This window comes from Pezoporus wallicus, unplaced genomic scaffold (assembly GCF_028554395.1).
Source record: "Pezoporus wallicus isolate ANWC-B61680 ecotype Strahan unplaced genomic scaffold, APGP_CSIRO_Pwel_v1 scaffold_11491, whole genome shotgun sequence".
In the NCBI taxonomy this organism is placed as follows: domain Eukaryota; kingdom Metazoa; phylum Chordata; class Aves; order Psittaciformes; family Psittacidae; genus Pezoporus; species Pezoporus wallicus.
The window spans coordinates 4,082,824-4,138,586 of NW_026642649.1; the positions used below are offsets into that span (position 1 = coordinate 4,082,824).

Consider the following 55,763-nt stretch of genomic DNA (forward strand, 5'->3'; position numbering starts at 1 on the left):
ACATTATTAAGCCAAAAATGTGACTGTGTCGTGACACTGAAAATAAGCACTTGCTAACAAATTGTCCTAGGAAAAAGCAACAACAAACCCCACAATCCATTCTGCACTCCACATAGAAGGCTCATATTTTAATCAACAGTATTTTGCCTTCCTTAAGTAACCCACCATCCTATCTTCTGCATTCGGTCTTGGTGGCAATGTATTTCACCTGGTCTCAAACTTAATTAACAATTACTGAACAAATAAATTCCTGCAATGAAAGTCTCCGATCAAAGAAGCAAAGAAGCATAGGCCAGTGCCTATGTACTTGATAAAATTCAAACCATCAGGCTAAAATTCACCTTGCTACACTATCTCACAAGTGAAGTTTAACTCTGGGGGCTCACCAACAGCATTAAGGCTAATCTGCCCAGTGAGCATCACTGTTCTTAGCTATTTGCCAGAAACAGTTTTGCTAGCCTAACCCCAGCCTGCTTCAGCTGCTGTAAGATTATGGTTTGTCCCAGGTAACTCAGCCCAAGGTGAAGGAAAAGGCTGCTTGGACACACCTGCCTCCTGTTTTCAGTTTAAAGTTCCACAAAAAACCTGGTTTCATTGTGATACTGAAAACCTCGACCACCCCAGCTCAGTTTTAGTGTTAAAACTGATTTACCCATCTCAGAAAGTGAATCCTCCTGACAATGAAGTCAACAGAAATACCTGTAAGCTTGAAAAAACACAAATGTGCTCCTATCCTCACCATATGGTACAAGAGGTATAGATACATGGTTGACATTACACACTTAATGCTGGACATTAATAACACCAGCCCTACCAGAACTTGACTCTGTGATGCTTGGAACAAAAGAAGATTTATATATACATGTGTACGTGTGCACACACATGTATAGTCATGTGTATATATGTGCATACAAAAGTTAATAATGGTAACAAATTATCCTCTTCTTACATCTCTAAACATAAGGAGCTCTCAAAAATCATCTAAAGGCAATAAACGCACTTGAAGACATTCAGTGATTTTAAAGAAAGCCCAGATAAAAAGCAATAGCTTTTCTTAAGCCAATTGTATCAGCATCACACTCCCAACTGGTAAAAGGCCTTTATCTATCATTACAAATGTCTCAGTCACTACTTAATAATAAAGTCATTTTGGATAATAAGCATGGAAAGAACTAACACTTGAAAAGCACATAACATGCTGTGGAATTGTCTTCCTTTGCTTTAATACTTCCAATTGCTTATTAGGTATTTAATCTGCCCATGAGATAAAACGGCACTGAATTCAGGAGTGCTTTGCTGTGAATGAGAACCTAGCAAGATTTGCTCAAGACACGCCGGCCTATTGCCTTGAGATCTGATATCCAAGTGCATCGGGAGTATGTTTAAAGAAAGAAACAGCATGAAAACAGGTTAAAGCAACTTAGACTTGTCTCCTCCAAGGGCTACGATACCTCTAAACCAGATCTTTCCAACAGAATTCCAGCAGAATTACACCAGAAGCCAACAGGGAAGCATTGCTTGCCTTGGCTGCCATGGGAGGCCCAGACTCGGCAAGTTTCTGAAACTATGCCTAGCATAAAGCATTTACATCGCATGGCTGAAGTCATTTCAAGCTTGAAACAGGTCTGCACGCACTCGGATAACTTCACCTCCACACCTCCACACTTTTGTAGGACTATGTTGAGTTACTGACCTCAGACCGCAGCTTGGTCCCTGCTGCGCCCAGCGCCTCCCTTCCCAAGCTCAGCTGGGATGAACGCCTCCATCCCCTCACCCTGCCGGGGAATAACGAGTTTATCCCCTTCCAGCCGTGCTCTCCGCAGCGGGGCTTCCCATAACGGCATCGGTGACAAACGACCGCCATCTTCAACCGCTTCCTCACGCTCTGCTCCAGAGCTCCCTGGGCCGCGGTTTACCCGCTCCAGGCGGGGCCGTCCCCTCTGGTGCCTCCCCCTGTGAGGCACCGGCTCCCGGGCAAGGCCTGGCGAGGCCTCGACGCCCCCCCGGTGGCTCTCGCCGCTCGGAATGGAGGCTCCTGGAGGCGGGGTTTCCCCTCGCTTCAGGGTTGAAGGCTCCTCTCTGGAGCCGCTCGCCTCGGGACATGTCCGGCGGGGACACCTCACACCAGACCAGGTTGCTCCAAGCCCCTGTGTCCAACCTGGCCTTGAACACTGCCAGGGATGGGGCAGCCACAGCTTCTCTGGGCACCCTGTGCCAGCGCCTCAGCACCCTCACAGGGAAGAACTTCTGCCTTAGATCTAACCTGAACTTCCCCTGTTTCAGTTTGAACCCATCACCCCTTGTCCTATCACTACAGTCCCTGATGCAGAGTCCCTCTCCAGCATCCTTGTAGCCCCCTTCAGACACTGGAAGACATTTCAATACCCTTCTGATACTGGAAGGACATTCTGATTGCACATCTCTCCTGACCCGAACCAGATCTCCACTAGCTTGGAGTGCACTAGGAGCATGTTACACACAAGCGATGCTGCTCTCTTAGGAGCAGAAGGGGAGTATGACTTGTATCTGTTCATCACTCAGGGAGTAAATGATACTAAGGCAAAGGAGGAAGCAGGTTACTGTAGCATGATATAAATGCACTGGAATCGTAGAACCATAGAACCACAGACTGGTTAGGGTTGGAAAGGACCTTAAGATCATCCAATTCCACCCCGGACACCTCACACTAAACCATCTCACCCAACGCTTCGTCCAACCTGGCCTTGAACACTGCCAGGGATGGAGCATTCACAACCTCCCTGGGCAACCCATTCCAGTGCCTCACCACCCTAACAGGAAAGAATTTCCTCCTTATATCCAATCTAAACTTCCCCTGTTTCAGTTTTAACCCGTTACCCCTTGTCCTTAATGAAAAGTCCCTCCCCAGCATCCCTTAAGGTACCAAATCATTGCATTTCTCTTCCCCAGACCACTTGCTTCTGTCCTAGCTCACTCTCATGCTGTGTGTGTTCTGTGCACCACAATGCTCTGGCTTTGTGCTGTGTTTTATTCTCTTTAAAATCTTACCAGGAAAATGTAAGGCAAAAAGATACTAATTCAAAGTGTTTGATGAATACAGCTTTACATGACTAACAGGGGCACAAGGGCATGTTGGTTTGGGTTTGTTCCAATATGAATCAACTATATATATGGCCTGGAGATCGTTCCACATGGAGAGCCTAGTTCTGACTTCCAGTCACCTTCTTTGCTTCTGACACAGACAGGGACCTTCACCGGGACCTTGTGACACTGAAGTGCTTTATGGGGAGGCCCCTCAAAGTCCCCTGCATCACTGAGTCCATGAGCTAGCAGGAGCTTTAGGGTTATTTGGCACAACCCCGTGGTCTGGATGACCAAGAGCCTCCTGCCCTCAAAGCCTGTCCCCAGCAAGGGATGATAGGGGAGTAACACACACCATCTGACCGGCACCACTGCCGAACACTCATATGCTGGGTTTGGAGAGCGTGGACACCAAGCATGTGCTTAGGCTGAAATGTGGAGTCAGTGAAGATGGCAGTGAGCTTGTGTTTTGCCCTAGGCTGGGGTCTTCAGAACTGCAGTGTTTCCCACAAGGCTGCTACTAAAGGGGTGCTTTATTCTCACCCAGCTGGGCAATATAAGCACATTTAAAATGAATTAATACTGGCTTCTACGCAGTAAGAAGCAGTGGGAGACGGAGGGGCTGTGTGCTATGACTGATCTGATGCTCAGAGGCACCTTTTGTTGTAATTCCTCCTGACAGGGCACCTGAATTAGCAGCCCTCAGGCAGGAATTGTTCTCCAGCTCCAACACAGGCTAACAGCATGTATGGAGCTTGTTGTGCACCCCGATGTGCCTTGAGGCATGAGGTGAGCGAAAGCCAAAGAGAGAACACTGAGAAATAACAGTGGGAATGTAATAGGAAAGCGATGGCTCTGCCCCTGAGGACCTCCTGCTCCCCACCTAGGGTTGGGATTATTCAGATAAAGGATATTTCCATGGGCAAAGCACAGAGTTGTGCATCCCAAACACACAACATTAATCTTGTGCAGTGGAACTGCATCGTCCTTATAAGTAACTAATGTTCACATTGCAGAAGCAACGTAGGGCATGTGTTTGGCACCGGTTTACTGCCTCCAGCCATAGTCCAGACCCACTGTTCATTATGGGAGCCAGGGGGTTCTTTTCAGAGACCCCAAAAAGCTGAGGAATGTCTCTTCCAGACTATGTGAGATGAATGGGACTGTCTTCCCCTATGTGTGCAGTGAAGACTGCTGATGAATCCTTGCTTTCTGAGCCTTCCCGTGCTGCCCTGGCAGAGGACAGGCCCTTTGGACCAAAGTGCAGAGAAACACTACAGCATTGCAGAGAATACATGAGGGCAAGGATAACTGCTGTATATGTCTGTGCTCACGGCAACATGTAGCCCATGCTGGATTTCCATGTTTTAGTCAGATTCATTTATTTGTTTTAAAGTTAACCCCAGACTGTGGCCAAAAGCTGGGCTGGATCAGAGCTGAGCTGAAGCCAGCTTTACAAAACACACCTGAGAGGAGCTGGAAAGCATGATTATGTTGGGTTTTTGTGGGTAAAAATGAGTTTTCTGTAACAGTGGTGGGAGGTGATCTCTGACTTGTCAATGTCTGTCTCAGATACAGCATTGAAGTTGGCTCTAGTTGCAAGTTTTAAGCCCTCACCAAAATATCCACGCACGGGTCAGGTGTTATTGTTATTACTCAAAAGCCTTCTCAAGTAAAGATTAACTCCAGACGAGATAAATCTTGAATCAATGTAATCCATGGATTAATTAGCTAAAGCCCTATGTTAATCAGAAAGCAAGAAAGGGAGAAACACGAGCTCATTAAGCATTTAGAAGCATGTTGTATGTCCTGGCAGGATTCAGTTACCCTCTCTCCATAACACAACTGCTTTGTATTTAACACTTGGAGGTGGGTGAGACATCCAATGCCACTGTATGTTAAACCCAAACCTTTCCAATTATATAGCCCTAGTCATCACAATGAGGAGGAACAAGCTAAATAGTACAGGATGGAAAAATTACTGCTACAACTCCAGAAATGGCTCACACTCTGTGTACGAAGTCTGACATTTACATAAGGAATAACTGGGTTTGTGGCTGTGCATTACTTATTCATACCTTATGTGGAGTAACTCAGAGGTAAAAGACTAATCCATTAATCCTCCCCTATCCATAATCCTAAGAAATCATAAACCTCGCAAGACACCTTATCCTCTTAGGAAAATCAGGCTCGTAAGCTGAGGACAGCAGCATGCTTGGTGCTGAGGAATGGCAGCAACTCCCCATTGTACAGCTATGCAGGCCCAGCTCAGCCCTACCTGGAGCTATTTCGGGATCTGTTTGATGCAAACACACAGAAGCAGAAAGTCCTCATTTGTGAGACCTCTCTCACAGTGCAGGAGATGTCTCTTTGCTCTCCCAGGCCAGCCATGCCTGGGGCTTGTTGCAAGGTTTTTATATGTGCTTCTTCTAATGAAGCACCTTCTACCACCAAGCAAGATGGGTGTCAAAAGGACATGAAATGAAGAACATTTTCCTTATTTCAAATACAGCATTGTGTAGAATGTCCCACCTTAAGTTTTTTCCCCATTATTAATTCAACCTGAACATGAAAAACTATGCATTTTATGCTTTACACTTTGTGTTTTTGACCAGCACTTGTCGGTGGCCATGAACTATAAGCACAGTATCACACAGGCAAAACCAGCAGAGATGTACAGTGAGATCTCCACCAGTCTGATTCAGGTGGGGAAGGGAAATCACAGATCTCTAAGCACATACCCAAACCCAAGGCAAACGAGGCTGGCACGTCCATGGTTTGGCCTCACCAAGCTGCACTTGGTCTCGGCTGGTGTGACACCACTTTGCTGCCCTGATCCCCACTCCTGAAACTTCCTTTGCTCAGCCTGTCTTCTGCATCACACCCTCTGGCATGGCCTAGTCTGCTTCCAAAGTGACAGTGGCTTTGCCTCTACCCCCAAGGACATGTCCCATGAGGGACAAAGACCTCAGGGTTTCTCATCATGCTTGTGTGGCTGCACATGGACCATTTTGCTTCCACGGGAGGAAGACAGCATCAGCTGGGATGGGTTTATTTATTCTGAGGCTCTAAGGCAAAGGAAGGGGAGCAGCAGATCTTATTCAAAGGGATCTGTTGGACCATAGGCTGAGTCTGAAAAGTAACGTAGGGATTTCTGAAGCTTAAGTGCTTGAGCAGCCACTTTAATAAGCCTCTTCCAACTCCTCCATGGGATGGAGTCCAGTGAAGTAGGAAGTGTGAAAATTAATGTTCCCTTCCTATGCAAGGGTAAAAGGCTGCCACCCAGCCTACAAGAGCACAGTTTTTCCATGGTCAAACTCGCTACACTGGAAAGTGTAAGTACAGGGGAGTGAAGAAACATCCATACAGAGCTTACTGCAAGTTATGTTCAGCCACTAAACAGCCATACCGATGTGTTGCCTCATGAGTGCTGCACAAAACAGCTACCATTCCTGCTCTATTCCATAGAATAGATCCCAGGGGACCACTCAGCCCTTACCCACAGTGTGGGTGATTACCCCATGGGGCAAAGGATGCCCAGAGCCCCTGTGACTGCCAGGTAGCATCACACCATCACCATGGACAGATTATAATATCAAAGAACATGCAGGACAGAAGTATTACCTGGCTGTATATTTTGATAGTAAAATGAAGTGTTAGTCTCCATGATTTTTCATCTACTTGGTACCTCTGGGTATGTCAAGTGACACAAGCAGGTCTGGATCCTGCATCTGCCCCAGCCCAGTGCAGACAATGGGTGAATTACTGACCATATGGCAGGGTAGAAACAAGGACACTCTCATCTGGCACTGAGATGCTCACATAAACATACCTTGAGGATACCAAAAGCATCTGAGTATGACTTGGTGGAGAAGAAGGATGCCATGAGACAGAAGCAGGGCCAGCACCAAGCACAGTATTGCGGCTGGTTGATGGGCATCCACAACCCTTTGCTCTTACCACATGATTCTCCAGAAATGTGGCTTTCATTTAACATGGAAAATGAAGACTGTTGGGGAAAGAAATGCTTAGGGCTGAGGCTTGAGGCAACTGAAGTAGCCTGAAGCAAATCCGTTCCATCAGCTTCCAGCAACTGCAATGACCTATTGATCCCATTTGGAACAACTTTTCAACCGGTCACATCTACACATAGGGCTACAGGTGAAACCTGTTCACTGGGAAGACCTTCAAAACCCACTGCCACTGTCTTCAGACCCAGTCAGACCCACTGGTGTGGGGAGCCCACAGTGAAAATGCCCTGTGCAATGAATGTGTAGGGTTAGAGTTGTTAATAATGTGCGGGTATATATCATATGCTATGTATTTAGCTCAGGCAAGTTGAGGTAAAGTCAAAGGCAGATCAAAAAAATCCATGGGATTGGACTTAAATACTTGAAAGGTGCCTTTGGACCAGAATTCAGTGAGCAAAAGCCATCAGAGAGTCTCCCATTCAGGCTGGCACCTCCTTGGGTGCTGCCCCTGACCCAGAGCAGGAATCATCCACAAGAGTCCCCGGTGCCAGCAGCCTCAAGCTGATGTCCAACAAAGCTCATCCCTTTGGGACAGAAGGGGGGAATTAACACTCTCCCTATCAGCACTTGGATAAGAGGCTTTGTGTACTGTGACCATGCCAGGCCCTCCAAGGGATGCCTGTGCAAGCTGGGGGTCTGCAGCAGCTTTCGGAGAAGGAACGAGGGTCTGTTTCCTCTTGTGAGAGCCTTCCTGCCCATCCCGCATGCCTGGGGGAGAAGCCCTGCTCCAGGGATGCACCAGCTCTCCAAAGGAGCTGCAGCTGGAGCAAGTGCTGCAGGTTTTACACCGGAGATTGCTCAGACAAACCTCTTGTTGACCCATCAGAGGGCTGCAAGCTGCAGCCTGCAATACAATACTTTGCGGTACTAAAGGACCTTCCATATGAGGGTCTCGCATTAATTAATTAAGCCTCTGAGCACCTAGAAGGAAAATCTATCCTATTTTACCAGCGAGTGCAATGAGGATGCAAAGGTCATACAGAGTAAGGGTGCAAAGGAAAGAGAGATCCCGGTGTCCTGACTCCTGACTCCTTGCTGCATCTATTAGCTCATGGGTTCCCTACTAAAGGCACACATGGAGGATAGAAGGTGACCCACAGCCATGCCCTGAGGGGCACCGACTGAGAGGTTTAATAAGGGGCAGGGGGATGACTAACAGAGTTACACAGATTGGCGTAGCTCAGTAAAGAATATGGCATTAAGAAAATTGATCCTTCCAAAGACTTCAGCCACATGCTTATGTCAGAACCAGACGTGACTTGTGTCTGTGTTTCATACGATACCCCCATGCATCCACCAAAGGGCTTTCCTTCATGTTTAAATAATGAACTGCAATGTAATGCCAATGGGTGCTTTTTTCACAGGGAGAAGGGAGAAGAAGGGAAAGCGTTTGGGTGGGCTGAGGCAGAGCCCGGGTCTTCCCTGCCTCTCCCACCCTTTCCTTCCCTCCCCTGCTCACATGGCTCGGAAGCAAGAAGTCACTGACATCTGGGTGTGCCCATCTGTCTGCAACGCCAAGGAGACAAGCCCATGGGCACCGGAAGAGAGAGTAACCTGCATATGATTGGGGTGTGCAGCATAGCAGCTACGGTGTCTGTGCATAAGACCGGAGGCTGCCATGGGGAAGAAAAAGAAATGTGCTTTACAGGTCATCATGGAAGATGGTTGGTATCACTGTTTCATTTTGATGCTGCCAAATCTTTCCAAGCACACCATTTTGTGTCTGTCAATGCAGTTTCAGTTTGCTCATGCGGGGAACTTTTGTCAACCTGCCAAACTAAAGCAAATATGAAGAACATCACTATAGGAAAAGAATATAATGTCTAATCAGTAAGGGACTTTCTGCCAATTCCAGCTGGCACTTAATGGCTAGCTGCGTAAAGCATCACGTCTGTAAATCCCAGTAACAAATGCGATTCCTCTTTGCTCTTTGTCTTGCAGCTGGAATAGAGATTGATGGACAAGTGGAAAGTGACACAGACAGTGAAGGTAATGTAGAGATTTAAAAGTGTGGTCTTGTTTGGAATACAAGAGGTGATACCTTTTCTTTTTCTCTGTGGCTTGTTACTTGCTCGACAACAGGAACCATTTCATCAGCTACTAGTAAGCAAGCAGGTTTTCCCCTAGAGGTTTGACTTGGTGATATGTAAACTATCATCCTTAAGCAGTCTGCTCCCTTTCATCCATGCTCTAGGGTAGGAAGCTGTCAGAGCCCATGTCCCTTGGCAGTCCTCCTTAGTAAACCAGGCATTGCAGTAAAGCACCATCCTATGCAAGGTGCTTTGCATCACAGCAAGGTCCTGCTTGCCCTCCCTGTAATGCTTGCTTAGACCATAACATGCTGGTATCTTGATTAATTATGGCCACGAGAAGATAAAAATGAAAATGGATTGGAAGCAGAGTGATGGCTGTGAAGAAAATCAGGAAGAGCCAGTGACAGGATTAAAACCAACTTTAACCCTGTAAGTATGGTTAATAAAGAGAAATAGCTATGTGGTAGCATTATAACACTAACTAAAGAAAGATAAAGAGGCAACAGCACTGGAGAGGTGATATGAATATAGATGCTACCACAACAATTGTTCACAACCGTGTCTGCACAATCCATAAAACATGAGACAATAATTAGCAAATGACTGGGATTTTTTGTGGTTTTAAATCATATCCACCTTTTCCATACTTGCAGACAAGGCAATAAAAGTAACAAATGCCTTTTCCACACTTCACCTTGTATTTGATAGGTTGCAAATGAAAACTGTGATAGTTGGCTCCATAAAATGAACATTTACCCAAAGAAGGGTGGTCCCTTGACCTAGGTCACTAACTGAAATTCAGCTGAGATGGACCATTACAGAGTAACTGAAGCCTACCCTAATGGCTCCTGAGGAATGAGCTGAAAGCAACTTCTCATTCCCAGTGACAAGAGTGACAGCCACCACCTACTAACAAAACCATTTGCTTGTTACTAATTTCTAGCTTCTCACAAAGATGCTCAAACTCTTTTTCCTTCTAGTTTTGTTCACCTTTCGGCTGCTCAGTTTTCACTCTGGAGCCCATTCCCGCCTCATTTCCTCCTTCTAGTACAATTTCCCTTACCCTGGGGAAATAAACCAACGCCAAAATTATACCTTTTTTTTTTGTTGTTGTTTGCTTGAACACTTGATTTGCATCATCCAGAAATTTTGGAAAATTAGAAGCCAAGAGAGTGTGGGAAACTTACAATTGATTTTAATGCCCTTGGAGGTAAAAGCGTGGGTTTTTTTGGTTCCTTTTCCCCTTTCTATAATATCATGCAATTAAATCCTGCTCCATTCCAGTCCTTCAAGCTGGAAGCACTTCTGACTTCAGCACAAAAGAGGATTTTAGCTTGCATGCCAATAAGAATGGAACATGCATCAGAGACTATTTGTTTGTTTTTTTTTTTATCTCTGGATATAGACCTTCCTATATAAAAGCAAGCTCAGTGAAACAAAACTGGGTCCTTCCTAAGCTGTGCCTTTTCTCTCTGTAAATAGAAGACCTCCATCCCCAGCCTTGAAAAGTAAATGTCTCTCAAGGACATTGTGCCAACAAGCAAACTTCATACTGTATAACCAACTGTGATTTCTGTTTCCATTGCTCTGGCATCTTTACAGGTTGGGAAGATACCTGTCTGTGCTCTCTGATGGATGGGTTTTTGCGTTGGTAGCTGACTTCCAGTTTCCTTATGGCCACATATAAGTCACTGATGTGCTAAAATCAGCCATACTGTCTTAAACGGGAGCTCCATAACCGAACAGTTGGATGTGGCTCTTGGAGGGGGTATAATGCAAAGCCCACCAACCTCAACAGGCATCTGCTTATTGGCTTCATTAGGGTTTGCATCAGGCAAACCTGGCTGCCCATGCTTTTCTGATGAATCCTTATCTTGCCAGCATGGATTTCCCGATGCACTTGGTTTTTATCTTTTGCAGAAGATGAAATAAAGGACAAGACACCCAAGAAAAAAACCCTCAGGGAAACTGGCAGAGCAAGCAGACTTGAAAGGAAAAAGCAAGAGAAAGACAAAGAAGAAGATGAGAGCAAAGAGGAAGACAGCTGTAGCCAAGAAAACGAAGCTTCTAGGAGAAAGAACTACCAAGGGAAAAGCAGTGGTGGAAAAAAGGCAGGAGAGGATCGAAGCCGGCAGAGAGGCAAAAGGGCTCCTACCAAAGGTCAAAAGGAGTCAGAAAACAAGGAAAAGAAAGCAAATAAGAAAGGAAAAGAGGGGGAGAACAAACAGAAGAAAGACAGGAAAAACAGGTAATTGAACAATCCCCCGGGTATGGTGCCTCGTGTCGGGTGGGCAGCGGTATAAACATGCCAGTGGCATAAGGGTCAGAACCGCAAAACCCATAGACTGTGAATAAGTTACTGCTCTCCCAGGAGAGGTACAACAGTGGAAAAGAATAGTGTAAAATGGCACATAAACAAAGGGTTACCAAGGTCTTCTGTTGTTATTTCTCAGCCAGGATCAGACCCATGCATGTAGTGGAGTCCCAGCGCCTAGAGCTGGGGCTAGAAAACCACTCCTCAACAGGACAGCTTAAGCCACTCAGATCTGGGCACATTTTCTTGGTTGGCCTATGGAACCATTCAGGTTAAAATGGATCTCTCACGTTTTCAAATCGCTTCCTCTTCCAAACCTTGCTTGTCCCAACCCTCTGCTTCTCCCCATATCTTCTATTTCCTTCTGAACATGTGAAAAGCATTTCTCCAGAGCCAACTGTAGCTTAGGCAGTGCTACCGTAGCTGAAGTGTGATCTAAAACACCAAGTTGGGTGAGTTATGGTGAGGAGCAACCATCTCTTCATTATCCTGGCTTTAAACAGCCTTGCCCTGAGCATCTCGGCTCACAGCAAGCCAGGAGATGGTGAGACACTGTGAGCACATCAGAGTGGGATCTCCAGGGGCCAGTGACCTTCCCTCTAACTCCTGAAAGGCTTTCTATTCTGTGCCCTTTACTTGTGTCTCTGCCAGCACTTCTGCTTCTTCCAACTCATCTGATGAGGAGTCACCATCCGAGGAAGAGCTTGCCATGCTGATGGAGCAGGTGGAGCAAAAGAAAAAGCTGATCTCCACCATGAGGAACAAGCCCTGGAGGATGGTGAAGAAGCTCTCGGTGCTCAGGTACCATTCACACCAGGAACCCACAGCCCGGGTGTCTTTGCTGATTGCCAGATGCACTTTGCCTTTCCTAGAGACTGCATATTTGCTGCTGCTGCTGCAGCAGCACAGCCTCAGGAAAAGCAGCTGGCAGAGCCTGGCCAGCCTGTCTGGGCATCAAAGATCAGAGTTAAAATGTGGAATTTGATTTTCAGCCTCTGTAACCAAAGAACAGGCAAATCTGTTCAACTGATACCCATGGCCGGGTCATTCTACCCTTGTATTTAAAACCAAATGACTCACTACTGCCAGGCTACTTATTAAAGCAGACTGTCCTGGTTTCCTTACTCATGCCCATTGTCAGGCAGAAATCAGAGCAGCAAAGTGCCATGTTACTTCACACTCCTGAGTGGGGCTGCTTGGAAAAATGCTGTGTTATTTGCAAAGGTTTATGGAGCAGAGATAGTGTTGAATGTGGGAAGGGCTCAGGCAGCTGCAGAGACCCCTTAGTGCAGGGCAGTGGGATCAGTGGGGCAGAGAAGATCAGGGAAACCAAACCCCACAGGTCAACAGGATCATCACAAACCATCCCCGTGTCAATGATTCAAATCCCAGCTCTGTTGGTTAAAAAAACCCTTTCTAGCAGGAGAGCTTTCAAAATAGCATTGGAAGGCATGCACAGCCCCGTGGGGAGTGGTGATGCCCCTCTGCTCCGTGTTTGGCAGAGTGTGGAGGGAGACCAGACATCACATCCATCCTTGCATGAGCACAGCTGCTTTCGCACTGATGTGTGAAGAAGTGAAAAGAAAACAACTCCTTTGTTGTTTCAATAACCTGCTTATTTATCTTGTACCTAGGGAGGCACAAGCTTTTGTGGAGAAGTTTGAAGGAGCTCTAGGAAAAGGGAAGGGCAAAAAATTGTACGCGTATAAGATGATGATGGCAAAGGTAAGTGCAGCAGTGATGTCAGGGGAAAGCTTGGGTACCTGGTTCTGTATTCAGCACTTTTTGCTTGGTAGAGTGTATTAACCTGTATTTGGAAACAGCAGCAAATCAGAGTAACTTCCTGCCTGCATTCAAAAAAGCACTAGCCAGCTTCTAAACTATGACTACTACAGAAACAACAGGGAGAGTTTGCCTCCCATCTGAATCTCCTTGAGACCTTCCTAAAAGCAAGGCAGGGCTTGTAGGAGCACGGAAAACGACAGATTTCTGCTTGCAGTCTCCAAAACCTTGATCTTTGAGACAAGGTACCCCTAAAGGACCGAAAGGCCACGCCAAATGCTTGCACTGCCCCTTAGGCTCCTGTAAAATTCCATCTTCCCTGGTAATGAGGAGATAACAGGGAGAATGATGGCTGTGTTCTAAGACTGAAGATGGTAGCCAAGTTGCATGTTGTCATGGAGATTATATCGAGAAGTGAAAAATGGAGCAAGGCCTGAGATGCTGAAATCAATGGGAGCTTAGCTGCTGGCCTGATGAGAAAGGATGTGAGCTCAGTATATTACCAAATCAAATTGTATTTCCAATAGAGTTGGTTCTGCATCATAGCACACACAGCACAACTGCAGCTTTCCAAAAGCCTGGGAAGGTTAAAACTCAGGTAATGAATGTGAACACTTGGGGCTGGGGGACTTTTGGATTGAAGGTAGTTTCTGAAACAGCCCAAAAGATGAGACCCAGACCAGAGCTTCTGGTTTGGACTTTATACCCACCCTTAGCAATGCTACCCAGCCCTGCCATTAAAAAGCCCTGAAGAGGAAGCATCCTCCCTCTTCACACCTCTCTGCTCACTGCAGTGTTGTCTTGTTTCAGAAATGGGTGAAGTTTAAGAGAGACTTTGACAATTTCAAAACCCAGTGCATACCCTGGGAGATGAAGATAAAAGAAGTGGAGAGTAAGTGGAAGTTGCTGTGCGGTCTCTGTCCTTTGTAAGCCAGCTTTGATTCACCCAAACAATGCTCCAGCTCCCTCATCCCCATCTCTGATGCCAAATGAGGAGCACATACCCCGGGTAGCTCCGGGCTTTGCTGTCTCCATCAGTGGTGGAGAATGTCAGGAGGGTCTTGGGCAGCACACTGGGGAGACCTGAGGGTAAAGGGGTTGCTGGGGACAGTTTAACCCTCCTAAACTCCTAACCATGAAGTGTCTTCTGGTTTAAGGTCACTTTGGTTCCTCAGTCGCTTCCTACTTCATATTTCTGCGGTGGATGTACGGAGTGAATCTTGTCCTTTTTGGTTTAATATTTGGGCTGGTTATAATTCCAGAGGTAAGTGCTTAATTCCCCTTTCAGTAGTATCTTGCCCGTTGCTTAAGATGATGGTTTAAGGATGCATGGACATGAGATTTATAGCACCAACAGGTGTCTTATACCAGCTAGTGCTTTATGAGTATGATTGTACAAGGATGATTATTTAGACAGAACTTGTAAGGCTGCTGCTGACACAAAAAGTCAGATTGAAATCAAGAGGCCTAAAAGGCCCTAAAAGATCTTTCCCATTCAGCGGCTAAATCAGGGGCTCAAACCCCTAATTTAAGGCCAGTTTTTGTTTTAACTAAAGTGAAAAACATGACCTAGGAATCCTAGATACAAGCTCAGGTCCATAAAAGCCATAAGAAATGGACTGTGGTGTAAAAGTGATTAGAAAACCCCTTCTGCACCCTATATGTGGCGTAGCCCCAGGGCAGCAGCTAAAGCACAGCCCCACAGGAGGAACCGTCAAGGGAAGGAACAATTTCCCAGCACTTTGCCATCTAACATTTGTTTGGGAAATATCCCTTTTCTGTCCTTCTAATTCGGATGATTCACAAGGTAGAGCTTTATTTTTAGTTTTCCTATTTCTCGCTGTTCTTGGAGAAGGAAAAACATCTCATCGCCAACTTCATATGACCATTTAGTGAAGAATTTCTTAGTGCAGCCATTACAGCTCTGGCTAAATTACTCAGTGCAGTCGTTAAAGGCTGTGCAATCCACAGGCAGTGGCATCTGTTCTGTTCAATGCAGATTTCTATGGAGCAGAAATGCAGCACAGAGCCTCCCCCGAGGAATGTGCTTTTGTTCTCCTTAATGTGGTTGCTCATGCTATCAAAAGTGAAAGCTCTTCCTCCTCCCAGGACGAAGAGACATAACCATTAGCACTAAACAATACAAATGTATTTTGTTAGGAGCTATGCATATGGTAGAAGACTGAACAGCTTTCCTCTTTAAAGTATGCATACTGTTACTCATTGCCTGCTGAGCTGTTATGATATGGAAAGCCACTGGGCAATAAACATTTATCCATAAATTATTTGGAAATTAATTAGATAGCCCTAAAAAAGTAAGTGATAGATTATATACTAAGACCTTTCTAGGCTATGAATATTAATGAGATATTTTGGTATAAGCATTAGAGTCTGCTTGTAAATGTATTTAACTCTCCATAGCCCTTGATGTTCTCCACCTGGTCTTCCATAGCTGCTGGGCTTGCTGCTTTGTGTGGTGCCAGAAGAGGCTGTGCCATGAAAAGTCTTCTTTGCACCATTTTGTCACATGCTTTTTTCCCAAACCTAACTGTCCTTCACCTCACCTTGAGACCTAAAATACAAAATATACTGCGAGCTCGACCCAGTGCTCTTGACTTCTCTCAAAGGAGGAGTCCTGCATAAAGAGATTAAGCTAATCCTTTTATTGCATTACACCCATGAAGTTCAAGCTAAGAACTTCTTGCTAAGCCAAGGACGTTTAAACTGGAGCTGATCATTGAGGGATATAGGTCCTTGGCAATATACTACCTGATGTTACCAGAGAAAGGGAAGTCCTCTGGTTATTTGAATGGAATTCATTCTAAATATTTTAAACTGCTGTTCCAGAATTAAGAAATTAAAAGCAACCAAAAGGAAAACCAACCAAAAGCAACCTCAAAGGGTCTTGTTAACAAAAAACCCACAAAAACTGTGCAGTGTATCATACTATACATGCATCACTGCTATTAATGTCCACTAGGTCCTGATGGGAATGCCATACGGGAGCATGCCAAGGAAAACTGTACCCCGGGCTGAGCAAGCAACAGCTATGGATTTTTCAGTTCTATGGGATTTTGAGGTAAGCACATGAGCATTAATCGTCTGAGATTGGTTGAATACCTCCTGAAGCCCTTCAGAAGTTAGTTAGGGATGGATTTGAGCCCAGGTAAACCAGCAATGCACCTATTCCTTCCAGAAGATGAAGACACCTTCTGCAATGAAAAAGATTTGTGTATCTGCTGAGGTTTCTGGCCAAAACAACATATGAATTTGAACCACTTCCATGCGCAAATGTGCTAGCTTGTGTATGTCACGTGCGTTTGTACACACACATACACACACAGACATGTATGTCTCAGGTTTGCAGGTACAAAGCAGATACACTTTTACTCCAAAGGGGACATAGAATCATAGAACCAACCAGGTTGGAAAAGACTTTTAAGATCATCAAGACCAACCATTCCAATGGCTAACACCATCCGAAACGTGTCTGTCTGGAGTCAGTGAGACGCAACAGGACAAAGTGGAGTTACACAGTTCCACACAGAAGGTAGTTAAGGTAGATTTGGGAAACCCATGTCCTTTTATCTACACAGTATTCTTATTCCTGAAGCATAAGAAGCCAAAGTTAGGTTTGTCTGTGAGCGTTAGTAGAAGCAGGTGACAATGTTAATTGCCCAGTGGTGAACTTGGTGCAACTCTCTTAAACCACGTGCACGTAGTTGTCTCGTAGAGACATAGAACTCATTCAATGAAAGATCTTTTTTCAGAGGAAAGAACTACTTGATAAATAAATTTCTGCTGTATTTTAAATATACATAGAGCTAGAGAAATAGATATCATCATCTCACATTCCTCACTGGGATTTTATTCAGAATAGCCACTACGAACTTGCTCATAGCCTTAGGAAGGGGACCATTCCCCACATCCCTACCATCCCTGCTCCCCTGAAATATTTATAAGAGCCTGGAGCTGGAACCAAAGTTTAGGACTTGCACCCAAAAGTAAAACCTAAATTTCCATCTGCCCACAAGAGCTTGGCTGCAGCCCCAGGTCACACACCCCCCAAGTCAGTGACTCTGCCTTTGAAGATTTAGGCCAAAGGGATTAAGTGTTTTTAGGGGATAGGGCAAAAAAAGAAGATGTGTGCAGGAGTGAGGAGGTTCTGCTGTGGCCAATACCTTGGGATCTGACTTTCAAAGCTGCTACTTCTGGAGATGCTTATTAAATGCTTGTTGGTGCTGGTCCACATATTAGAGACCCAGTTCTTCTGTCATAAACCTCACTGCAATTCCCTTAGCTAAAACAACCCCCTTCAACTCTTTAATGTAAGGCAGATGATTTAAATGGATTTATTAATAAGGCTTCAAATACTGAACAGGACCAAACCTTTGTTCACCACCCATTTTCTGCTGAGGATTCTTCTGGCTATTGCTCTTCACGTTGTCTCATTTGCCAGAATCCCAAATTAAAAGTGAATTGGTGACACTCTGAATAACATAACGCTGAATCAAAAGCTCAATTGAGCAGCACACTGTAAAAATAAGCAGCATTTAAACTCATTTGTCAAAACCCAAACCAAAACCAGAAAACTACCCAAGCTAACAACAAAAAATCCCCTCCAAAACAAAGAAGAACCTGTGCTGCACTGCTGCTGAACTGCAGCCATTGATTTCATCGGGGAGACCATGGACTATGCACTTGTCAGTAAGGAAATTTGCTCTTGGATGAGGCCCTACCAGCATGAAAGGCTGGCTACCACAATCTGCTAGTCTCTTGTTTGTGTCTTGGTACCTACATCTACACTGCATCGAAGGCTTGATCCTCTGAACCCCTCCGCCATACAGGTCCGATAATCACTCCCTTGCTGTTTGACATCAGGGAGCAATCTGACAAGCCTGAGAAGCTATGGGGCAGTGATGTACACCTATACCCTCAGCAGCCTGAAGATGTCAAATGAAGCCCTTCACAGGCTTGCCCTTTGAAAATTAATAGATGCTTATTCCAGTATTCCAAAGAAATGCAGTGAGGAAACTTATTTCAGAGCAGGCATAAAATGAAGAGTCAAAACTGTGATACTGAAAAACGCATTTCAAGACAAAAGAGCCAAGGAAATGTATGCTTTGGCAGCAAGGAGGTCACATCATGGCTTTCTAGAGGAGTAGAAAGGAGTAAAGCTCACTTGGACACCAGACACCATGTCTCACAAATACAGTTTACAGAACATACTGGGTGATGCGAGCAGAAATCCTCATTCTTCAGTCCCTGCTATTTGATGAATCAAAAAGACAAAGGTCTGGGATTACAATCTGACAAACAAGCTTCACTGGCACTTTCCAGGCACATTATCTTTATGAGGATTTTTTCATTACACCTCCCCAGCACATGTTACACATAACACACTATTGAGCCACAGGCTTGCTTTATGCTCCCCGGTGGCTCAGAAGCACTGACTGCAGAGCTGTCCCATACCTGTGGGACTGCACTTTGTGCAGGAAAACACCCAGCTAATGTTGCACCCAGGGATACCAAAGCTTTATATTAGGTTAGGAATGAAAATCCCAGTGCTTTAGGGAGAGCTGAGTCTAATTGATTAAATGAAGGTGGTCAGACACTGGATAGAGAGGCCCAGAAAGACTGCGGGATCTCCATCCTTAGAGATCTTAAAAACTCAGCTGGACATCATCTGGAACTTGGCTCTACTTTGAGCAGGAGGCTTGGCTAGATGACCTCCAGAGATCCCTCCCCATTTAAAGTATTCAGTATCTCTAAACAAGATCTATTACACAGCCTCTGATACAAGCTTCAAGTTATGCCTCAATTCTGGTCTTTCCAAAGGCTTAATCAGAGGGGAGCTTGCTCAAGTTCCATGGCCAGACTGAATGACTACACAACTGACGAGCTGAAAGACAACAGGCAAAAAATAGAGAAGTACAATACACAATGATACACATCAACTTGGATGAGATATGACAGGAAAACAGGGAGAGAGTGCTAACGCAGGTCAGGAATCTGCACACTCATTGAATGCCCAGCAGTTTGTACAGGAAAAAGTAGATCTACTTGAGACAACATGGTTGATAACAGAGCTCATGTCTGAGCTTTGCTTTCCACATGAAAGCAATGCTTTGATTTCAGATTTTAGCTATATTTGCTCTGCAGGTGGGAGCCAGTAAAAGGAACTAAACCTCCAGGGTACCAAGCATCAGCTGCCTCCTGGCTGAAAGGAAAAGTTTCCTATCATGGTGGGAAATCCCATTGCTACAGCATTTCTACAAGATCTGAGGGTCTGATGCTGGCTTAGAGAAGCAGGTGGGCTACAGCCACAAAAAGCAATAAGGAGGTTTTTCTGGGAGGGGTGAAATAGTGATGGATAAAACCTGCATTTTAGTTCCGAGCCAGGATCCTTTGATGTGCTCTCCCTCTTTCCCCCCTCTTAGGATGGTAAGCTCTTAGGAGGATGGCTCTCAAAGGGGACAGGGCAGAAGAAAGCCAAGAATGAGATGCTAAAAACTTTTCCACGTTGATTTTCCTTGTTTAAATCTTCAGTTTTCACCAGAAACCCCTTTCCTGCAGAAGAAAAGCGGCAGAGCTTGCACAAAGGTTGGCTTTTGCTTTTCCTCCAGGGCTATATCAAATACTCGGCGCTCTTTTACGGCTACTACAACAACCAGAGGACAATTGGCTGGTTAAAATACAGGCTCCCGATGGCATATTTCATGGTTGGAGTCAGTGTTTTTGGCTACAGCCTGATGGTTGTTATAAGATCGTAAGTACAGCTGGGATTGCCCTCTCTGCTCCCAGATGTGTCTCACAGCTGGATTCCCCTCCATGGGTACAGCTTATGGCTTGATGCAGCCCTTGGGGATGGCTGGGGGAGTGTGGGGCAAAGGGGGCTGTGTGCCTGCTGTCTTCAAGCACTTGGCCTCAGCATCCATCACCCCTGGCTCTGATGGACCTGGGCAGCCCTCGCCTCAGCCATGTGCTATGTGCATTACTGTGAACCTTCCCACCTCCTTCCCCTTCCCTCTTCTTCTTCCTCCTCCTCCTCCTCTCTAGAGTGCTTTAACCCTTTCACCAACATCACTACAGGGTCATCAAAAAGGTGGAATTTGTACGTGCACATGGATTTTTTCCATTTCTGTACATGAAGGAGGATTTTACTTACAGTAAATTTCAAAGGCTCCTTTCCCCATCCTTTCAATGCAAAAAACCACCCTCAAAACCACTCCTGAAAGCCAATGCAAGTCACACAGATGGTGCAAGGGGTACAGAAAAGAGCCAAACGGTACCAGACTGCTTTTGATGTGTCTCCAAAGCAACCAGTGGAGTTTTAAAGCAGTGCCCCAATCTTCATATTCCTGGTGCACTGTCCCTCATTACCGGTGATGCCCCCGCAACGTCCCCAGGGTACCAACATTGCAGCCAAGGCACTTACTTCTTGCTGCTGAGATGTGCTCTGCAAAGCCAAAAATAACCCCCTGTCTCTGCCTGAAGGGCACTCACATACAAAGGTTTTTCTTCCTTTGTAAGAAAGAATAAACCCATGGATTTCTATCGCTGCTGCAAGTGGCTGTGCAGCAGAAAGAGCTTCTTGAGCCTTTGGCTGGGGGGGGACGTGGGGATTTGCTATACGTTTGCCAGGGGATTTCATCATCTGCTGTCTTGCTTTCCTTGAGGGACTGGTGCTAGGAACTCTGGTGGGAGTTACAGAAGGATTTCGGGGATCAAATAATAGAGAGGAAACAGCAGAAGCCATATCTGCCCTTGTGCTGATTAACAAGAATAATCCTTTTTCTCTCCCTGCATGACTTACTCCACTGGTTCCAGCATTGTGCACCTACTGCAGTCTTACTAAAACTTTGTGTTGCAGTGGGTGGATTGGACAGCATCAGTATGTAAGTTTAACTATCCAAAGATAGCCACAATCCTGTGGTAGCCAAGGACCCAGAAGCACTGTAAATAGACTTTCTTCATGCTGGTGGAAGCATTCTTTAACCTCTTTAATCACCTATGGTAAGGTTTTTTGTGTTACTTCTTTTAATACAAGACCTGCATGGCCCTGAAGATTCTGTTTGACTGTTCAGTCCTCCTTAAACTTAAATCCAACAGCACAGACAATTGCACCCAGACCCCAAGAATGGTCACCCTGCTCCTTCCTTACCCATCAGCAACCTAAAGCCACCAGCACTGCTTTGCAAAGCTGAAGGACACGTGTTGGCTCTCTCAAACACTGTCTGACCATGTCCTTACACAGGATGGCACGCAACGCCAACGAAAGTACAGCAGACGGGGACGATGACAACTTCATTTTCAGCTGGAAAATGTTCACCAGCTGGGACTACCTCATTGGCAACCCAGAGACAGCAGACAACAAGTTCGCATCCATCACCACCAGCTTCAAGGTAACCCTAAGTGGCATTTCTCTGTCTGCTTCTGGGGATGCTCCCAGCACCTACCCACCGTGGCAGAGGTTTAAGGGGAAATCTGGGTACCTGTGGCAGCATCTCTCCATACAAACAGGATGCCGAACCACAGCAGCTCCAGTTCCTGTGCCCTGGGTCACCCAAACCCTCTGTATAGGATTGGACAGAATTAGTTTCACTTCAGAGTGCAATTCCCCACCACATTCCCCTGGGATATGGGGCACTGTCTGCTACTTGATGTCTTTCAGTCAAACTGGGAAGCCTGTATGGAGCTTCATTTGAATCTAACACAAATTACCAAGTTCAATCTAGCCAGAGTAGCATAGGTTTGCATCTCAAAGCGTAGAAAACCACCTGATGTTGCCTTAGGCTTGGTGCCATGTGGTACTCACTCCAATCCTATGAGCACCCCTATTTTTTCAGGAGTCTATCGTGGATGAGCAAGAAAGCAACAAGGATGAGAACATCCACCTGAGGAGATTCCTGCGGGTTTTGGCCAATGTCCTCATCATATGCTGCTTGTGTGGAAGCGGTTACCTCATCTACTTCGTGGTGAAACGCTCCCAGACGTTTTCTAAAATGCAAAATGTTGGGTGGTATGAAAGAAATGAGGTAAGGGAGCTGTGCTTCTGGTTTCCTGCTGTGATAGTTTTCCTTGCACATCCACATAATCATTGTCACAGCTTGAGGACAGCATCCAAGGCAGAGGGGCTACCTACCGAGGCTCAGAAGGCCCCTTCTGTACCTTTGTAGTTGTTCTAGCTGGGAAGAGCATTGGTCTCACCGTTTGTTTCTAGTGAGAACAGCTTCTGCAGAGAGGGCAAAACACCCTTAAAATCAATCACAATAGAAGTCAATGGGTCTTCAGCACTTACAACTCTGGCCATCTTCTAAAGGATCTAACTCAAGTTGCATATTGCTGCTTACAAACTCTGTTATGCCGGAAAGCCCTCTGGATGCTAGAAATGTCCATGCTTGGGCATAAAACTAAACTCAGATCTTTATCATCCATCTGGAATTGTGAGAATAAGATTTGAGGAGCTGCAGAAAGATTTCAGTTGTCAGATTCTTTCTGGTGTGTTATTTTGGATGGGAAGTTCAGATTTTGGAGGTCTTCACCAAAAAAAACCAACATTTCAACATACGGAAAGGTTTGATTTCAATATATACGACATTAGCATGTAGTTAGAGATCAAAGGCAAATGATAGTCAAAGCCATGCATTTTCATAATTCCCCTAGAAAACATTAGCAAGAAAGGACGTCCTCACAAAATGCTCTGATATGTTCATGCTCCATCCCTGGCACTGTTCAAGGCCAGGCTGGACAGGGCTTTGGGCAACATGGTTTAGCAGAAGATGTCCCTGCCCATGGCAGGGGGTTGGAACTGGATGAGCTCTAAGTCCTTTCCAACACAAACCATTCTGTGATTCTATGATTTCACTGAACTTTTTCCCAAAGAAAAAAGACTTTGCTGATGATAATTTGAGATCAGAATATGCACCTTACTGGGTACTTTTTCTCTCCTGGAAAGAAAAGCACAAAAAAAAGAGACCTGTGAGTCTGAGCCTGCCAGCAGCTGTGCAGACACTATCCTTTGCAGGCCAACAGGCACTTCAGCGCTGTAAAAACCTCATAGAGTCTGAAAGTCATAGAATCACAGAATAGTTAGGGTTGGAAAGGACCTTAAGATCATCAAGGTCCAACCCCCCTGCCGTGGACAGGGACACCTCACACTAAACCATCTCACCCAAGGATTCGTCCAACCTGGCCTTGAACACTGCCAGGGATGGAGCATTCACAACCTCCCTGGGCAACCCATTCCAGTGCCTCACCACCCTTACAGCAAAGAACTTCTTCCTTATATCCAATCTAAACTTCCCGTTTAAGTTTGAACCCATTACCCCTTGTCCTATCACTACAGACCCTCATGAAGAGTCCCTCCCCAGCATCCCTATAGACCCCCTTCAGATCCTGGAAGGCCACTACGAGGTCTCCACGCAGCTTCTTTTCTCCAGGCTGAACAGCCCCAACTTTCTCAGCCTGTCTTCATACAGGAGGTGCTCCAGTCCCTGATCATCCTTGTGGCCCTTCTCTGGACTTGTTCCAACAGTTCCATGTCCTTTTTATGCTGAGGACACCAGAACTGCACACAATGCTCCAGGTGAGGTCTCACCAGAGCAGAGTAGAGGGGCAGGATCACCTCCTTTGACCTGCTGGTCATGCTCCTTTTGATGCAGCTCAGGATACGGGTGGCTTTCTGGGCTGCAAGCGCACACTAAAGCTGGCTCATATTAAGTTTCTCATGGACCAACACCCCCAAGTCCTTCCCCACAGAGCTGTTCTGCATGAGCTAACACTGACTTGCTGATGACCTCATTGACCACAGTATAACTTAGCATCTTGCACCATATAGAGGAACAAAATACCACTATCACTGCAAAAACGAGTCCTTGATGTGCTTCTATTCAAATCCACAGTTGCCTATCGCAAAAGCAAAGGTGCTGAATGCAGAAAATAAACATGAGCATCAACTAATAGGCAAGCTAAGAACCTCAGAGCTGATGCAAGCAGTACTACAAGAGACCCGAGGAACCTAAATATTCATGAACTCATCCCTCTGGGACAAAAGCAAAAGTGCTCCTGCAAGCGCAAGCCACGAAACCCAGCCCCGAAGGCTGACACCACCTACTCTGCTCACAGTAAGATAGCGACTGCTGTTACTATTTGTAGTAATCTCGTTTTCCTCATGCTGCAGGTTGAAATCGTGATGTCCTTGCTGGGCATGTTTTGCCCTCCGCTGTTTGAAACCATCGCTGCACTAGAAAACTACCACCCCCGCATCGGGCTGAAGTGGCAGCTGGGGCGGATCTTTGCGCTCTTCCTCGGGAACCTCTACACGTTCCTGTTGGCCTTGATGGATGATGTCAATGAAAAAGTAAGATGTTCATTACTGTTATCCAGAGCTGGGGGTGAGCACAGCCCATCCCTGCAGCCAACAGGGGTAACCATCCCCTTTGCAGCAGGCTGCAGTGCCCCAGGGAGACTCACCAAGCAGAGGGGTTTCCAGAGAGTCACAGAATCATGGAATCAAATCTCCAGTTTCTCTTCACAGCCCTGACAAAAGAGTGTTTATTGCCTTCTATAATCGTGGTGTGTGAGAGTAAATTGAGGGTTTTTTCTCCATCTGACACCATTTGCAGTTTCTATTAATGCAGAACCCAAGGATACAGTTCATAATCCTCTTCCCCCGCCTTCCCCTCTTTAACATTATCCTGGTAGCATGTTGCAGGCAGATAACTGGAAGAAAGGATAAATGTCTAACTAGCTGATCCATAGAGAAAATAACTCTGTTTAAGCTGAGAAGAATTGGAGGAATGAGGGTCGGTTTTGCCCTGAAAAATTATGAAGAAAGTGAAGAAGAAGGGCTGGATGGAGGCTCCATCTGCACACAGTAGTCTTGAAGGAGGCCTGGCTCCTCCATGTGCAGGAAATAGGCTGCTAGCTCCTTAGAACTCATGGCTCCCCAGTCTGCTTTAGGTCTGGAAGAGCTGCTGCTCCTCCCTGCTCCTGGCAAAAGGGAAGTTTCTGTACTATTGCCAGCACTGTAATTCTGTTGTAAGCAGATGCTTATATGACAAGTGGTAACTGGTAGGGATGAGGGGGAAACCCAATGCCTTGGGTCCTCTGGCACCCCTATGTCCTGATAGTTTTGGCTGGGGGGGGTTCTCTGTTGCAGCTGGCTGAAGAGGATGTGGTGAAGAACATCACACACTGGACGCTGCTTGGCCACCATAACTCATCCATGGGGAACAGCAGCAGTGCCACCCCACCTCCCCTTGATCCTGCAGATGTACCCAGGGGACCCTGCTGGGAGACAACGGTCGGCATTGTAAGAAAACTGTTATGTAGTAAGTCTCTGGGCTGGTTTGGGGTGGTGGGAAGGGGTGGTTTATGTTTTAACATATCCCTGCAAGTGTTCACACACTGTGTAGGCAAGGCCCTCGTGCCATAGGTTAGTGGTGGCCTTGGCAGTGCTTGGGTAAAGGTTGGACTGGATGAGCTTAAAGGTCATTTCCAAGATTCCATAAGTCTCTGATTTCCAGGCTTGAAGTTTTCCTTGCAAATGACATCTCCTTTCCTGACTCATACAGCAGCAACAAGGCAGTGTAAATCCTTGGCCACAAGGCAGTGTAAGTCCTTGGGCACAGTTCTCAAGCCATGGTGGTGACATCCCCATCTGGGAGCACACACAGCTCTGTGGCACGTGCTATGAGGAGCACAAAAGGCCAGGTATCCTGCAGCCATGCCTGCACTGGGGTTTCATTTGGATCCTCGCTGTGCTTCTGAAGCAAAGGTGTTTTCTCCACTTATTGCTGCACTTCATGATGCTGAACAGCTTTGGAGCGCGACTAAAATCCAACTGGAAGGCATGCCTCAAGGTTGCTCCTGACACATCCCAAGGCCATGGGATCAGAGCAGAATTAAGCAGAAGTAACCCCTGAAATGCATGCAGGGTGGCCTTCAAGTCCTCAGACTCTCACCCCACAAACCCACCCTGCAACCTTCACCTTGCACCAAGAGGTTCTGCAGCCAGGCTGTGCACAAGCTGACTTAGATACCACAGGCTTACCAAGCTGCAAGGCTGTGCATTGCTGGGTACACCCAATGGGTCTTCACAAGCTAAGTGCTTTTCAGTCAAGTAGGGGAAAGACCAGCCACCAATGCCCCTTTGGAGCAACTGATCCTCAGTTCAAACTAAGGATCACAAGCGATCCTTAGTTCATCCCCTCAGACTTTTAAACCTTTCCTTGTGTGTTTCCATTTGAATCCTTGGGACCAGCTGTCTCCATCCTACAAGTCTTACTTCTGCCTGCAATTTTACCCTTCTTATCTTGTACATCTCCCTTCTCTACACTTCTTCACGGCTCTTGTTCACAACTGAGCCAGTCCATGTTAGGTTACGGAGCTGAGCCTCAGCAGAGCCATGCGCAATCAACATTACCCTTGGTGTATGTGTGTCTTACACCAGCATTATTGCAGCATTAACATTCTGCTCCCAGTGTATGTGCTGCCACAACACGTAGTGCATTCGATAATGCTAACAGCAACTCTCAGGGCTAACGGCTGTAACGGAGCTCATGGTTCCCAAACACAGAAGTAAAGCTTAGGCACTGCTGGGTGTTTGAAAACAAGCAGGGATTTTGCTCGTGGCATGCTTTTCTGAAGGTTACTGTTATATAAAGTCAAATAGCTTAATACAAAACCACAGTCCCAAACGCACTGCTGAAATTATAGGAGCTGAATGTTTTCTCCTTGTTTTAAATCACAGGAGTTTGTAAGGCTCACTGTGTCCGACATCCTGGTGACCTACATAACCATCCTGGTGGGAGACTTCATCCGAGCTTGTTTTGTCAGATTTGTGAATTACTGTTGGTGCTGGGACCTAGAAGCTGGATTTGTAAGTCTGTGCCTTATAGCTGAGAAGACAGAAGTAACCATTTGGTCAAATGCTACAAATAGATTGGTTTTATAGAATCATAGAATAGTTAGGGTTGGAAAGAACCTTAAGATCATTCAGTTCCAACCTCCCCTGCCTCACACTAAACCATGTCACCCAAGGCTTTGTCCAACCTGGCCTAGAACACTGTTTTAAATGCTTACAGTGATCCTCCAGTCTTATCTGACCATTCACTTGATGTAGGTAGGCTCTGCATCACTACCTTGGATCAACCAGTTCCATCCCCAAAGAACCCTACAAAAATGCAGTTCTCTCCCCAGCTTCAGGTCTTTAAAACACTGAGCTTAAAAGAAGTTAATCTGATGTTCATTCAGTTTTTATAACCCCAAACCTTTGGGGTGTTCTGTATCTCCTCTCAAAGTCCCAGACCTTCCTGTCTGCAATGGAGCAAGGAGCATTTCCTTCCCCTCTCATGTACGCATAACACACAATAGCGCTGGACTCTTTGGTATTCATAAATGCTGCATTACCAAAGCAGACAGTACTGAAGCAGCATAAATACAGAAGAAAATAACAGGGGGGAAGAGGGGAAAACCATTCTTTCCCCTAAGAAGTGACAAAACCAGATGGATTCAGACAGAGGTGGAAATACCTTGCAAGATGACAGATATAGCAGTGCACCAGCTGCCCGAGCTCTCATACTGGGAGGGTTTCCAAGAGGGGTCTGGGGAAGAGCAACGAGGAGGGCTTTGCAGGTATCTATAGGGGCCTGGTCAAGCAAGGGCAGTTGAGGCACAACAGGGATTTTGCTGCTTGTGGAGCTCTTTGCATTTCTTCTAGGGAAGGCAGAGGATGCTTCCCAAGATGGCTGAGAGATGTTAGAGCTTGGAGAACCTTCCTGGCAACCAAGAAGCGTGAGATTGTTCCCACTATGGGTGCTCACAGATCAAAGTCTTATTGAAGCTTCTGGTTTCCTCCTCTGGGCCATGCCCTCCTCTCACTTTGTTAGCTGCCTTGGAGTATTTCTTTTATAAGATGTTTCCTCTGCACAACCTTTAGAAATACCACATGGGGTTTTCATCATTTTTAAGATCACCATTGTACAAAGAGCTGGAAGTCTCTTCTGTCCTGCAGGCACTCCTTGGTGTATAAAAAGACCCCAAACATTCCCTGGACATCCATCCTCCGCTTCTCAATGCAATTTAAAAGACCTGCTTTAGGGATTATTCCATGCTTCCTTCTTTCCTTTCCCTGGCATTTGGCATCAGCCCACACAGGCTGTGAGGTGATTTTTGCACTGAGACAAACCACATGCAGGAGGGGCATTCTTCATCAGGGACTGCAGCAAAAGGACAAGGGGTGATGGGTTCAAACTGAAAGAGGGGAAGTTCAGGTTGGATCTAAGGAAGAAGTTCTTCCCTGTGAGGGTGCTGAGGCACTGGCACAGGGTGGCCAAAGACATGGTAAATGCCCCATCCCTGGCAGTGTTCAAGGCCAGGTTGGACGGGGCTTGGAGCAACCTGGTCTAGTGGAAGGTGTCCCTGCCTGTGGTTAGAAATGGATGATCTTAAGGTGCCTTCCAACCCAAACCATCCTATGATTCTGTGATTTGAAGTAGAAAGGGACTGTAATCAAAAGAACAAAGAAACCAGTATTTGCACCCATGCCTTCCCAAAGCTGTGAGCAGTCAGCGAAGCAAGGCTCTGACCAGGCTCCTTTCCAGTTTTCATCATAAAAGACAAACATCTTAAGCCTCAGCTTGATGAACTACTGACAGTATTATGTACGTGCACATTGTGACATCCTGCACAGGAAATTTCAAACATATTCCCATCACTTTTTAGAACCATGTTTTCTGCATCACAGTAAAAAAAAAAAGAGTCTTTTTCAATAAAATATAAAAGAAAAATGTACATGTACTTCCATCTACCAAAAGTCAACTGAGTTTTGCATGCAAAAAAAAGCAGATCTATGTATAAGAAACAATAACTTCATCATAGGCAAACCTAGCAGAACACCGCTGTATGAAATAAATGCTGCCAATAGGTTAGACCAGCCTGTTCTGCACATAGCACCATTGGCACTCACGTCAGGCAGGCTGCTGCATACAAAGCAATATCTTGACTGCTTGCTTTCACAGAGCAAAATAACACTCAGTACCCATCAGGTCATGTATTCCCTCAGATTTGTCTCCCTCTGCCCTCTGTGTTCTACAGCTGGGGACATGGATGCATCTGGTGGTGTGTTTCCCTCCAGCAATTCGTTATCACCATTCAAACATTCAATAGGGTAGAACTGCAGGTTTGTAGCCAGATACAGCAGCTGGAGTGTTAAAACCTAGTCCCATGCCGTGGTTCCTTTGCTCACAGATGGTTTTGTATTAGAAAGGAGAGAGAAACACAGAGCAATCCTAAGCACTTCCATATATCCTTGCAATTTTCAGCAAGCCAAGAGAGAAGCAGCAGCCCAGAGCACGATAGCTCCAACTTTGCTTTCACTGCTCTGCTGCTGGTCACTCAAGCATTATGCACTCAGCAGGAGCCCTCCCAGAAATCCCTTCACACTAGCTTTAAATAAGCATCCTTATACCCAGCAGCAAACAATAGCAGGTACCCTTACCAACAGCACTCTCCTTTCTCTCCTCATGCAGCCATCCTATGCAGAGTTTGACATAAGCGGCAATGTTTTGGGTTTGGTCTTCAACCAGGGAATGATTTGGTAAGATACTTCCTTCCCCCCGCCTCCTTGTTTGTGTTTTGCATCATTTAGAACACCTGCAAGTGGAGTTAGAAAGCTTCCAAACCAGCTGGAATAACCTTTGGGGTTTGGTTTCTCTATTTGGCTTCCTATGCAGAAACCAGAAAGGGTTTTGGAGGCACTGCAAGCTTCCACATCAATGCAAGGGCAGGCACGGAGGGGCACATCCCAAAACTGCCCCAAGCAAGAGCAAACAGGAGTTGCTAAGCCCTGCTGTAGCAGCACTAGCTGCAATAGGCAACAGCACAAAGCACCCTCACCTCCTCTGGGAGCAAGGTTTCATGCCATGGATTGATAACTTCTGCCTGGTCCCCTACTACAGCATCTCTGCAGATTTAAGGGGTATCTCCATACTCATGATATTCACCTGGCATTGCCCAAGCTATCTCCAAGAGATTTTTTTTTCTCACAAACTGACAAAACCTTTCATTGCAATCACTGAGGGACCAGAGATCTCACTGGTCCTCAATGCCTGGCTACCTTACCCAAACATGGATGCAAGCAGCTTCTCCTTCGGAAGCAGAGGGGTAGCACAAGCCAGCATAGTCAGACTTCATTTGTGGGCAAACTTCACAGCATGAAAACTTGTTTTTCTCCTTCTGAGAGTAAAAAAACCTTCCTTCCAGCCTGTCAAAACCCAATTCCTTTCCTTCTTCTTTCCTTTTCAGGATGGGATCCTTCTACGCACCAGGGCTCGTGGGTATAAACGTGCTGCGCTTATTAACCTCCATGTATTTTCAGTGCTGGGCTGTTATGAGTAGCAATGTCCCTCATGAACGAGTCTTCAAAGCATCCAAGTCTAATAATTTTTACATGGGACTTTTGCTGCTGATCCTGTTCCTCAGCCTCCTGCCCGTGGCTTACACCATCATGTCCCTGCCTCCCTCCTTTGACTGCGGACCGTTCAGGTACTAGCAACACACCATAAAGGCCATTGTTGTGCTGTGATATGTGGGATTATGTTCATGAAGTTAATGAAATACCTCCATTCTCCACCTGGTTAAATCCTTATCAATAGGCCATGCCCCACTGTGGGGTGCAAACAGTCACCTGGGAGCAGTGAACTGGCTCTGAGCTCCTGGCTGCTGTTCTGCACTGGGTGCACAAGCTCCTCTGCTGCATGATTCCTGGTGTTTTCCTAACACACACCGATGAAAGCACCAGGGAAAGTAGGGGTGGGACATCAGGGTGCAGCCCCCAGTACAAAAAAGCAACAGGAACACCTCTAAGGTTATCTGGAACACTATGGGAGGAAAACAGACTAAAAACTCTTTCTAAGACCTTCCACAGAGCCAAGAGCTCCTCCAGCATGAGATGCATTTTACATATTGAATTGTGTCAAATTCAGTAAATGGAGACTAAAAATGCCATAATAATAAATTAGAATTAAATACGATAGAATATATGTAGAATAAAAATAGAAATGGATAGGTCTGAGCCCAAAGAGTTGCATCTTTAGGGGAAAAAAAGGAAAAATGCCTATTTTGGGTTTTAATTAGGACAGGATCAGCACTTCACGGAGCATTCAGTGGACCGGATTAACATACCAATAAAGTCTAATTTGATTGAGTAATGCCATTTCCTGGGCTTGCTGAGCCTGACTCAGCAAGAAGCCAGCTTGGAACAAGTTGTCTCTGTAAGATAGGTTATCCACTTGCTAATGGGGAATGACAACAGGAAGCTTCAAAGCTCAGAGGAGAAGGCAAGAGACCAAAATTCCCTCAGCTCCAGAACAAGGACAGGTGTCAATGAGCAGCGTGGAAAGATCTGACAAGAAACTCGCTGTACATCCGTTATCATTTGGAGATGACTAATCTGCAATGTGAAACAGTGATTTCAATTCCCTATCAACCCTTCAAAAGCCACTGAGCTCGATTCGGGCCCTTGGCACACGGCACAGCTTTACTGAGAGCTCCTGAGCTTCAGGCACTTAATGAAGCTGGGACAGTGTTTAGCCAAGTTTGCCTTTATTGACTCCCACCATCAGGACACCTTCCTGCAAGATCCCAGGAGCCACAAGCCTAAATAGGAGGAATAGCTTTTGTAGGGGTGAATTCACAACCAAAGGGATGCTGGGGAGAGAAGGTCGATTACACAACCCAGCCTTCTCCAGATTTGCTCTCCTTTCATACATCACACTCTCATCTGTTTTATCAATCCGGTTTGAAATGACTCTTTTCACTGAGTTTCCTATTAAGCAATAATCACAGCCTGCTATTTCTGTCATTCCTTAGCAGCTCTTCAAGTTGGCTCATCATTTCAGAAAGCTGGAATTTGCATATGGAAAGTCATCTCTATGAAAAGGCCATCTTTAACACAATATTGAGTAGAAATATATGATGGATCTGCAATCTGTACATTTTTATACACTTCAGAGGGATAAATAGAGCTCATAAAGGAGCCACGTGTGGAAATAAATGTATTCACTCCAAGAGCAAGTTGGTCTAGCAAAGATTATTCTCATAGTCAATGGGGGTCAAGGAGGAATTGATGCACCAATAGATAATTTCAAATGAAGGCTGTTTAAAAACCTTGGTGGCCAAGCACCAGCTGATGCTCTGAAAGACAGAGGAAGCTACTTAGTGTTGTTAGATTAGGAGCTGTTTTGGCCCTCCAGGACGTACCTATACTCCCTAACCGGCTGTTTGTCTTTCCAGTGGGAAGAAAAGGATGTATGAAGTCATTCAAGAGACCATTGAGCTCGATTTCCCACTTTTTGTTGCCAAGATCTTCAGCTATGTGGCAAATCCAGGACTGATCATACCTGCAATTCTGCTCATGGTGTAAGTTTTCCTTGCAATATTATATGCCTGGCTGGGGGGAGGAGGTGGAAGAAAAGAGAGAAATGATGGGATCCTAGCGAGGTCTGAACAGAGCTTCTGCTGAGATGACAACCCAGATGAGGGCAGACACATGCTCACTATCCCCTCACCTTCACCCAACCCAACTTACCAAAATGGGGTTACCTGACCCAATTAAGCACAACTTTGCAGATGAAGCACACTGCTGAAAGAGGCCTCATGGATATCAAAGCTGTCACAGCTTCCCTACAAGAAACCTTCAGTAGCCAGCAGGACACAAATGGACAGTCCCAACCTGATGCCTTTGGGAGAAGCAATTTCTGTCACAACCGGTGGCATTTGGAGCACTGCTAAGACAGGGCATTCAAAACGTACGTGTTCCACAACTATGAAGAGGCGTGGGGCTTGTTTGGGTTTGTGGGGTTTTTTCTTTTTCCAAATAATACAGCTTGAATAACAGAGCATGGGCCACAACAGCCCCTGCAGTGCTCCAGGCTTGGGAAAGAGCGGCTGGAAACTGCTCATGGAAAAGGCCCTGGGGGTGCTGATTGATGGAGCCGAACATGAGCAGGTTGTGCCCAGGCAGCCAAGAAGCCACCAGCATCCTGGCCTGGATCAGCACCAGTGCGGCAGCAGGGCCAGGGCAGGGATTGTGCCCCTGTGCTGGGCACTGGTGAGGCTGCACCTCGAATCCTGTGTTCAGTTCTGGGCCCCTCACTGCAAGAGAGACATTGAGGTGCTGGAGGGGGGGCAGAGAAGGGCAACGGAGCTGGTGCAGGGCCTGGAGCACAAGTGTGATGGGGAACGGCTGAGGGACCTGGGGGGTTCAGTGTGGAGAAGAGAAGGCTCAGGGGGACCTGATCGCTGCCTACAACTGCCTGAGAGGAGGTTGTAGTGAGGTGGGGTCGGTCTCTGCTCCCAAGGAACAAGGGACAGGACAAGAGGAAACGGCCTCAAGCTGCCCCAGGGCAGGTTTAGATGGAGCTGAGGAACAATTCCTTCCCCAGAGGGTGCTCAGGCATTGGACCAGGCTGGGATCAGTGCCATGGGTTAGTGGTGGCCTTGGAGTGCTGGGAACGTTTGGACTGGGTGAGCTTGACGGGCTTTTCCAGCCTGGTTTGATTCTATGGTCCTATGGATTTTTTTCAATGATGTCTGATCATTTCAGCTTTGAAACAACACTTAAATCTCCACTTAAATCCTTCCACAGCACTAAGGCCAGGGCAGTTTTTTCTTTTTAAACACATATTTTTGGCATTGTTCTTGAGGTTTCCGTAGCTATCAAAATAATGGGAAAGCTGGGACCAAATTCTATAGGCAGCTCTGAACACTCCAGACTAAACAGTGGGAGACAGGGAGAGAGGGCTGGGGAGTGTACTACATTTGCTTGCCTTCTGTCACTCTTCTTTAGGCAGCCACAGACAATAGAGATGGGCCTCTTGGGCACTGTGCCCCTTCACTTTGAATAGGTTGCACTGAAGAAAATACCATTAAATCAAATCAAATCCCAGTTCCCACATTACAAAATTTCAATAAGAAATAGACTGAGAAAAATCCCAACCAAACTGACAGTTCCATGTCATCCCTCTACCTGCCTTGAGCTACAGAGCCTTGGGCAACCTGGTTGGAACTGGATGATCTTAAGGTCCTTTCCAAACCAAAATAGTCTGTGATTCAATGACAGGCAGGTCAGGGGACAGCACAGATCCAGCTGATCTGTTGAAGAGACACCTTTTATCACCCCTTCTCAGTCTGGGCTACTCCCACACCACAGCCATCCTATCTGTGCATCTCTCTTCAAGACACCAATTTGTCTCTGCCCCGAATCTCTTTGCAAACTGAGCGATCCCCCCCTACATCCACACTACCTAAACCACCCCATTTCCCACCAACCTACACTGTGTGGCCTTTGAGGACAGTAGATACTTATGATTTCCAGTCATTCAGCAACCAGGAGCCCTAAAAGAAGTGGTTGCCCCCATAGACAAGTCAGACCTACAGCCCCATGGCAGTACCTCTTACATGCCCCAAGAGCATCAAGGGTCTTGCAGAAGTGCTGCTGTCTATGGGCACACAAACTTCTCCTGGGGTAATCCAAGACGAAATCACAGATCGCATGCAAGGATGTTTCCTGAGGCTTGGGTCCTTTTCTGCTCTTGGAAACCTCTCAGTTGAGGGAATTACATCCCAGTAAGTCCTCAGTTTCCTGCCTTCTCCCTGGAATTCTTCAGCTTGTGCTGTGGTGCAGACAGGTAGGCAATAACAATGATTTCCAAGATGCTTTTGAGGTTCAGAGAGCCCACATCACCGAGACTGACTTTGGGGTTAATACTAGGCAAAAGAAACCAAATGTCTTCCCTCTAGACAGACCCCTGCAAACAGCCTCAAGAGAGGTCATCTTTCCTGATCTCCCACCTGGAAATTGATATGCCAGGACATGGTGCCTTGATGGGCTCAGCATCTGGCACTCTGCTGCCAAAAATCCTCAAGCCTGGTTTGAGGATGCTGAAGCTGGGCTGAAGCCACACAAGCACATGTGAGCTTATGGGAAACCTTTATTCTTTTATAGATTCATAAAGTCTCAGATTGGTTTGTGTTGGAAAGGACCTTAAGATCATCCAGTTCCATTCTCCTGCCATGGGCAGGGACACCTCACACCAGACCAGGTTGCTCCAAGCCCCTGTGTCCAACCTGGCCTTGAACACTGCCAGGGATGGGGCAGCCACAGCTTCTCTGGGCACCCTGTGCCAGTGCCTCAGCACCTTCACAGGGGAGAGCTTCTGCCTTAGATCTAACCTGAACTTCCCCTGTTTCAGTCTGAACCCATCACCCCTTGTCCTATTGCTGCAGTCCCTGATGAAGAGTCCCTTTTCGGCTCACCTTTCAGCTCCCTCAAGCTTGGCTCAGTTTTCCCCTGGCCTTTGACATGCCCTTCTCTGCCGAAGAAGGGATTGAAACCAAAGCCAGTGGCTCTGCTCTGACCTGGCTTCTGCTTTCCCTCAGTTCCAGTCTTTGCTCCCTCCTGACAGCCCCTTTCCAGTAGGCAGGAAGCTCCTGAAATGAGGAGGACCGTGCCTTGACCAATATGCTTTCCAGGAGGGGGCTCAGGGCCCTGCTCTGCCACCATTTTCCTGTTTTCCTAGGCTTTTCCAAAGGTCCCTGTGTAACCTGCTTTGTCACCCAGGCCAGGGTTTTCCTTTCAGCCCTGTGTTTTATCAGCAGAGTTGGTTTTCAAGGCTGGTGCCTGGTTTCACCAGGGCTGGCACAGGGAGCCCACGGCCAGCCCAGGTGGAGGCAGGAGGGCAGGATGCTCACTTTCCTTTTGCTTGAGCAGAGCTGAGCTGCTTGGGCTGGCTCAGCCCATCTTAGCTGACCACGCTATGGGATTCTTCCTAAGCCTTGAGCCTCTAAAAGCAGTTTGGAGACAGCCTGTGGGGAAACTCGGTGTTAGACTATAGTCAGAAAGTTAACTCTTCCCTCTTATGGGACTTTCTCTCTGCCCTGGCCCTGTCACTGCAGCAATACATCTGTTTTTGTAGCCTTGCCATCTATTACCTGAACGCTGTGGCTGAAGCATACCAGCGCGCCAACGCAGAGCTGAAGAAGAAGATGCAAATGGTAAGTATTGACCTGGCAAAGCCATCTTGGAGGAACTACCATGTCCCTCAAGTTTGATGGGCAACATGTGCTTTTGAATTGCTCTTCGCTTCTGAACACGAAAGCAACACAAGGGGGGAGAGGCATTTTATGCTGGTTCAGTCGTCTCTGATGGAATTTAATGGCTAATTGCAACGAGTGGTCACATCCTGTAGTAGGCTGCTATGTTGTACATCAAAACCACAGTGAGTTTTCCCTTAAACTGCACTTTCCACCTACAAAAAGCAGTTCAAGTAATGTTTTGGAGCCTGCGATTTCCCAGGGACAATGATAAGCCTATCAGAACCACAGCCAGAGTTTGTATGAGCTGAAAAGCAAAGAGCCATAAATAACAGCATGGCAATAACGTTCTTTACCAGTAATTCTCCAAGCACTTTGCAACGGAGGCTGGTGACTGTCTCTGCCAGACAGAAGGCAAAGACAAGATACAGACAGATGCAATGACTCAAATTAGCAGGGTAGGATTTGGACCTCATTATATCTAGAGCTGAGAAGGGATGCAACAAGTAGAAGACTATAAGGCAGGGACCTCTCAATCAATATGAATGAGGTCTGGCAGCAGAATACCTGCAGCAGAAACACAGCTCTGCTTAGACAATGTGTCTCAATGAGAAACAGCAAAGGTGTCCTGCTATCAGAGCCTGTGCTGGTCTGGCAGCATGAGTTTACCCCAGAGCTTTACTGGTGGGTCTCTAACCCTGTGCTGTTTTGTACTACGTAGATGTGTCCAAAGTGCCAAGTCTTGCATCAGGAAAAGACAAAATGCCACCAAAACCTGGTATCAGACACTTTACTGATACAGGGCAGTGTCCAAGCCATGGAAGCAATGGCACATAGAATCATAGCATCAACCAGGTTGGAAAAGCCCTTTAAGCTCACCCAGTCCAGCCATTCCCCAGCACTGCCAAGGCCACCACTAACCCATGGCACTGAGGCCTCGTCTCCACGCTGTGTGAACACTTGCAGGGACGGTGACTGCAGCCCTGCCCTGGGCAGCCTGTTCCAATGCCTGAGCACCCTCTGGGGAAGGAATTGTTCCTCAGCTCCATCTAAACCTGCCCTGGTGCAGCTTGAGGCCGTTTCCTCTTGTCCTGTCCCTTGTTCCTTAGGAGAAGAGCAACACATTACAGAAAGCAGAGATCAGTTCAACATTAAAAGTGAGGATGTCAGCACTGAGAAATGAGACTACATAAATTAAATCCAAATGCTCAAATTCAGAACCATCAATTTCTGAATAGTTCATGTGCTCATGCACTTGGCTTAAAATAAGGGCTTGGTGCACAAGGCATCCTCAAGTATTGCAGGAGTTGAACACGTGCTACAGCACACTTGGACTTATGGGCACGTAGTCCATTTCATGCTCCACAAACCTGTTGTGATCACAGTTTAAGGGAGCTCAAGCCCTCAAGCAGGGGTCACAAAGCAGGTCCTGGTATTGCCCAAAGGAGCATCACAGTCCCCCTGCTTAGGAGCAAGGGATGGGAGCTGCCCAGTCATGGCAGGGGTGGTCAGCAGTTGGAGCTCACCACAGTCCCCTGTATGATGACCTGCTGAGCTCAGAAGGATCTGCTGCAGCTGCCCCCAAAGTCTGGCAGCTTTGCCAAATGGCTGTAGCAAGGCCACAACCACTGCCTTGCATTCCATGGCCCCAGCACACAGCTTCCTCCATTGGCAGAGCACCCTTCTGGGAGGGAAGATGGAGATGGAGTGGATCCCATCCACACTTTCTCACTGCAAAAGAGAAGGCAGCCTCTCCCTTCGCCATACAGAACCCTTAGTGTGAACAAAAACAGCCCCTGGGGTATTTTCCTCCTCTTGCCACCCAGAAGGAAGTCTTCTGAAGACCTAAACGTATACAAGTAAAACCAGACATCCCTACAGCCTATCCCCGTGCTGCTGCGCCTTCCTCCTCTTCCTCTGGCACTTAGCACTCCCTCCCAAGAGGCACACATTTAAACCGAACCAAATCCCCAGGGAGAGCAGACTGGCAGTTCCAGAAACACACAGGCACCCCTACATCACGTTGTCAGCAAGCACTCTGCCCCAACAGCAGCAGAGCCGTCGCTTCCCAAGCTCTCAGTCCTGCCTGGACCTGCTTTCTTTCCCTAAAACCCTTGGGCTCCAGACCAAGGGTCAGCACCTTGAACTTGGCAAAGGGATTACATTCATATCAACACACACTTAGGCAGGCCAACCCTGATGTCAGGCCACCTTTTCACAGGTTAGATCTACAGTTTCAAACTAAACCCAATGGTTTTTATTGCTGCAGCAACGTGAAGAGGAGAAGAACAAGAGAAACAACAAAGCCAGCACTAACCCCATGATGCAAGACCTGGAGGAGCTGTTTACACCAAGGACAAAGAATGAAAGTCACCCCAAGCAAGGAGAAGGTAAAAACAAAATGCACACACCCCAACACTCCTGAAAATGCTTCTTTTGACAGCAGACTGGCTAAGGATGGAGAAACTGGAGGGACACACATTTGTAAGGGATGGGATAAGTATAATTAGCACAGATTTTGTCCCCTTATAGAGTCCATGGAGGAAGGCCAAGTTTTTAGACTGGATTATGTCTCACATAGGCTTATCACAGTGTGGGAACTGTAGTCCAAAGTTCTGATTCATATTCCAGCTATTAACCATGCCGGTCATGGAACCAGCAATTCATTCTAGGAGCAGTACTGGAATTCCAGCCTTGTTTCTGGGCTGATGAGCTGATCCAGGCACTGACTTTTCTCCAAATTGAGGTTTCATGGAAGAATCCATTAGGAATGGGGCAGAAGCTTTTTATAGGACTGTGTTGGCCTTAGAGCAAATAAATGCTGTAAGCTCTGCTGCAGGGGTCCATGGCTGGGCAGAAGGCTGCAGGAGGAGGCATCGGCACCAGGGTTTGGGCATTCTCAAGGAATTCAGATCCTCCAGGAATGGTCTGAGCCAGCCATTCCCTGACCCGGGGCCTCCTGCTCTCCTCTGTGAGAAGCAGTGCAACACACGTGAAAGATGTGGATTTTACCCTGATGCAGCCAAGTAAAGCAGACCAGTGCCACCACAGCCCTCTCGCATTTAGAAGGGCTGTTTCTTGGAGAGGCCAAGACAAGCTGCAAAGTTGAGGCTGACCCAATACAGATCCCCCTCAGAGAAGACCCAGGGTACTCATTTAAATGGAAACAGTGCTGGCAGCATCGTGGGGGCACTGGAAATAAAGACTAAAACCAGCAATTACCCATGACCACCATGTGGCTGGAGGTGTGCCAGCAGGGCTGGTAGGACTGTCACCTCTTATAAATGCATCAGCAAGAACCTGCAGAGAGGGCTCGGGCAGCTCAGGCACATACTGGCTGTTGGCCAGGGGCTAAGGGTCTTAGTTATGGCTTCTTCACTCAGACACTCAAACACTAATCCCCACACACTGGAGTTCTTGCCCATAGGAGAAACAGCAGCCACTGGGGAGAGGAAGAAAGGCAGCGCTTGCCCTCAAGAAACTAACATCCATCATCTTCCCTCTAGACAAGAAAAGAGAGCCTCCTCATGGAAACAGCCCTGTCGGGACACAGGGCAAAGCAGCAGCCCTGGATGGCAGCCCCATGCCTGGTGGGAGAGGAGCAGCGTTCACCCCACCGCCGCACGTGCTGGTGACACAGCCGCTGACACTGGGGGTCCGTGCACCTTACCCTGGCCAGCACAGGCCAAGGGGGCACCCCTTGGGACCAATCCCTGCGAGGGGGAGAGGGCAGCCCTGCTACCCACACGCTGCTCGATAAGCTCAGTGACCTTCCTCCTGTTTGACATGGAAGCAGAGGTGCTGTAATGAACTGCTGTAGACTTAGTAGGAAATGATTACTGTATGTTGGTCATCCACTCGTGACCATCTGTTTCTATCTAACACTGTCTAAACCAGCTGTGTTTGGAAGCTTAATAGCACTTTGGAGTTGTAACCCTCAATGGCTGTGCTGGTTTTGAGCACGGAGGAAATGGGAGGAGGTCAGGATGAAAATCAGCTGTGGCACTGCTGAGCTGCTACATACCGAACAGAGCCCTGTGGCCACTAACAGCAGCACGGTGAGTTCACTTGGTGGTGCAAGTGCTTGCCAGTCCTTTCAAAGGCTTCTTGAGTTAATAAAAGTAGTGCAAGTTCATGTGTCAGCTCAACAAAGGGTGTTGGGTTCTTTTGCTGTCCCTCTACCTGAGGAATTAAGTATATATGAGTGTCTGTGTCCAGCTGCATGGCAGCCACTACTAGGAGTGGAGGAGCCCTGCTAGACCAGCACAGGAGGAGGTGTTGTCAGCAGCATTTTGTCCGTCATGACAGCTTTCCTCCAGCCTGCCACCTCCAAACTTATCTTTTTGTTCCAAGCCCACTGTGTACCTCAGCCCTGCTTTCCACAGGCTCCTCCTTTGCTCCTCTTTTCATAGTCCATTGACAGCTTGCACCATTATTTCAGTCCTTAGATAGAGAACCACAGAGTCATTTGGGTTGGAAGGGACCTCTGGAGATGACCCATTCCAACCCACTGCCAAGGCAGGGCCACCCAGAGCAGGTCACACAGGAACGTGTCCAGGAGGGTTTGGGATGTATCCAGAGAGGAAGACTCCACACCCCTCTGTGCAGCCTGTTCAGTGCTCTGACACCCTCAGTGTAAAGAAGTTCTTCCTCATGCTGAGGTGAGACTTGTTGTGTGTTAGTTTATGACCATTGCTCCTTGTCTTGTCGCTGGGCATCACTGAAAGGAGTCTGGCACCATCCTCCTGGCACCCACCTTTGAGATGCTCATCTGCATTGATGGGATCCTCCCAATCTAGCAACACCACCCAGCACAACTAAGAGACTAGAAGTGCTTTGGCCTAGTTTCTGATTATAACTAGCTAGGAATTTCTGGTACAATTTGAGGATCACATCTTCCAGATCTACAGAACTTCCCAGGACTCCATGCAGGACTTCTCTCCATTGGTCTGCTCTTTTACATCTACAGTTTCTTCCTGTTGTTGACAAAAACTCATTTGGGACAGCTTAGATCACCTATAGAATCAGGGAATGGTTTCCTATGTGTTTTCCTCCATGAACTTTTGTGTAACAAACTCCTGTTCTTCAGCAGAACCAAATCCAAATGTATAGCCAGCAGCAATCCCATTGCAGCTGGGAGAGCTGGGATTAAATGCTCTCACCTTGAATTTTCCCACTAAATGCCACAAGTCTGGCCATATATGCTCAGGACAGGAAACTCGATAACATAATTCCCCTCCTGTATGGCTTGACAGAGCACAGAGCATTTGACCTTCAGTCTGGGAATATCCACCAAAAGGAGCTGGGTAAAGGGGTCCAGTTAGGACCCCTAAGGCAGGTTGGGAAAAGGATTCTGGTTTTTGGGTCCAAACCAACAAAGTATTGGGACAGCTGATTCCCCATAGGAACTAAGAGGACATTTCCCTGAGCTGGGTCTCACAGAGAAGGTCTTGTCTTGCCTCTTTGCTGTGAGAGCTGCTGATGCAGCACGGTTTTGTTGCCTCCCCTGCACCTCTGTCTGCAGAGACACCCAGCCACTGGACTGGATACAAACCAGACAGGAGGTGGCTTTTTGAGGGAGAAAGAAGCTGTTGTCCCTATTCTTCTGCACACGTGTCCATAGAAAACATAGGTCAGAAAGCTGGGAGAGAGCTTTGCCAGCTTGCTCATCCATAAGGATGTCATAGAAATGACACAGTGCCCTGGTTGCACCCCAGCCAGCCTGCCTTGCAGACCGGTACCCTAGGGAATGGCTGCATAATGAGGAATAGGATTTCCCTCCTCTTAGCTCCTCATCTCCCATTAAAACATGATTTGGAAAGAGGAGATGTGGCTTCAGATCTCACTCACCTCTGCAAGAAAACAGAAAGGGGCTGAAAACTTGCATGTGCATACGTGTGTGCACCCACGGAAGAGGAGGAGAGAACATGACTCTATACTATCTACTTATTTGCACAAGGAATGTGAAGGGAATGAGGAAGATTATGAAGAAGCCATAGAGAACTCGAGGCCGATTTAGAAGACCTGAAAAGCAGACTTAAACCAGATAAGTAACCATTGAAGGATTTGAATGCTCTCTGAATCAAGCCCCCCAAGACCTGCAATAATACTGAGCCTTACAAAGCCTTTGTCTGCTCTGGAGCCCACAGCTGCCCGTTAGCTAAGTAATCTTTCCAGGTTTGCTCATCTCTAATTATTACACATTAGGTTCACTCCTTGATCAGTATCTTTGCAAGCTCAGAGGCTTCAGGATACAAGGGTGCTGGTATCAGCTAGACAATGATTTCTGCAGACTGGTGGCAATCGTCTTCCCCAACTCCAGCTCACAAGAGGGCTCTCTGTTAGAGCACAACAGTTGTGAAGGGTGTAAAAATGCCAACCCTTGGTCTTCATATTAACCAAAACTGATTATTTGCCTCTCTGAGTTTTGAGCCTATTTAACAGTTACTTACATCAACAGTCCCTCCCCAGCCTCCCTATAGCCCCCCTCCAGTCTCCGAAGGGATACTGATTCATTAGGACTGTAGTGATAGGACAAGGGGTAATGGGTTCAAACTTAAACAGGGGAAGTTTAGACTGGATATAAGGAAGAAGTTCTTTCCTGTTAGGGTGGTGAGGCATTGGAATAGGTTGCCCAAGGAAGCTGTGAACGCTCCAGTGTTCAAGGTCAGGCTGGACAGAGCCTTGGGTGAGATGGTTTAGTGTGAGGTGTCCCTGCCCATGGCAGGGGGTTGGAACTGGATGATCTTAAGGTCCTTTCCAACCCAAACTATCCTATGATTCTGTGATTCTATGAACTGGAGGTTAAACTCCACAAACTCATTAGAGTAGTCAACAGCTGGAATGCTGTGTTCAAAAGGTTTTGGTAAAAACCAAGGAAACATCTATGTTTAGATATACCTACATATAAATACATAGATAGCAATATATTCTATCTCTATCTATATAGGAATTCTTTCGTTATTCTTCACACTGAAGCCTTGTTTTCAAGCAGGCAACTGCCATGGGCATCAGTTTTTAGCCTGGAAAGACTGAGCATCTGCGCAGTGCTCCTCATGAACAGGCATCTCAGCAACACCGAAAGGACAACCCGAAAGGACAGCTGTGCAAAACACACGTGGCTGAAGCGGAGCTGTGAAAGGGATGCCAACACACACACTTCTCTGAGGGTCATTCGCCCATCCCTTTCATCCTGTGCTTGGCTGTGGTGCGAGACAAACTGCTTTCCGTACTCATAGGGAACGGAAAACAGTAGACGCCGCTAAACAGGCTTGCTCATAAAGACAGAAAAGTGGCCTAAATATCTGATGTGTATGCAAAGAATAGAGCGGCTTTGCATTCAGAAGCATAATATCGAGGCCTTGGCTTCTCCAAAGCAGAAAAATCAGCTTTTCACTCCTAAGTTCCTTCCAAAATAGAGCTTTGAAAGAGCTGAGCCTGCATTTCCAGGGAGCTTGTATGAAGCTCTGCCGGGAGAGAAAGGGGACAAGCACTGCACACCACCACTGCTGACAGCATTCTGTTCTGATGGCCTCGCTTGCTCCAGACAAGACTATTGTGTTGAGCCCTCTTTCATCCGTTCCTGTAGCTGACCCTGCGCTTACACCCTCATACCAGTCATGGGGTTCCTCATACCAGTCATACCAATTGGCAAACCAGAGCTCTGGGGAGGGATTTCTGCTTTCTTTCAAGGTGCCAAGGAGGGGCATCATCCGCACATCTCATCTAAAGAAACCTCTCAGCAACAAAGAGCTTCCAGGCACCACAACAGCCATCACAGGGATAGGGGCCACTGGCTCCAGCACCCACTGAGACACTTCCACCATCGGATCCAGGCGAGGAACACAACCAACAGCCGTTTCCTCAGGCCCAGAGACCATGCCTGGTGATGGAGACCGTGTGTTTGCAGCCTATCCCACCCCACAAGACGCACTGCTCAGCATCCCCACCGTGGCTTTCCCGCTGGTGAAGATGCACTAAAACTCCATCTGATGTCCTGCAGACCCCATCAGGCTATGGGTGCAGCAGGTTGCCCACCTCTCTCTGCACCCCAACATGCTCAGACCCCTCTATACAACAATATCAGCTGGTTTTGCTACCACCAAAGCAGGTTGAATGGGGACATCTGAAACCTGACCTTACTCCATCTCCAAACCATGGCTCTGCCAAGCACCAATGTCCTGACAACAGAAATGAAGTGCTCACCAGAAAGCTTTAAAGAGTGATCCCCCCAGTTCCCGTTCATGCTGCCTGCAGCACTATCAGCTCTGCAGCCTGACAGCCATGGGGATTTTCTTCTCTCCATCATGCTCTTCTTGCTGCTTGCCTAAGCCCCAAGGCAGCAGCTCGTCCTTTGACAAGGGGCAGCCCCGTTTCATCTGCAGCCAAGGCTTCAGCACTCACAAATGCTCGGATACAGTTTTTCCTCAGGGGAAAAATCAACTCTGGAAACCAAGGGTTTCTAATACCAGCCCATTCCTCGCACAACACAGTCACCATTGCTGAATCAGAAGTCAGCAGCGTGTTTTAATGGTCTGTACCAACACAAAGCTAATGCAGGGAGGCTTGGCTTTGCTGCACGCCTTCATTTCCAATCACAGGGCCCAGCTCCCTGGGTCCCCTTCAGTTCAGCCATCTATAGACCAGCAAACCCAGTGGTGGGCATTGTCTCAGAGTCTGAAATGGGTGCCATGTGGTGCTGCCCAGGAATACCCACCTTCCCCATGCACTCAGCAGAGGGAGAAGAGCCTATAGGCACGCAGGGATGGACAGACAGATGCCATCTCCCAGTAGACAAAAGCTACCATCACCATCAAACCCTCATGGGAAGGCCATAGGGCAAAAGCCACCCAATGGTGGCAGAGCAGCCAAGGAGAGGGGCAATCACAGAGGATCCCTCCCACCTCATGGAATGGTTTGGGTTGGAAGGGACCTTCAAAGCTCATCCAGTTCCAACCCCCTGCAATGAGCAGGGACATCTTCAACCAGATCAGGTTGCCCAGAACCACATCCAGCCTGGCCTGGGATGTCCCCAGGGATGGTTCATCCACCACCTCTCTGGGCAACCTGTGCCAGTGTTTTACCACCCTCACTGTACAGAATTCCTTCCTCACATCCAGCCTGAATCTCCCTCTTTTAGTTTAAAACCATCACCCCTCGTCCTGTTGCAACAGGCCCTGCTAAAAGGTCTCTCCCCATCTTTCTTATAGCCCCTTTATGTACTGAAAAGCCACAACAAGGTCTCCCTGGAGCCTTCTCTTCTCCAGGCTGAACAACCCCAGCTCTCTCAGCCTTTCCTCACAGCAGAGCTGCTCCATCCCTCTGATCATTCTGTCCCTTCTCTGGCCCCTTTCCAACAGGTCCACGTCTTTCCTGTGCTGAGGACTCGGGAGCTGGATGCAGCGCTCCAGGTGCGGTCTCACCAGAGCAGAGCAGAGGGGCAGCATCTCCTCCCTCACCCTGCTGGCGACCAGACCACCCAAGGCAGGAGAGTGATGCTGGAGAGCTCCTGCCCAGGGGAACTGGATTGGGGTTGAGCATCATTAAACCCAGTTTACAGGGGGGTTGGCCCCAGCAGATGGGTTAGAACCCAGCAGCCCTGCGCCCACCTCTGCTGCACAGGAGCTTTACAGCGGCAGGATGCTAAAGCAGGAACGGAGGCGAGGAGAGCTCCTCTGGTGGGAACCCAGTGGTGCTTGCACAGGCTGCCAGTGCTGCCTGTCTGCAGGCAACGTGGGAAGGGGAAAAAATAGCTTCAGCTCAGCTGAGGATGGAATAAGAGCAACCATAGCAGCGTGGCACCGTTACCTGGGCGGCTCGAGGAGGGCAAAGCATCACAGCGTGCAGAGCACGCTAGTGGGAGGTGGGACATTAATAGTAACCCATTCCAACAGGGATCAGGAGCTGCACAAGCATCCCAGGCTGTTGTGTCCTCCCCTTGTCCCCACTCTCCTTCCCTCAAAGCAAAGCTGCTCAGGGAAACCAAAGCTACTTCTGCAAAAGGCTGCAGATCCAAACCTCCCTTTAACTGGGAAAGATTTCACACATATGGGCCTTTTGGGTTGGTTTGGGGGGGTGTTTGGCTAGCAGCAGCAGTGAGTATTTTAGTGCCCAAGCAGATGTTTAGGAGCTTCAGAATATGAAGGTTATTGTCAGATCTCTTTAGATCAGGTAATGGGAGGGCTCAGGGCCAGATAGAGGAGGGGGAAACAACGCACTGCTTGAGCACCTACCACGACAGCTAAGCCCACCCCAAGCCTCAACAAGGAAAGAGGTGGCTGCTCGGTGCCTGGTTCCTCCCCTGCTCCCTTCCAGGTCCCACTGCCCCATGGGAAGCACTCATTGCTCTTATTAGCAGGAGAGCCCCAGGAGTCTCTAATCACGAAGCCACAGTCCCAGAAGACAGCAGGGCCTTACAGCAGCCCTTGTGTCCTGGGAAGCACACGAGCACCCACGTGCACACCGAGCCTCTTCCCAAGCCGCAGCCAGCCAAGAGATGCTCTGCTCTAACACAGCTGCCCCGCAACGGACACGAGGAGGGAAGGTCAATCCATACCCTTGCACCAGTGGAAGAGTCAACATAAAGATTAAATGAACACAAAAGGTTGGCACTTACTTAACAGAGCAACCTCTGGATCCCAGATCCCAGGGGAGCAGAACCAGCACAGGCCAGTCTGTGAGCACAACAGAGCGCTTGTCCCACCTGGGTACCACGCAGCGCTGGTAACCTGAGCGTTGGGAACTTGCAGGATTCCATAGCACAGGCCTCAGATGGGACATTCTAATGGAGTTCCTGCTTCCCTCTTCGAGGTGTGGCTCCTGAAATCCCAGTTCTCCTCTTGGAACACAACCACAGATGTGCTGCTTTCTCAGAGGGGAAAATAAGGTTTGAAACAAAGCGCAGAAGCATCCTGGGAGTCACGGAGGGATCCAGGTCATGCTTAAACAAACCAAATCAAGACTAAAAACCAAGCTCAAAGCTTCCCAAAGGTTGGAATACAGAAACACAAGCTGCGAATGGAGAACATCAGCTGCCTGCAGCAGTCAAAGGGGGCTTGCCCCACCAAGCCAACACCCTCCTCGCTCCTACTCCACCCCACTCCTTATGAGCAAGGGGGAGGAGATGCTCCAGCCCCTCACCCCTGAGGCTCATAAAACCTTACCCAGCTGGGAGCAAGCTGTGGCACAAAGGAGCCTTCAGAAGCACTGCTGAGCAAGTGCTGGTGGCTTGGTCTTGAGGGTGATCTTGCCTCTCAGATGAGAGCCTCTAAAAGCAAAACAACAAGTGAAGGAAAATGGTGCACACTCCAATTCCCCCTCTACATGTGCTGCTTAATGTTTCCCTATATAGGTAAAGCCAAAGGGTGCAATAAGTTGGGTACCTGTGAGCTTTGGGGGTACTAGGGACAAGCCACTCTAGAAATCCTGGAAGCAGTAAGGCAAGCAGGATGGATGAGCATCTTCATCTAGGAGCACTGTATTGCTCTGCACTGAAAGCCAGCAGCATCCCACACTTGCTCCCTTAGGGAAATTAAAAGCAGCTGAGCGTGGAGGCAAGTTTAACACCCAGACACATAGAGAATAACACAGAGTCCTGGTTGGGGTTTTCGTTACAAACAGTGTATTTGGATCCCTGTGAGAGGGTGGCACCATCCTGCTGCAGGGAAGTCAAAAGCCAGGCAAGAGGCACAGCAAGCCTCAGCAGGACCAGCCCCGCTCCCACTGCAAGAGATGGAGCCAGGCGCTGAAGATGCATCAGACCCCACAGCCAGGGGCTTTGCAGTGGTGTGAAGTCGCTCCTGCAGCACTAAATAGCAGCTGGGGTGTTTAGGAGGGCAGGGAGTCACCTCAAAAGGCTCAGGTGTGCTTACAAAGCAGCTTTTGGCCGTCCTTCCCCTCTGTCCTGCAGCGGAGGAAAGCGGACAAACCAGGAACAACAGCCCCATCTACTGGGACCTTGGAAACGATCCTCACCCCGGCACTTGGCAGCTGTGCAGCCCCGCATCATCATCATCCTCCTGATACCTGCCAGGTGGGAGCGACGCTCCGAGGGCTGTCTGCCCCCGGGGGCCCATGTTTGTTAACGTGCCCGTGTCCGAGAGCAGCGGCAGGCAGGTAGGGTCATCCTCCCCTAGCTCAGACCCAAAAGGCAAATATAGAACCATGGAAAGGTTTGGGTTGGAAGGGACCTTCAAAGCTCATCCAAGTCCAACCCCCTGCAATGAGCAGGGACATCTTCAACCAGATCAGGGTGCCCAGGACCACCTCCAGCCTGGCCTTGAGTGTCTCCAGGGATGGTTCATCCACCGCCTCTCTGGGTAGAGTAGGGTAAAGGCAGATCAGTGTTACCAGCCTGCAGATGGGAAGAGTGGAACATCAAGCAAACAGAGCCGAGTCTTCAGCTGTGCATAAAGCCCTTTGCCTCCTCGAAGAGAAAAAGCCCTGCTGTAATCCTACCACAATACCCGAGTACTAAAAATGCCAAGTGATTATCTGAGCAAAGAAATGACCGGAGAGGAAAAGGAACATCTGTGAATGCGGGCACACGGATTAGAGAGGGAATTAGGAAGCACGTGTGTATGCGAGACCCACGGATCACATCATAGCAAACTGTCCTCAACGGCTCATTTCTCCAGAGGGGCTCTGTGATGCTCAGCAGCACCAGGTAGCTCCTGCTGTGACCAAATGTGGGAGAGAAAGGCTGTCCTAAAAAACATACCTAGCTCAATTCAACCAACCCAAACACATAAAGATCCCTCTCTCCTCCCCTGTGCCCCTGCATGCTAGGAACAGAGCCCTCCTGCAATGGAAGCGAAGGAGCTCTGTTGCAGCAGCCAAAGCTGCCTCCTTTTCCAGAGGCCTGCTATCCATCCCCCCTGCAGAGGTCCTGTCAAAGGAACCCTTCCACCCCACCCCAGTCACCCCAGAGGCAATTCTGATTCCACGTGCAGAGATCTGAGGGTATCATTTTGGGCAATCTCAGAACTGGGGAGTGCATCAGCAGCCACTGTGCCCAATGGAGCTACAGCACTCACCCAGGGTCTCAAAGCGAACAGGATCTCACCATCCCCTGACACACAGTGACCAACCGCAGGTGGCAGGAAGCAGCTGCCCACTGCTGGGTGCCAGGAGAAAGGCTCAAGGATGTGCCAGAAACACACCTGAATCCCAAAATGGTTTGGCTTGGAAAGGACCTTAAGATCATCCAGTTCCAAGCCCCTGTCACGGGCAGGGACACCTCACACTAGATGATGTCTCCCAAGGCTCCATCCAACCTGACTTTGAACACTGTCAGGGATGGGGCAGCCACAGCTTCTCTGGGCACCCTGTGCCAGTGCCTCAGCACCCTCACAGGGAAGAACTTCTGCCTTAGATCTAACCTGAACTTCCCCTGTTTCACTTTGAACCCATCACCCCTTGTCCTGTCGCTACAGTCCCTGATGAAGAGTCCCTCTCCAGCATCCTTGTAGCCCCCTTCAGACACTGGAAGCTGCTCTGAGGTCTCCACGCAGCTTCTCTTCTCCAGGCTGAACAGCCCCAGTGTTCTCAGCCTGTCTCCCTACAGGAGGTGCTCCGGCTCCTGAGCATCCTTGCGTGGACTTGCTCCAACAGCTCTGTCCCTTTTATGCTGAGGACAGCAGAGCTGCACACAGTGCTGCAAGTGAAGTCTCACAAGAGCAGAGGGGCAGGATCACCTCCCTCGACCTGCTGCTCACGCTGCTTTTGATGCAGCCCAGCACCACGGGTGACATTTGTGCTGCTGGCAAACAGAATGGGAAGGGCCTTTTTAGGGCCAAACAGTGAAGCGCTCATGTGCCTCTCAGATAAAAGCTGTGCATTAAGTAACAGTATCTGTAGCTGCCTTGCATCTAATAGGTAATGCCAACAGGTCAGCTCCCTTTGCACAACAGCATAGCTGGGTTGCTTTAGGCTTTTTACTGCTAATATGCACTGTTACAGTAAAAGAAATGAGCACATGTGCTAAGAGAGAACATTCTTCACAGGTTGACTGACATGGCCAAAGGGAGTGCAAGGAGAATACCAGATCACAGCAACATGGGTAAGCACATCCAATTTGAACCCATCTCCACCTCTAACCAATCCCATTTCTCCTGGTAAAGGGTCTACCCTCCATCATAGCTATTAATCACAGAAATATACTCCCCCAAAATAACTAAAATCAAAGAATTAAGGGGGGAAAAGGTGTTTGGTTTGGCTTTGATATTTTTTTTCTGAGGATTACTGCAGCACTTTTGAGGGAGGAACCGGTGACACCGGTGCTAAAACTGCAGCTTCATCAGGGGAGCAGCTCCCAGTCCAGGGCTCTCCTCCCTATTCCATCCACCCACCCTCAGCGGGCCACAGGATGCCCTGCAGCCTGGTGGAAGCTGGGACACGTGCAATGGCAGGCACAGAGCTTCCACCACCCTTGGCCATAGACCATGCCCCACACTACCCATGTACTGCCAGTTTAAGACAGCAGTGTGTGGTGTGTATTAAACCAGTCTTTATTTCCCTTGCAGTACAGCAGGACTGAAGTTAGGACCACTCCGTGGCAGTGCCAACCCACTCAGTTGCCTGAGCTGTGGGAGCTGCTGACCAGTCCTCAGTGGCAGGCTGGGCACTCCAGTCCTCTGCAATTACAAAGCCAACAATTAGTACAGCACAGCTCTTCCCACCCCCTGCAACAGCCCCTCTACTTCCCACAGCCACCCCCCAAACTGACCTGTGGGGAACTGCTGGATGGGCACAGATGGGACCTGAACTCCCTCAGACCAATCTGCAACCTCAGGCTGAGGAGGAGCAGTGAATTCAGGAGCTGGGGCCGTCCATTCCGTCTGGAACTCCTCCTTTGTAACTGCTTTCTCAGCAGCAGCCTGCTCCTCCTTTTCAATCTGCAATGGAAGAGCACACAGCCTAAGTCTCCCAGAAACACCTCACCACCCTACATGGACCAGACAACAGGCACCACAGTGAACCAACCATCACCTTCCAATGTGAAGTGCAGTGATGATACTGGCACAGCCTGTCTCTAACAGCAGGCACAGACATGGGGCAGGAGCACCATGCAAGCAAGGCACGTCAGACACATCTCCTACCTCCTCGGGATCCCTGTAGAAGTACAAGTCAGGCATGACTTCCCATGGATGCTCACGGGAGATGGTGCCACGCATGCGCAGGACCTCCCGAGCCAGCATCCACCACATCAGACCCACAGAGTGGGCTCCCTGGAACAGGAGAACAGGGTATAAGACCTGCTGCAAAGCTAAAACCTCCAAAACACCTTTTCTTCTTTGAAAGAGCAAGACTTCCGTGCATCAAATCCAAGGTTCTTACTTGGCAAGTGAAAGACATTACTTGCTAATGCCCAGACTTGTGCACTGGGGACTCAGGAAAAGGCAACTTGCTGAGTTCCCAGTGACATTTTCAGGTCTCTGCAGGAATCAAAGCACAGTTCAAATCGTCAGCACCTGAATTTGCTGTATCCAGCATTGCTTGAAGCAATTCTCCTGCTATGGAGTTCCTACTGCTCGCTAACCCACGTGAATCTTATCCAAAAGACAGGGATTATGCTCATCACATCCTAAAATGAATAGAAAAGTCAGCTAAATGAGCAAATCTCAAAACATGCTCAGAACTGGCTTACATAAGTTGTAGTGAATGACATCTAGATGGAGATCAAAGGTAAGTTTCCCATCTTCCTAGACTTTCAGGTGGTTTCTGGCAAGGTCATGTTTCTGAGCAGTTTCTTCAGCACGTCTCTCTCACAGAATGGCTTGGATTGGAAAGGACCTTAAGATTATTCAGTTCCAACCCTCCTGCCATGGGCAAGGACACCTCATACTAGACCGTGTCACCCAAGGCTCTGTCCAGCCTGGCCTTGAATACTGCCAGGGATGGAGCATTCATTCATATGCATGGACTGTGGCAAGAGTGACTACCAAACTTCATTCATTGGGCCACAAAGACCCTCCTGGTGCCAGTACAAAGTCTTGCCAAGTTACTATAGCACACGTCCTACACTTGAGAGTTCCTTGGCCAGAAACAGGCCTCAGCTCCAAGCTCCAACTGTGTGCAGATCTCCTCACCCTCTCCCTCCTGCTCGCTTGCAAGAGGCCTTAACTAGTGAGACACAAGGCAACCCTTACAAAGCCTCTACCTTGTTGTTGCAGGGGATAGCAATGTCCACGTAGCGCAGCGGGGAGTCCGTGTTGCAGAGCGCGATGGTGGGGATGTTGACATAAGATGCCTCTGTCAGGGGCTGATGGTCAGCCCGGGGGTCTGTGACAACCAGGAGTCGTGGCTCACGGAAAGCTGCTTGGATCTGGTTTGTGAAGGTGCCAGGGGTGAAACGTCCAGCGATAGGAGTAGCCCCGGTGGCAGCAGCAAACTTGAGAACAGCACGCTGCAAAATAGACCAGAGTCAAGAGTGAAGCATGAAAACTGTGTTTCGAGCCACCCACCCAGGTGTGAGCATGCACAACATTGAGCTGAACTGTTTGTTTCGAGTCCTGGGTAAAATCAGGGCTCACCACCAGCTCTGCGCTCAGAATGGGACAAAATAAGGATGCTTCTGAAAATGGCTATGCCAGCACCAGGTGTTATAAAGATCATATCCGCCAGCAAAGCAGGAATTCAGGATAGGAAACCCTGTGGTTTTTTGAAGTCTGCATGGTCTACTCCATAGTCTCATAATGAAAACACAAAAAGGGGGAGAAAACAACTTATGAAGGAAGAAAAGCTGATTTTCTTCCATTATTTCTACATCTTTCCATTATCTAGCAGCGTAACCACAGGGAAAACTCAGTAATAAATACAGACAAACTGCTGCTGTGCCCATGAAATCTGCAGTGCTTACTCACCTGCACCATCTCCTCGGGCGTGTGGCAGGGCCTACTATCAAACTCCACTCACAGAGGGAGCCCCTCTCCTGGCGTTAGCGAACACCCTGCCATGCAATTTGCTGTAGCACACTTCCGACACTTGAGAGCTCACCGGCCAAAAACTGACCTCAGCATCAAGCTTTAACAGTGTGCAGGTCAATCCCATGTGAACCCAAGCTTTTCCTTTGTAAACCCACCCCATGTCATCCACAATCTCCCTTAAATATCTGTGGCACCACCTACATTGATACAAAGAAACTCAGTTCACAGCTAAACGTCAGAGGGCAGTTGGATATTACTTAAACGTTGTATCCCCTTCTCTGACACGTTTTTGCTAGGAATCTAGAGGAAACTAAAAGCACAGTTACTCCACTTTGCTCAGGAACAGTGCAAATGATTTCCTTGGAAAAGCATGTATCAAGCACTTATTGTCCCCAAAAAGCAGTGGCAATGGCTCACAGAATTATTAAGAGCAAGGGGAGCACCGGCGGCCTGACCACCAATACGAAGCACCTAGAGTATATGAACAAAGTTACCAAATGCCCTAAACTACAGAAAGGAGACGTGGGTTTCAACTGATCCAAGCTGCAAGTGCAACATAAGAAACACACACAAAAAAAAACATTTTCAGGGTCAGAATCTGTGCTGCTTTCACCATTAAACTGCCACTGGCAGGCAGTGATGCAGCCAAGAGTCCTGGTGCCAAGACTGCAGGCTTCATGACCAACGCACATCCTTACCTGTCCAGTATTCCTAGAGGAAATGACGCTCACATCAGCTGGGTTCTCAATGGCAACAATGGCACGGGCTGCCAGGAGGAGCTTCTCCCAGGTCCTCTTCAAGTTGATGATGTAAATACCTATAGGTGACAAAATGCTTTAGAGCAACCAGCTGATACAACACCCTAGAACAGGGCAGCACTCTCCTGCCATTAAACCTGTTGCACGGCTGTGGTTACTGCAAAATTCCATTACTGGAAAGCTATTTATGTGGGAAGCAACCTATGAACATGACGGATGCAACACTTCAGACATCTATCAACATGAACCAGGGCCTGATATGAACGTCACCCTTTTAACAGGCACAGACTGAAGAACACTGCAAACAAGTAGCAGAAATCACTAGTGAGACGTTAAAACTGCTTTGTTACTATAGTCAAGAACTATCTTTAGTGCCCAAATGCAGCTGTGGTTAATTCAGCAAGTTATCAAATACGTGTTTCATTCTACTTCTCCGGATAAACTGACTGCATCGGTAAGAAACGCCTGTGCCTTTCAGGCCATGGACACGCCGCTAAAGAGCTCAAACACTCGCACCTTGCTCTTTCCTCAGCTGCGCCCACGGAGCCGCTCACCCCCCGTGTTTACCATCGCTTTTCCTCTTGTAGATGTACTGCTCCATCTGGAAGTCAAGGTTGGTGCCTCCCAGGTGGGTCCCTGCAGCGAGGAACTTGAGGACATCCTCCTCCTTCATCTGCAGGACATCGAGACCTCCGGACATTGTGGGGTTTCCCTTTGGAAGCGACGACGGGGAACCTGTACGGGCAAACACCGCGCTCAGCCCTCCGCGGACCCCCGCCTCTCACCGCCACACGAGGCCCCTCAGCCACCGCCGCCATCTTGCCCGCGCCGCCCGCCTCCCGCAAGCCTCGGCCTTCCCCGCCACTCGGCCAGGGCCGCCCGCCGGCACCACGAGGTCCGCGGGAAGAGGCTCCTGGGGACCCCCGCGGTGCCCCGGGACCCCCCCGGAGCCCCTCCGCAGCCCGCCCCGACCGCCGGCCCGCACTCACACTGACAACGCCGTATGGAGGCCCGAGCAGGCGCGGAGCGAAAAGGACGGGCGGCTCCGTGTGACGGCTATATATAGCGCCGCCAGCCAATGAGGAGCCGCGGGAGGGGCGGGAGTTGCTAGGGCAGGAGGCTCCTAGCGACGGGTCCCGGTCCTGACCCACGAGGATGCTCAGGGCTGGAGCCCCTCCTGCATGGGGGCAGGATGAGAGCACTGGGGCTGTGCAGCCTGGGGAAGAGAAGCTGCTTGAAGGTAGTAGAATGGTTGGGTTGGAAAGGACCTTAACATCATCCAGTTCCAACCCCTGCCATGGGCAGGGACACCTCACACTAGAGCAGGTTGCTCCAACCCCTTGTCCTATCGCTACAGTCCCTGATGAAGAGTCCCTCTCCAGCATCCTTGTAGCCCCCTTCAGACACTGGAAGCTGCTCTGAGGTCTCCACGCAGCTTCTCTTCTCCAGGCTGAACAGCCCCAGTGTTCTCAGCCTTGTCCCCTTTCGGTGAGCAGCCACTTTCCAACATTCCCCCAAAAGCCCAACCTGAGTGTCAGGAGCTGGCTCTCACAGTCTTCTGTGTGCTTGTTTGATGATCTTAATCAGCGGGATCACCAGAACAGTTGTGGGATACATTTTACGACAGTAATTCAGACATTTGCCACATGGTGGTGACAAAGATGAGTAAAATGAAACTCGGCAAACAGTTGTGAGCTCTCAGCAAGATCATTGACTATTACACAGGTGCCTAACACATTATAAACTTGTGTTGCTGGGGA

The 55,763-nt window shown here is 48.0% G+C and overlaps 2 protein-coding genes and 2 non-coding genes across 4 annotated transcripts; 1 reads left to right on the forward strand and 3 right to left on the reverse strand.

Annotated features, from left to right (window-relative positions):
* The first annotated feature begins 8,709 nt into the window (after positions 1–8,709).
* On the forward strand, positions 8,710–40,080 carry TMC2 (transmembrane channel like 2). The gene is made up of 20 exons (XM_057431557.1): positions 8,710–8,755; positions 9,033–9,080; positions 10,988–11,372; positions 12,090–12,239; positions 13,073–13,163; positions 14,031–14,112; positions 14,378–14,484; positions 16,201–16,299; positions 19,847–19,989; positions 21,478–21,625; positions 22,070–22,258; positions 24,403–24,582; positions 25,384–25,536; positions 26,977–27,105; positions 29,756–29,823; positions 30,531–30,770; positions 32,520–32,645; positions 36,203–36,281; positions 38,590–38,710; positions 39,827–40,080. The coding sequence occupies exons 1-20, from the start codon at positions 8,710–8,712 to the stop codon at positions 40,078–40,080; spliced, it is 2,838 nt and encodes a 945-aa protein (XP_057287540.1).
* A 10,726-nt stretch (positions 40,081–50,806) lies between these two features.
* On the reverse strand, positions 50,807–55,052 carry LOC130611077 (40S ribosomal protein SA). Its single transcript, XM_057431468.1, has 7 exons — positions 54,993–55,052; positions 54,571–54,738; positions 53,944–54,062; positions 52,480–52,725; positions 51,419–51,547; positions 51,046–51,214; positions 50,807–50,953 (listed from the first exon to the last, which is right to left on the reverse strand). Exons 2-7 carry the CDS (start codon positions 54,701–54,703, stop codon positions 50,859–50,861), a joined length of 891 nt encoding a protein of 296 aa, XP_057287451.1. The 5' UTR covers positions 54,704–54,738; positions 54,993–55,052; the 3' UTR covers positions 50,807–50,858.
* On the reverse strand, positions 52,241–52,399 carry LOC130611189 (small nucleolar RNA SNORA62/SNORA6 family). Its single transcript, XR_008975189.1, has one exon. It is a non-coding gene; the product is annotated as a small nucleolar RNA SNORA62/SNORA6 family (small nucleolar RNA).
* On the reverse strand, positions 53,200–53,359 carry LOC130611188 (small nucleolar RNA SNORA62/SNORA6 family). The gene has a single exon (XR_008975188.1). It is a non-coding gene; the product is annotated as a small nucleolar RNA SNORA62/SNORA6 family (small nucleolar RNA).
* Positions 55,053–55,763: the final 711 nt, after the last annotated feature.

Coding starts and splice junctions, on each gene's coding strand:
- TMC2 (XM_057431557.1), top strand. CDS start 8,710: ATGGGGAAGAAAAAGAAATGTGCTTTACAGGTCATCATGGAAGATG. Junction 11,373..12,089: donor AAGAAAGACAGGAAAAACAG/GTAATTGAACAA, acceptor TGTCTCTGCCAG/CACTTCTGCTTCTTCCAACT. Junction 14,113..14,377: donor GAAGATAAAAGAAGTGGAGA/GTAAGTGGAAGT, acceptor TTCTGGTTTAAG/GTCACTTTGGTTCCTCAGTC.
- LOC130611077 (XM_057431468.1), bottom strand. CDS start 54,703: ATGTCCGGAGGTCTCGATGTCCTGCAGATGAAGGAGGAGGATGTCCTC. Junction 51,215..51,418: donor TCTACAGGGATCCCGAGGAG/GTAGGAGATGTG, acceptor CTTCCATTGCAG/ATTGAAAAGGAGGAGCAGGC. Junction 50,954..51,045: donor CATCCAGCAGTTCCCCACAG/GTCAGTTTGGGG, acceptor TTGTAATTGCAG/AGGACTGGAGTGCCCAGCCT.